General features: G+C 43.3%; 3 protein-coding genes across 5 annotated transcripts in view; 2 read left to right on the forward strand and 1 right to left on the reverse strand.

The window, feature by feature from the left end:
* The first annotated feature begins 6,425 nt into the window (after positions 1 to 6,425).
* On the forward strand, positions 6,426 to 25,634 carry CTSO (cathepsin O). 3 transcript variants are annotated; one of them, XM_069977864.1, is made up of 9 exons: positions 6,426 to 6,497; positions 15,610 to 15,785; positions 17,523 to 17,628; positions 18,182 to 18,315; positions 19,543 to 19,710; positions 19,917 to 20,038; positions 20,277 to 20,440; positions 22,590 to 22,682; positions 25,148 to 25,634. In XM_069977864.1, the coding sequence occupies exons 2-9, from the start codon at positions 15,717 to 15,719 to the stop codon at positions 25,180 to 25,182; spliced, it is 891 nt and encodes a 296-aa protein (XP_069833965.1). In that variant the 5' UTR covers positions 6,426 to 6,497; positions 15,610 to 15,716; the 3' UTR covers positions 25,183 to 25,634. The 3 variants fall into 3 exon arrangements, with proteins under 3 accessions (XP_069833965.1, XP_069833963.1, XP_069833966.1); XM_069977862.1 differs by lacking the exon at positions 6,426 to 6,497 and adding an exon at positions 13,606 to 13,750; XM_069977865.1 differs by lacking the exons at positions 6,426 to 6,497; positions 15,610 to 15,785 and adding an exon at positions 13,665 to 13,750.
* An 11,382-nt stretch (positions 25,635 to 37,016) lies between these two features.
* Positions 37,017 to 49,745, reverse strand: TDO2 (tryptophan 2,3-dioxygenase). The gene is made up of 12 exons (XM_069977861.1): positions 49,639 to 49,745; positions 49,451 to 49,556; positions 49,237 to 49,327; positions 48,820 to 48,890; positions 48,028 to 48,155; positions 46,174 to 46,360; positions 44,498 to 44,605; positions 42,887 to 42,998; positions 41,877 to 41,934; positions 41,711 to 41,790; positions 40,906 to 40,996; positions 37,017 to 39,410 (listed from the first exon to the last, which is right to left on the reverse strand). The coding sequence occupies exons 1-12, from the start codon at positions 49,671 to 49,673 to the stop codon at positions 39,257 to 39,259; spliced, it is 1,221 nt and encodes a 406-aa protein (XP_069833962.1). The 5' UTR covers positions 49,674 to 49,745; the 3' UTR covers positions 37,017 to 39,256.
* A 21,485-nt stretch (positions 49,746 to 71,230) lies between these two features.
* The window catches only part of ASIC5 (acid sensing ion channel subunit family member 5), a 23,530-nt gene continuing 22,671 nt past the window's right edge, over positions 71,231 to 72,089 (forward strand). Inside the window, exon 1 of the mRNA XM_069976182.1 lies at positions 71,231 to 71,270. Within this exon, the coding sequence (XP_069832283.1) occupies positions 71,231 to 71,270 (40 nt within the window). The remainder of the gene's footprint in view (positions 71,271 to 72,089) is intronic.

Here is a 72,089-nt window from a genome sequence, read left to right on the forward strand (position 1 = left end):
CCGTATGGCAGGGGAGAAGGGGTTAGAATGACAGAAAACATACCTTTCCTCCCACCATGCCACGAACAGGCCCGCCAAAGTGGGTGAGAATTTAGCTCCCATAGGAGCACCTCTTATCTGCAAATAGAACTCGTTATTAAATGTGAAATAATTATGTTTTAGTAGATAGGAAGTACAATCCAAAAAAAATTCCCTCAATTCATAGCTGTAAGTGCTATAACGGTATAAATGGTGTGCGAGAGCTTGGAGGGCCTGTTCGTGGGGAATGGAGGAGTATAGGGCAGAGATGTCACAACTGAGCCATAAAAAATCTTGTTGCCAATCAAAATTCTCAAATGCCCGTAGGACACTACTGCTGTCCTTGAGATAGCCGGGTACCCTGGTAACAAGGGGTTGAAGTAGCCCATACACCCAAGCGCAAAGTTTTTCCCCAAGGGATCCAACTCCCGAAATAATGGGACGCAGGGGTGGAGGGGATACCCCCTTGTGCACTTTGGGGAGGCCATAGAAAACAGCTGTTAGAGGAAAATCAGGGATTAAGTTAGTAGCATCTTTTTCATTTAATATCCCAAGGGCAATTCCCTCCTCCACAAGGGTGCATAGTCCGGGTTTAAAAATGGCAGTAGGATCCTCAGATAATTTCTAATATGTCTCCTCGTCTTGGAGATTATTATTGGCCAGTTGGATATACAGTTCTCTGTCCATAAGGAATATTTTGCCGCCCTTATCTGCCATTTTGATTATGAGCTGAGGATTACTGCTTAATTTTTTGATGGCCTCTCGTTCTTTACAGATGACGTTGGACATAGTGGGCAAAGTGCGTGTGACATCTTAAAATTTGCTGAGATCGCGTTCCATTGCATATTGGAAATTATTCAATGCTTCCACCCTAGATTTATATGGATAATAGGCCGGATTAGTGTGCATAGCTGAGACACTATGGATCGATTCTTCACCTAGCGTTACACTTGCATATTGTAAATCTAGTAATTCCACCAGGTTTACTTGTTCCCGGAACAGTAAGTCTCCAAATTCGTTGATGGTGTCCATACGTGGTTGTAATACAGACTTAGGAGTGTGATCTTGCATGTAAAAGTGACGTTTTATAGTGAGTAATCTGGCTAGTTTGTTAATGTCCATCAACGTGTCAAATAAGTCAAAGTGGCATGTGGGCACAAAGGATAAGCCTTTAGATAATATTTTGATGTCCTCCTCGGTAAGTGATACTGAGGACAGATTGATCACATTATTTTTAGGCTCATCCTTTAGTGTTTTTGAGTGCAGTGTGGAGTTCAGCGTCTCTTGCCCTTCGTGGTTTTTTTTTTTTTTTATTTATGTTTTCTTCCCCCTCTTCTAGTCCGTTTTTTGGAACCGTGGTTCCATCATGTTGTGTATTGGACTGCGTTTGTTTGCTAGATGTAGGTAACTGACGATTAGCTTGGGGAGTACCATTGAGGAGAAACTCACATGTGAATTGTCCTGTGTTTTAAATTGAGAGTTTTTTTTGAGAATAGAGCGTGGTTTGTAAGTGCGATGTAGTTTTCAGGTGTAAACCTGGTTCAACGAGTAATCCTCGTTGTCACGCTGAAATTTACTCTTTTTCACGGAAACAATGTAATTCTCCATGTCTTGTATTTTTTGTTTTCGAAGTGTCAGAAAACCTTTGGAGGGACACTTTAGTATCCTCCAACTGCACTTTTAAATCCTCAAGTTTATTCTGTTCGTATTTGGTAATAAGGCGGATTAGCTTGAGGGAACATTCAGTAAGTGCCTCTTCCCACTCCACCTGGAATTCGTCACAAAAGATGGTAGTAGAATTTTTATAAATGCGGAGACCTCTAGGGATCATATTTTTGTCCAGATACGTTTTCAATGTGCTGAAATCCCACCATAGTTTGAGCTCTTGTATACACAGTTTCTCCCATTTTTGAAACAATGTTTTGCATTCTGGATTGAGCTCCCCAAGAAGGTTAAACACCATGGTGAGTTTACGTTCCCATTCTTCTTCCATGTCCGGAGCTCCAGACATATCGGGGGAATGTGCACTGGGGCCTGCTGATTGTCCATTGGCTGACGTTGCCATAATGTAGTGCAGCAGTTTAGGCGGAGTGCAGACATCCAATTAATGTGGGGTTGCGATTTATAACAAGAAATTTTGTGTTACAAATAGTAACTGATTGTGACCACAATAGATATACTTAGTTGTTTGCAAACTCAGAATGTATGCATAAGCTATACAGGCTGGTTTAGTATGTTGTAGCAAATTACTTGTCTGAGAGAGCATATGGAGGGAGACACGACCAAAAACAGCTGTAGTATATGCTAAGAAAAAATAAGGTATGCGGTCAGCTCACCTCAATGAGTTCATGTTGGTCACAGTTCATATAGGAGGGTGCACGGTTCCAACGATAGCCAGTCGTGAATTCAAGGAATAGGCCCATAGAGCCTACTACACAGGTGGAAAAAGCAACCCAACATAATAACTAATAAGCTAGATCAGTGCTCATTTGCAGACCCTTTAGAAGGCTAAATCAATTGTGCAGCTGGTCCACATGAACAACAGCTGGATTGTATCTGAATAATAGCTGGGTCTTAAGGTGCGTTTACACGTAACGATTATCGTGCGAATTTGAACGATAATCGTATGTGTAAACGCAGCGAACGATCAAACAACGAACAAGAAATCGTTAGTTTTGATCTTTCAACATGTTATCAAATCGTCGTTCGTAAAAAATTTGCTGATCGTTCCGTGTAAACAGTCGTCGCGCGAAAGTCCGGCCACACGGCCCCCCGCTCATCCGCAGCCCCCTGCGCCGGCTCGATCGCCACCCCCGCCGCCGATGCTCTAATCGCCACCCCCGCCGCCGCCCTGATCACCACCGCCGCTCTGATCGCCACCCCCGCCGCCTCTCCGATCACTCCCGCAGCTCCGATCGCATCTTCCCCCCTGCGCCGCCGCTCCGATTGCCGCCCCCGCCGCGACCATACGTTACCTGCTCCGTGTAGCAGGTCTTCGACATCCCCAACTCCCTTGCAATGATTGGCTGAAGAGGGGAGCCGGGAATTTCAAACGGCTCCTCTTCAGCCAATCAGTGCTGAAGAGAAGCACTGATTGACTGAAGAGGAGCCGTTTGAAATTCCCGGCTCCCCTCTTCAGCCAATCAGTGCACTGAAGAGCAGAGCCGGGGATGTCGAAGACCTGCTACGCAGAGCAGGCAAAGTATGCTCGCGGCAGGGCCGGCGGGGGTGATCGGAGCGGCGTTGGCGGGGGGGTGGGGGTGGCGATCGGAGCGGCGGCGGGGGTGTCAATCGAGTGGCGCAGGGGGCTGCGGTTGACCGTGGGGCCGGGCTGCGGATGAGCGGGGGAGTGGGCTGCAAGCGGAGGGCCGGGCTGCGAGCGCAAAACGATTTTTCCGTACGATATATCGTACCGTCTAAATGCTGATCGTTATGAAAAAAATCGTTACTCCGACATCGTTAATCGTACGATTGGGCCAATTATCGTTTCGTGTAAACGCAGCATTAATCTGCTGCACGTCCCCGTTTTAGATGTCAGATGTCAAACAATTGATTTCTCACTTGTCAACTGATCACTGGTCCTTTTATATTTGCAAGTTTCCACGTATTCCTCTCTGCCAAAAACTGGACTGTGTAAAAGGGCCTAAGCTGTCAACTACAGAATTAAATTAACTGTCAGATTTCTTTTGGTAGCCCGCTGACTCCTCACACCTTCCTTGTTATCCTAGATGTCCCCCATGCACATATTGCTGCTGAAGATAAAATCTGAGAGGCCAGAAGTGCAGTGATATAGTAGATGAGTCCATATAATGACAAGCTGTGTGGGCAGATTTCTATACCCCAGAGTATTGTACCCCTGGTTATAAACTTAGACAAAATGAGGCCAAGTTTATACTGCCGACATAGGCTCTATATAAAGTTTCTGCCAGCAATTCAGTTCCACATAAATTCCCCCATATGTCTTAGTAATAATGCCTTCCTGTAGTCCGTCACAATATCACCTGTATCCTGTTACATTGCCTTCTGTGGCTATTAATAATGCGCTCTTCCTTAGTAACATTGTAGCCATTCATTTTGTCCCCTTTCCATCTAATAATGCTCTCCTGTAGCCAGATACAATGCCCTGTAGCAAGTAATATTGTTCTCTTCCCCAGTAATAATACTCCAAGTAGCTTCATATAATGCTTTCTGTAGCCAGGCATGCCCCATGTATCCAGTAATAATGGCAATGTAGCCAGTTATTTACATAATTTGTTTTCTATGTCAATCCTACCTACATTACAGAGGCGGACCTATTCAGCTGCACAGGAGCCCAGGCCAATAGAGGGGCCCACCAGGCTCAGACTCTAAAGTGTCAGCTCAGCATGGTACATGTCTGTAGTGGGCCCCCCAGTTGTCATAAGACCCATGCTCCTGTGGGGCCCCTTTAGTGACTGCATGCTGTGCCCGGTCAGGGCTGGTTTCCCTCTCCTCCTGCACACTGCTGCTGCTGACAGCTCCTCACCCCTCCTCTACTCCACTGTCTGGCATACCATGTGTGAGGGGGAGATGAGAGAGAGCATGTGATGGAAGGGGCTAGAGCAGGGGTCAACTGGCGGACCGCGGTCCGAACCCGGACCGCGGAGGCCAGCTGTCCGGACCCCTGGTCAGACCTCCTAACCGCCCCGGATCCGGTCCATCCCGCTCCCCACCGCACTGCCTCCCGCCCCATAGGCGTACTGTCCTTAGATGTCAGTACGCCTGTGGGGCTGGGGGCAGTGTCGGTCCGGCCCCCGGCTGATACGCGCTCTCTGGGGATGTCCCGGGGATTCCCCAGCAGAGCGCGCACCACAGACCTCGGTGTACGCTGCCGGCCTGTCCTTCCCGGAAGTGCAGGCCGGCGGCGTACGCTGAGGTCACTGATGGGCGCTCTGCTGGGGAATCCCCGGGACATCCCTACAGAGCGCGTATCAGCCGGGGGCCGGACCGACGGGAAGAGACGAAGACAGCCGCAGCGGGGAACGAGGTGCTAGGTGAGTTGTTTTTGTTATTTTTTTTTTTCTGTCTGGGGGGCATCTACAAGGGGAGAGCGCACAGGTGGACTATATACTACAGGGGGGACCTCACAGGGGGCTATATACTACTGAGGGGGCTATATACTACTGGGGGGAGCACACAGGGGGCTATATACTACAGGGGGGACCTCACAGGGGGCTATATACTACTGAGGGGGCTATATACTACTGGGGGGAGCGCACAGGGGGCTATATACTACAGGGGGGACCTCACAGGGGGCTATATACTACTGAGGGGGCTATATACTACTGGGGGGAGTGCATAGGGGGTTATATACTACAGGGGGGACCTCACAGGGGCTATATACTACAGGGGGAAAGCACAAGGGGGGCTATATACTACTGGGGGGAGAGCACAGGGCGCTATATACTACTGGGGGGAGCTCACAGGGGGCTATATACTACAGGGGGACAGCGCATGGGGGGGCTATATACTACAGGGGGAGCTCACAGGGGGCTATATACTACAGGGGGAGCTCACAGGGGGGCTATATACTACTTGGGGGGAGCTCACGGGGGCTATATACTACTGGGGGGAGCTCACAGGGGGCTATATACTACAGGGGGAGAGCACAGGGGGGCTATATACTACTGGGGGGAGCTCACAGGGGGCTATATACTACTGGGGGAGAGCGCACGGGGAAGCTATATACTACTGGGGGGAGCTCACAGGGGGCTATATACTACAGGGGGAGAGCGCACAGGGGGGATATATACTACTGGGGGGAGCTCACAGGGGGCTATATTCTACAGGGGGAGAGCGCACGGGGAGGCTATATACTACTGGGGGGAGCTCACAGGGGGCTATATACTACAGGGGGAGAGCGCACAGGGGGGCTATATACTACTGGGGGAGCAACAGGGGGCTATATACTACTGAAGGAGAGCGCACAGGGGGGCTATACACTACTGGGGGAGCAACAGGGGGGCTATATACTACCAGTGCAGTCACCCCCTTTGAACCTAATATCAAAGGCCTGGTGAGAGAGAAAAAAATGCCAATTTTCCTGCTAATAAGCAGCAATTCTGTATATAAATAGTTGAACGTTTGTGACAAAGTAACAAAACACGTTTCCTACTGATGTTCAGCTCGGACCTTCACCTGACAATAGACCCCGGTAAGTGGACCTTCACTAAAAGTTGTTGAGTACCCCTGGGCTAGAGGGATCCTACAGGGTTATGGCTGCCAGGGACAGGACTGTGAAGAGGAATGGACTTTTACAGACCTGTTCTTCTCACTAGGCTGCAGTCTGGGGGTCCTGCTCTCTCCCCTGTGCTGTGTGCAGGTCTTACCGACTCTCACCTCATGGCTTTCAGTTTCCTGTCCGTGCAGAGGAGGGGGAGGGGCGGGAGCATGGTGCTGGTGAGAAGAAGGAGGACAGAGAATCTGCAGGTGCTGGGCTATAAGGAGATCCCTCATGAAATGTAAGTGTCTGTTTGTATGTTTGGGAGTGTGTGTGCGTGCGTGTGTGCATGTATACCAAACTAAAGAAATAGGACAACTCCCAATATTAGAAACAATGGGTGCACAAACATAAGAAAGAGAAAAGACATGTACTATAATAGTGACACTGGCACACCAACTAGGATAATGTAAATGTACTTTATTCAATCAAGTACACATAACATTCCCTGCAGATACTGACAGCCTGTGACAACACTACAACTCCCAGCATGCACTGTCAGTACATGCTGGGAGTTGTAGTGTTGTCACGGGCTAGCTGTCAGTACATGCTGGGAGTTGTAGTGTTGTCACAGGCTGTCAGTACTTGCTTGAAGTTGTAGTGTTGTCACAGACTGTCAGTACATGCTGGGATTTGTAGTGTTGTCACAGGCTAGCTGTCAGTACATGCTGGGAGTTGTAGTGTTATCACAGGCTGTCAGTACTTGCTGGAAGTTGTAGTGTTGTCACAGACTGTCAGTACATGCTGGGAGTTGTAGTGTTGTCACAGGCTAGCTGTCAGTACATGCTGGGAGTTGTAGTGTTGTCACAGGCTGTCAGTACTTGCTTGAAGTTGTAGTGTTGTCACAGACTGTCAGTACATGCTGGGATTTGTAGTGTTGTCACATGCTAGCTGTCAGTACATGCTGGGAGTTGTAGTGTTATCACAGGCTGTCAGTACTTGCTGGAAGTTGTAGTGTTGTCACAGACTGTCAGTACATGCTGGGAGTTGTAGTGTTGTCACAGGCTGTCAGTACATGCTGGAAGTTGTAGTGTTGTCACAGACTGTCAGTACATGCTGGGATTTGTAGTGTTGTCACAGGCTAGCTGTCAGTACATGCTGGGATTTGTAGTGTTGTCACAGGCTAGCTGTCAGTATATGTGGGCGCTATTTGCCTTCTCTGCCTAGGGCACCAAAACTCCTTGTCCCGGCCCTGGTGTATACTTTTTACATAAGAAAAAACTAGTGTAAATCCTTATCTGGAAATCTACCCAAATGAGGGAATATTATGTACTAAGTTGTACAATATGTCCTGGCTATACGACTAATAGTAAATAGATCTGGACTGCAGTTTAACTACCAACATAATTATGTGAAGCTGTATAAACAAGGCCCTGAAGCTGGTTAGTGTCAGAATATTCTCTGTGTAGCCCATCCTGACTCTTGGCTCTAGCCATCATTAGGATTAGTGATGAGCAAAGTAGATTAATTTTGCTTTGTACGAAGCAAAACTGATCTGCGCTCCTATTCCTCAGGATGCCGGCTCTATGTAGAGTGTGGATACCACCTTAGGACTGCCTAGAATTTTCCAGGTGGTCTGTGGTCGGTATCTTCCCTCTGCACGGAGCAGCAGCCTGAGGCATAGGAGCACAGATCAGTTTTGCCTCATACGAAGCAAAATGACTCTGCTTTGCTCATCTATAATTAGGATGTTGTGTATGCAGTGTCCCAGAACATGCAGACTACTACTCCTATTATGGCCATTTCTCTTGCTGTGTCAATGCCTGTTCTGGTAAGTGTTTGCACTGCAACTGCTGCTGGTTTTCCCCTAGTATTCTCTGGTAATGTGCATTCTCATGTGTATTCTCATGTATTCCTGTGTATTATTGCATTGTACAGTGGTATGCAAGGCTGTTGATCACGTGACCTGTAACCATGGTTCCTCCAATGGCCGACTAGCTCTGGCCAGGAGCAACCATGTGACCTCCCACTTCCTGCTGACAAGTTAGTTCAGCCCCTGCTTTCAAGGTAGAGCCTAGAATGTATCCTCTCCTTTGAGTTTCTCACTGTAGGGGATACATTCTAGCATCTTCAGTAGTGAAAATGCTAGAATGTATCCTCTCCTTTGAGTTTCTCACTGTAGAGGATACATTCTAGCATCTTCAGTAGTGAAAATGCTAGAATGTATCCTCTCCTTTGAGGCTCTCACTGTAGGGGATACATTCTAGCATCTTCAGTACTGAAATGGCTAGAATGTATCCTCTCCTCTGAATATATCCTCTCCTTTGAGTTTCTGCAGGGGATACATTCTATCATGTTTAGTATTGAAATGTCTAAAATATATACCCTCTCAGAGGAGAGGATACATTCTAGGCACTATAATGAATCCCCTATAGTGAGACACTCAGAGAAGAGGATACATTCTAGCCATTTCAGTACTGAAGATGCTAGAATGTATCCCCTACAGTGAGAGCCTCAAAGGAGAGGATATACTCAGAGGAGAGGATACATTCTAGCCATTTTAGTACTGAACATGCTAGAATGTTTCCCCTACAGTGAGAGCCTCAAAGGAGAGGATACATTCTAGCATGTTCAGTAGTGAAAATGCTAGAATGTATCCCCTACAGTGAGAAACTCAGAGGAGAGGATATACTCAGAGAAGAGGATACATTCTAGCCATTTCAGTACTGAAGATGCTAGAATGTATCCCCTACAGTGAGAGCCTCAAAGGAGAGGATATACTCAGAGGAGAGGATACATTCTAGCCATTTTAGTACTGAACATGCTAGAATGTTTCCCCTACAGTGAGAGCCTCAAAGGAGAGGATACATTCTAGCATGTTCAGTAGTGAAAATGCTAGAATGTATCCCCTACAGTGAGAAACTCAGAGGAGAGGATATACTCAGAGGAGAGGATACATTCTAGCCATTTCAGTACTGAAGATGCTAGAATGTATCCCCTGCAGTGAGAAACTCAAAGGAGAGGATATACTCAGAGGAGAGGATACATTCTAGGCATTTCAGTACTGAACATGCTAAATGTATCCCCTGCAGTGAGAAACTCAGAAAAGAGGATACACTCAGAGGAGAGGATACATTCTAGCATGTTCAGTACTGAAGTGTCTAGAATGTATCCTCTCCTCTGAGTTTCTCACTGCAGGGTATGCATCCTAGCATGTTTAGGGCTATGTTCACACATAGTATTTCGGTCATTCTTTCTTCGACCAAAACTGAGTGCTGTGTTTTATGTGTGAACATAGCCTAGTAATGTAAAGTCCATCGAGTATCCTCTCCTCTGAGAGGGCATACATTCTAGAATGTTTAGTACTGAAATGTCTGGAGTGTATCCTCTCCTCTGAGAGGGCATCTCCACCAGGTGTACCCTCTCCTCTGAGAGGGCATCTCCACTATGTGTATCCTCTCCTCTGAGAGGGCATACATTCTAGCAAGTGCAGTTTTGAAAGGTCTAGACCACAGGTGTCAGACTTCATCCCTCGGCTGTTACAGACTACATTTCCCATCATGCCTTACTTGTCCAGACATGGTGGGAATTGTAGTTCTGCAACTGCTGGAGGGCCTGAGTTTGACATCTCTGGTCTAGAATGTTCTCTTTTCTAACTGCAGGGTATACAGTCTAGTATGTATCCTCTCCTCTGAGCGTATCCTCTCTTCTGAGCTTCTCCCTGAGCGGGTCATATTACACAGCATGATTAAGAGGTGAAAACGAGCGGCGATGTTTTAGGTCAGTGCTTTCTTCCCCTTTGTTCCCTGCACATTTTCTGTGTTATTACACACACAGACAGTGACTGGGGGAACTGCGGGCAGCTGCGGGAGGGGCAGCCCAAAAAATCCTTAGATTGTTCAAGCTGCCCATTGTAGACAGCAGCACTATCGTGATCTGGATTACTCGACCAGTTTGAAGACCACAATCAGCTGATAACATGGATTATTACACCAAATGATTATCAGACGTAACGGCCAGGAAACCTTTGGTGTAATACACCATTGTCTGTACAAGGAACAGGACTGGTGTGTGGGGTCTGTATACAGGGGAGAGGACTGGTGTGTGTGGGGTCTGTATACAGGGGAGAGGACTGGTGTGTGTGGGGTCTGTATACAGGGGGAGAGGACTGGTGTGTGTGGTCTGTCTACAGGGGGAGAAGACTGGTGTGTGTGGTCTGTCTACAGGGGGAGAAGACCGGTGTGTGGGGTCTGTATACAGGGGGACAGGACTGGTGTGGGGGGGGGCTGTATACAGGGGGAGAGGACTGGTGTGTGTGGTCTGTATACAGGGGGAGAGGACTGGTGTGTGGGGTCTTTATACAGGGGGAGAGGACTGGTGTGTGGGGTCTGTATACAGGGGGAGAGGACTGGTGTGTGTGTGTTCTGTATACAGGGGGAGAGGACTGGTGTGTGGGGTCTGCATACAGGGGGAGAGGACTGGTGTGTGGGGTCTGCATACAGGGGGAGAGGACTGGTGTGTGGTCTGTATACAGGGGAGAGGACTGGTGTGTGTAGTCTGTATACAGGGGGAGAGGACTGGTGTGTGGGGTCTTTATACAGGGGGAGAGGACTGGTGTGTGGGGTCTGTATACAGGGGGAGAGGGGACCAGTGTGGGGTGTCTGTGTACAGGGGTTCTCTCCCCCTGTATACAGACCCCACATACCAGTCCTCTCCCCTGTATACAAACCCCACATACCAGTCCTCTCCCCCTGTATACAGACCCCCCCCCCCACACCAGTCCTCTCCCCCTGTATACAGACCCCCCCACACACAAGTCCTCTCCCCCTGTATACAGACCCCACACACACGCCTGTACTCTCCCCTATATACAGACCCCACACACCAGTCCTCTCCCACTGTATATAGACCCCACACACCTGTCCTCTCCCCCTGTATACAGACTCCACACACTAGTCCTCTCCCCCTGTATACAGACCCCCCCCCCCACACCAGTCCTCTCCCCTGTATACAGACCATACACCAGTCCTCTCCCCCTGTATACAGACCCCCCACACACACTAGTCCTCTCCCCTGTATAGACCCCACACCAGTCCTCTCCCCCCTGTATACAGACCCCCCACACACCAGTCCTCTCCCTGTATACAGACCCCACACACCAGTCCTCTCCCCTGTATACAGACCCCACACACCAGTCCTCTCCCCTGTATACAGACCCCACACACCAGTCCTCTCCCCTGTATACAGACTACACACACCAGTCCTTTCCCCCTGTATATAGACCCCCCACACACCAGTCCTCTCCCCCTGTATATAGATCCCCCACACACCAGTCCTCTCCCCCTGTATATAGATCCCCCACACACCAGTCCTCTCCCCTGTATACAGACCCCACACACCAGTCCTCTGCCCTGTATACAGACTCCACACACCAGTCCTCTCCCCTGTATACAGACCCCACACACCAGTCCTCTCCCCTGTATACAGACCCCACACACCAGTCCTCTCCCCTGTATACAGACCCCACACACCAGTCCTCTCCCCTGTATACAGACCCCACACACCAGTCCTCTCCCCCTGTATACAAACCCCACACACCAGTCCTCTCCCCTGTATACAGACCCCCCACACACCAGTCCTCTCCCCCTGTATACAAACCCCACACACCAGTCCTCTCCCCTGTATACAGACCACACACACCAGTCCTCTCCCCCTGTATACAGACCCCCACACACCAGTCCTCTCCCCTGTATACAGACCCCCCACACACCAGTCCTCTCCCCCTGTATACAGACCCCACACACCAGTCCTCTCCTGTATACAGACCCCACACACCAGTCCTCTCCCCTGTATACAGACCCCACACACCAGTCCTCTCCCCTGTATACAGACCCCCCACACGCCAGTCCTCTCCCCCTGTATACAGACCCCACACACCAGTCCTCTCCCCTGTATACAGACCCCACACACCAGTCCTCTCCCCCTGTATACAGACCACACACACCAGTCCTCTCCCCCTGTATACAGACCCCCACACACCAGTCCTCTCCCCTGTATACAGACCCCCCACACACCAGTCCTCTCCCCCTGTATACAGACCACACACACCAGTCCTCTCCCCCTGTATACAGACCCCACACACCAGTCCTCTCCTGTATACAGACCCCACACACCAGTCCTCTCCCCTGTATACAGACCCCACACACCAGTCCTCTCCCCTGTATACAGACCCCCCACACGCCAGTCCTCTCCCCCTGTATACAGACCCCACACACCAGTCCTCTCCCCTGTATACAGACCCCACACACCAGTCCTCTCCCCCTGTATACAGACCACACACACCAGTCCTCTCCCCTGTATACAGACCCCACACACCAGTCCTCTCCCCCTGTATACAGACCACACACACCAGTCCTCTCCCCCTGTATACAGACCCCCACACACCAGTCCTCTCCCCCTGTATACAGACCACACACACACCAGTCCTCTCCCCTGTATACCCCTCCATGCTACTATGGATATTGCAGCTTCCTTCACTCTGTTTCTGCACAGTGAATGGTGCAGCAGCTCACTACTTCCTACTTCCGGTCGAGGCCCCGCCCCTCCTGGTGACATCACACCTCAAAGGAGAGGATACATTCTAGCATCTACCCTGCTTTCAAGCAAGGAGGTTGTGTTGTTCTCTCCTCTCCCTCAGAAGAGTGACTGAGTCTGCTGCTGTAGTCAAGTCTTCGCTGTATCTGCCTGCTCAAGTGACCGGATTCTTCTCTCTCATCTGGGTGTCATTCCGTTATCTCTCCCCATCGCTGCAAGGATTCACAGCAAGTATTATTCTCAAGCTAATCCACCCAGCAACGCTATTTCTCTCATACTCCTACTCCCATCATCCGGCACGTATTCTCACAGCCTATGCAGCACCACTCCTGCTTTATTTGTCAAAGCCTGCCATATACCCGGTTGCATCCGGACAGAACTGTTGCTACTAGTTACCTCATCTCTAATAGAACCGCTGTTACTGAACCCTGGCATTGGTGTCCACTAACTGGTGCCCTGACTAAGTGCAGCGAAGAATCGCATGCCCATCATCACCCGCAGATTCCACAGACCGGCCCTACAGCTGTGCCGCCCTCAGGCCTATACCGTGACAAGTATAACCCCTGCAGCTGCCCCGGTCATTGCCCGCTCATAACACCAGCACTGCGGAAGTGGCCCCCAGGGGCCAGGGCATCGCAGTGTACTTTGGCACATAGTTTCTGATGTTACCCAGTGTGTGGGGTTTTAGTAAGGTGCTGCCTAGGGGCAAGCAGGGGAAGCTTGTAGCCACAGTACGGAATCATACAGTATGGCAGGTGACGATGAGTTTGGAGAGGACAAGGAGGAATGTGGTCACGTTGCAGACCCCATCTGGGATCCACATGTACCATCGTCTGCATGATAATCATCATCAGAGGAAGTTGTGTTCATGCCACCAACCCAGCGTCTGCTTCCATCCAAGGATACTGAGTCAGGAAGGAATAAGGTCAGGAAAAACGTTGCAGGCAGAAGATGACCCTGGTACGTAACTAGTTCAACAAGGCTGCAGCAGGAGTCAAGAAGAGCCCAGCAGTGTGCGCGCTCAGAAGAACTGCCCAACGCGATCAGCAGTGTGGTAGTTCTTCCGTTGTGGTGGAGGAAAAGACAATTCCGTCACATGTAACATATGTCAGCAGAAAGTGGGTCGGGTTTGGGTCAAAACCTGGGCACCATTTTCATGTGCCAACATAAGGAGCACCACCACCCCACAGATTGGGAGAACCTTTAGAAGCCTTATTTTTTTAACATAACAAATAAATTTTCCCCTTAAGTTATTAGTATACTTCTGTAGCAAATACCCCTAGTAAATGGAGATATAATTGAAAAAAACCTGTGGGAGATTTAGCAAACAGGTGTAAAGCAGAATTGCCTCAGTTGCCAATAGAAACCAATCAGATTCTACCTTTCATTTTCCAATGAATGTGTGAGGAATGATCTTATTGGTTGTTAGGTAAACCCCTTTGATAACCCCCCCCCCCCCCTATTTTTAAATGTAGTGCCTATGCCAAAGCATGTCTAACATAGCCCATATTATTAACACCAGCTTAATGCCTCGCACGCACAGCTAAAGGTTGCTCTGGTCAGGGGATCTGGAACTTAGATTCCAGATCCCCAGGCAAGCCCTGAGGATGCGGGGGGGGGGGGGGGGGGTACTGTCAGGCACCGCCGTGCGTCCCCTAGCTGTGGGTGCCCCATGCGGTGGCCCAGCTCGCTCACCCCAGAAACGGTCCAGTTCCCATAGCACCTTCCTATATTGGTATGATAATTTAATTGTCTTGTCTGAGGTTTGACAATGTAGGGGTGCTGATCTGAGATGTGACAACTAAGGTGCTTTGTTATAGGTCTGTAAATTTTAGGGTTTGGGATTAAATATTTATATGGTTGTTTTTTGATAATTTAACAGTTTAATCTGGGGATTCATAAGTTAGGGGGGCCCTCTGAGGTCTAAGTTTAGAGGTCTGTTCTGGGTGACTAAGTAACCCTAAATTGCACAGGTTAGAACCTAAATTTAAAGACCTTATAGCTCAACATTATCAGAACCCAAATTCCTTTATAATAATAAATAATTTAATTGTTAGAACCAGGACTAGGCCCCTAAATTAGGATGTAGTCTAAGCTAAGGTATTTAAGGGGACTGGTCAGGGATCCGATAAATCAGGGATCTCATCTAGGGTATCATAATTTAGGAGTCTTGTCTAAGCTTTGATAGTTTTTGGTGTTTCATTTGAATGATCTTATCATTTAAGAAAGTTAAAGCGACTCTGTACCCACAATCTGCTTCCCCAAAACCGCCTGTACCGTCAGATAGCTGCTTTTAATCCAAGATCTGTCCTGGGGTATTTTTTTAGGACAATAACGGCATCCCCCGCTGAACAGACCCGAGGACAGATCTTGGATTAAAAGCAGCTATCCGAAGGTACAAGCGGTTTTGGGGGGGTCAGATTGTGGGTACAGAGTCGCTTTAAAGAGTATCCAGCCTTCCCTACTTACAATATAAATAGCAATATTTGTTATAAAAGCCACTAAAATACATATACTGTAACAAAATAAATATTAGCGCAGTCTCTACTCTTTTTGCACTGATGAATATAAAAAATATGCTACTGTTTTCTTTCTTCTGTTTCACATGCAATGACTCTGGTCTACAGGAAGATGGTGCTCAAGCTTCTGATATTGAGACAAGGAACTAAAGCAGTTGTGTCTCTTCTGTTAGCACAGAGCAGCGATCAGTCACTTCCTGAATGCTACTTCCCTGTGTGTTAGGACAGAAGTGAGAAGCATGTTGTGTCTGTGTGTTGTGTGCTTTGTGAGTATGTGTGTACATATCCCTGTGTCTGCAGGAGACCAGCAGCGCTCACCGTACCATGACAGCAACAGCCATGTCTCAGTCACCGGGATCCCTCTCTGGTCCTATACATCTGCTCACAATTACACATTTCTACGCTTCATGGAGACATTGGGAAAGAAATACCCGTCTGGCAGTCAGCTTTCTAAGGACAGATACCAAACCTTCCTGGTACTAGTTCATGTTTTTGTTTTGTGTCTTGTGTCTAGGGCATTTTCAGGATTTTTATTTAAAATTTTCTTTATTTTTTTTTTATCAAATGCTTCACAGTATATATTTTTTTTTTAAAAGGGAAGAAGTGCAGGTGTAGTCCAGCAGGGGCCAGTAATCCTGTGTATTTGCACTTTAAACCGATAGTTATAATAAAATGAACAAAAAGTACACATTTAGCCTAACAACCATATAGTTTATAGTACAATATTTAAATTGTGTGTGATATGGGTTGTTTTATTTGTATTTTACCATACAAAATATATGTATGTTGGTATGTATTAAAAAATTTTTTCCAATTTTTCTTTATTTTTCCCAAAAATTTTAAATGCAGAACAATTAGCACATAAATCCCAATATATTACAGACTTTTTAGATTTGAGGCTAAAGCTGGCTTGAAACACCTCCTAACAAAAGGACAAGAAAATAATTACCTCTACCACCCAAGGTTGGGGTGGAGAAGAAAAACTAAAAATCTAATCCATGATAACTATATTGTATTTCTTACATTTGGTATTAATTAAGATTAGTGCAACAAAACCCTGGCTCAGTTTGCTGCAAACAAAAAAAAAGTGCGTACATGCCTTGTTCCACAAGTATCAGTCTGTCTAAGACAAAAATCAGTAGCAATTTTGGAAATAAAAAATTTGATTAAACAGAATCAGAGACATGCCCTTTAAAGTGTCACTGTCGTGAAATTTTTTTTTGCAGAAATCAATAGTCCAGGCGATTTTAAGAAACTTTGTAATTGGGTTTATTATCCGAAAAATGCATTTTTATCATGAAAAAGCAGTTTGAAGCTCTCCCCCCTGTCTTCATTGTTCTCCTATGGAGAGAGCTAAAGAAAAGACCAAAACAGGACAACAAAGAGTTAATCTACAAATCCCTCACCCGTTATCTCTTCTGACCATCACCAGTGACCTGTCTGAGCTCAGATTACAGCTGTCACCCAGCTCCGTGCCTGTAATCCTCTGTTATCTGCTTTCTGCTGCCGGCTAACTCCCTCCTTCCTCCTCCCCCCTCCCCTCTCCCTAGAGCAGACAGGGTACGACTCCTGCAACAAGTCACAATTTTCAGATTTTTCAGAGTGGATGAAAAAGAGGAAGGAGGGGGGGACCTGGGAAAAGGCTTTTTACATGCAGATAATGGCAGATTTGGCTAATAAACCCAATTACAAAGTTTCTTAAAATCGCCTGGACTATTGATTTCTGCAAAAAAAAAAATACGACAGTGACTCTTTAAGATGCACTCTGTGGCCATGTTCACAAGCCAGAACAAACCGGCCATTCCGTGACTCATCCGTGCGCCTGCATCAGAACTCCCCACAGCACACTATGAAGCTTGCGGCCGGAGCCGCTCGCTTCATAGTGTGCACTGACAGGGTTTTCTACTACCGCTATTCAATGATTTGTGGTCGCAGAAAACTTTCATGTCAGTTATTTGCGGCGCCGGGAGAGATCCTGGCCGGAGCATATACCATGTGTATACGCTCCGGCCGGGATCCCATACAAAACTATGCAACATAGCTTTCCGCAAAAAGTACAGCCGTTGTTGCCAATTTATGTTTTGAGAACATAGCCTATAGCTGATTCGTAAGACTTGAAGGATATGTGGTATAATTATCAGTAATGCTTTTTATCTCTATAGCATCAGACAAATGCACTGAAGATAAATGTAATGTAGATTTTTTTCTTCTAGAAAAGCCTGGAGAGACATAGGATTCTGAATGCTGATACCAATGAAACCAATGGTGCATATTATGGAATTAATCAGTTTTCTGATCTGTCAGTTGAAGAATTTACCAGTAAGTTAATATACTCTAGCAAGAGACAAGAACACCAGCAATTATGGGGTGCCCTTGAAATGGGATTTCCATCTATCAACGAATGATAAGTTAGAGTGCATTCACATTTGCATTGGATCTTTCTGTTTGACAGGAAGAATATGCTATTATTAAGGAGTCAGTGAAGTCACTGTCCACAGAGGCAATGGGAATAATGAACACTTTCATTTTCGCAGCACTAAAGGGTGTAATGGCAGATGGCGGCCCATCATTAACAGTGGGGATCCAGCTGCTGGTAGAAGCCGGTCTTCTTGCTCTATGAAGGAAGCTCAGCTCCTAAGTATGCTTCATAGAGCCCCTGCACAGGATGACATTTCGGGAACATCATGATGCAGGAACTCACGGCATAATGTTCCCGGAATGTCATTTGAATCAAGGGGTTAAAGCATTTCTTTACTAAGAATGTTACACCTGACGATTTTGTGTCCTGAAGAGGATCACCTCTCCCAAATCGTATGATTTATACAGTTCTACATCTTGTGGAATTGCTTTAATCGGTTTTTTTTTAATGCAGATACCTACTTGAGGAGTTACCCTCCAAAGAAGCTCGATTATTATGTGCCTAATAAGAAAGGAGGAAATAGTTTACCTTCCCGCTTTGATTGGAGAGATAAACACCTGGTGACAGAAGTGAAGAATCAGCTAGAGGTACTGTAAGATATATAGAGAAGTTAGGGGGTTATCAAGGACTAGCCGAACCATGGGGAACCCCACCAACCCCACAGGAACTCCATTGTTCACAAGAATGGAGATTGGTTTCCCCTACATGAATGGAGCAGCAGCACACATGCTTAGACACTGCTTCATTCACTCTCTATAGGATTTTGGTACATAGTCAAGAGCTGAACTATGTTCAGAAGTTTGGACAGTAATTGAAACAGTGACCAAGCAGGCCCACTACTGGTCCATTTACTCAGGGGACAATTAAGCCCTGTCCTTTTGACCAGTGATTAAATGCCCAGAGATCAGCTAGTTATTCTATAGATGGTGAATAATTTTTAAACTTTGTACAACCATTGGATTTTTTTTATGAACTATATTATGTAAAATGTAAAGCTTTGCTGATGGTAATACTGATATCATTATAATGGGAAACAATAGCACTGTAATAGGTGCATCATAAGCCCATTGACTTAACAATAGTATCTTCAGGTGTTTCACTGAGGTTTCTGTAGCAGGAATATACAGGAATCGTATTGCTCTTGATTTGTAGTGTCTGCTCGATGAGAAATCCCTCTTAGGTTCTGTGCTCTAAAATACAGTAGTTTGGCCCCCTCATTTGTCTGTGGGGAACTCCATTAACAAAATACCATCTAATTTTGTCATGCAATCAAAGTAACTAGTAACCTCAAAGTAAAGTTTAAAGGCGAAGTCCGGAGAAAATTTTTATTAAAGTATTGTATTGTCCCCCAAAAGTACAATATACACTTCACCAATATACACTTATTACGGGAAATGCTTGTAAAGTGCTTTTTTTCCTGCACTTACTACTGCATCAAGGCTTCACTTCCTGGATAACATGGTGATGTCACGACCAGAGCTGTGCTGGCTGTGGCTGCTGGAGAGGATGATGGCAGGGGGACACTGAGGGACACAGGGCACTGAGCATCCCCCTGCCATCATCCACTCCAGCAGCCACAGCCCGCACAGATCTGGGAGTCGGGTCGTGACCTCACCATTTTATCCAGGAAGTGAAGCCTTGATGCAGTAGTATTTTAAAAATTTTCGCCGGACTTCTTTTTTAATAATAGGTTCAGAAATGTTAATGATTCTGGTTTATTATTTTTTTTTTACTTTTCTTTAAATGATCTGGAAAAAACTGATATAGAAAAAAGATATAGAAAAATTAAAGATACATTTTATGTTTATTTTTAGTGTGGTGCCTGTTGGGCCTTCAGTATAGTTGGTGCCATAGAGTCTGCCCACGCCATCAAAGGAAACCCACTTGAGGACCTTAGTGTACAGCAGGTCATTGACTGTTCATACTTGGATGGAGGCTGCAATGGCGGATCCACAGACAGTGCTCTCAAATGGCTGTATCAGGTTGTTACATTTTACAGAATGTAGCTATTATACATAAATCAGGTGTACATTATTATATAACTGTACTGTAATTCAGAATATAAATGAAATATCTATTTTTCTTGTAACATTATTAAAACCTTTTTGTGTTTGTTAGAAAAAATTTTGGGAAAAAAAAAAAAATATATATATACAAGCATTCCTAACTATTATTATATTTCTTGCAGTCCCATACAAAACTTGTGAGGTCTTCAGAGTATCCCTTTAAAGCAAGAACTGGAATATGTCATTATTTTTCTCCAACAGTATATGGAGTTTCTATAAAGGGATATAAAGCTTATGACTTTAGGTAAACCTTCTTCTTTTACCTTTACCCCCTCAGAAAATGACCTGAATGTAGTCACTAGCTAAGCACACTTATTCAAATGAATGTAGCCTGTATTCTTAGGCTACAAGTAGGCATAAAAAGTATTTTTTTGCACAATATAGTAAATATTGGTAATGCTTTAGAGAGACAAAGAAAATAACATATAATTGTGAGTTACAAGTGTCAGCTTTCTGTTAATCAATTGCTTATTTTCCTTTAGTGACTATGAAAAGGAAATGATGAACCTGTTGATAAGCATTGGCCCATTGGCAGTCATAGTTGATGCAGTGAGCTGGCAGGATTATCTGGGAGGTATAATTCAGCATCACTGTTCCAGTGGACATTCCAATCACGCCGTCCTAGTTGTTGGTTACGATAACTCAGGTAAGATTTATACACATTAGCTTCGCTAAGGGACTATTTACAAAGAGAGATTATCTGACAGATTATCTGACAAAGATTTGAAGCCAAAGCCAGGAATGGATTTGAAAAGAGGAAAAATCTCAGGCTTTCCTTTATGACCTGATCTCTGTTTATAGTCTTTTTCTGGCTTTGGCTTCAAACCTTTGGCAGATAATCTGTCAGATAATCTTTCTGTGTAAATGGACCCTAAAAGAAATGGCTTTAGCAGCATCAGTAGATCAGTAGGCTGTGCTAGATGGTAAGGATGCAAGCTGCTGTCCATAATCCCAGAAATGTGGTTCCGAATATCCAAGTCCAACAGCACCCAAAGTAGTGCAATAATCAAAGTAGTTTATTTGCCAAGTATAAACCACACATGTCAAACTCAGGCCCTCCAGATGTTTCAAAACTACAATTCCCATCTTACCTGGACAGCTAAAGATAAAGCTTTGGCTGTCCAGGCATAATGGGAATTGTAGTTTTGCAACAGCCTGAGGGCCTGAGTTTGGCATCCCTGGTAGAAGCTCCTTCAAAATAATCATTTGAATGTCTTTGTTATCATTCTTTTAGCCATAAACATATATTCTACTAAACACACCTCACAACATTAAACATTTTTAAAAAACCAGAGCTGCTTTCTTGCAGAAACAGCACACCACCGCCATCCTCAAGTTTTGTGATATTGATTAGACATTACATTTCATATAAAGTCACTTCAATGGAACTGATCTGCAACACTATACACAAATTGAGTGGTGTTGTTTGTGGAAAAAAGCCGCCATGTTTTTTCTAAGCCGCCCGTTTAACCCCTTAGCGACCCATGGCGTACCTGGTACGTCATGGTGCCGCCGGAAGTCTTCAGAGAGGGGTCCCGCCGGGACCCCGCTCTGAACGGTGCTGCTCCTGGCTGTAATCTGCAGCCGGGGAGCGCCTCTATTGGCCGGCACGGGTCCCGTTGCCGCGCCGACTAATTAAGCACTTCAATGCAGCTGTCAAACCTGACAGCTGCACTGAAGTGCTTCAGACCTCACGTCCCTAGTGTCTAGTGGGATGGATCGCATCGCGGGGGAGATCCGTTCTTCTGGCCGCCATGGGCCTCAGCGTCGCAATGACGCTGATCCCGACTCTGCAATACATTGCACTGGCCGGCAGCAGGCCAGTGCAATGGATCACAGATCTGATGGATCGTTGCTGTGCATATACACAGCCTTGATCTCTATGAGAGATCAATGCTTTGTATATACAAGTCCCCCAGGGGGACTTCTAGTTACAGTAAAAAAAAAATTTAAAAAAAATAGTTTTTATTAATAAAAAATCCCCTCCCATAATAAAAGTCCAAATCACCCCTCTTTTCCCATTTTATAAATATAAATAAATAAATAAACAAACATATTTAGTATCGGCGCGCATGTAATCGCCCGAACTATTAAATTATCATATTCCTGATCTCGCACGGTAAACGGCATAAGCACAAAAAAAAAATGAATTTTTGGTCGCATCAAATCCAGAAAATTTTTTATAAAAAGTGATCAAAAAGTCGCATATGCGCAATCAAGGTACCGATTGAAAGTAAAGATCATGGCGCAAAAAATGACACCTCACACAGCCCCATAGACCAAAGGATAAAAGCGCTATAAGCCTGGGAATAGTGCGATTTTAAGGAACAAATATTTGTTAACAAGCCATCAGATAAAATAAAAGTTATACAAGTTACATATCGTTGTAATCGTAATGACTTGAGGAACATGCATAACAAGTCAGTTTTACCCCAGGGAGAACGGCGTAAATGCAAAACTCCCCGAAATCCAAACAAATTCAGTTTTTTTTTTTCAATTTGACTGTGCAAATTATTTTTTTTCGGTTTCGCAGCATATTTTATGGAAAAATAATGTCTGTCATTGCAAAGTAAAATTGGTTTAGCAAAAAATAAGTGCTGATATGGGTCTCTCGGTAAAAAAAAATGCAGGTGCTATGGTCTTTTAAACATAAAAAGGAAAAAGCAAAAGTGCAAAAACGGAAATTGGCTTTGACCCTAAGGGGTTAAGCAGAGAGTTGTGCATTTTTTTTTTTTTTTTTTATTTATTTTTTTTTAGCTTTTTGTGTTTCAGATTGTTGTTTTTTTTATTTACAGGAGATATTCCTTACTGGATAGTGAAGAATTCTTGGGGTACATCTTGGGGCGTAGATGGATATGTGCATGTTAAAATGGGACAGAATTTATGTGGTGAGTTAACTGCAAATTTTTCTTTGAGGAGTTGTAAAGGATAAGAAAAAGTGTCAATTTTTTTTTCTACTTTTATCACAAAAGTGTCCAGGTGCTTGGTTAAATTCTAGTGTAAAATTAAACAAATGTGCTAATGAGACTGTTATGTATGGCTGCCCACCCTGTGTAAATGCTAGCTGTTCTACACTTATACAGAAGAAGCCCTTAGATTAGGGAAAAGTATGGAAAAATGGTGCAGTGGCTAAATCAAAAATATCCATAAGGGTACATTTAGCAGTTGTCCAGCAGTCTTAGTTTAAAATAAATGGTGTGATAGTCCAGAGATCCTATTCTCTCAAGATAGGACTCTAATGGTCCGTTCGATAAATCGCCCAATCGATTGTTTAATGATTTTGAAGCAACAATCTGGTTTTATGGCAATCAGCATTTAGACAAAGCGAAAAATTGTTGAAAAAAAAGTTGTTTTTTTATCTTTTAAAAGCCATCTCATTAGGGTGAATCTGCGAAAGACTGTTTAGACTAAGCGATTTGTAAATTATCAGCGAACGATCAGCGATGTTTGAGAACATGTGGAAAGACCACAATGAACGATTTCTTGCTTATCGCTTGATTGTTCGCTGTGTTTCCACGAGCCGATTATCACTCAAGTGCGATCGTTATTGTGAAAATTCAAACGATAATCACTCCGTGTAAACGGATCATCAGTTGCACCTATCAATATCACAAAACCAGCTCCACAAACAGGCAGAAAATTAGGGCGGGCTGCAAGCAAGGAAAGTAATCCAGTATGGGTCATACACTGACAGGTAGCCGAGGTACAGAATCAGAGACAGAATCAGGTCAATAGACCAACAGAGGTCAGAATAGCAGAGTCAAAACCGAGAAGTAGAGCTGAGTGCGCTGTGCAGGACAAATTCTGCAATAACCAGCCAGGAATTGAGGGACTTGGAAACACTTATAATGACCCAGGAGTCTGGTCCAGAACTCATCGGCTCAGCCACCTGATTTCACGACCCAACACCTGAGCAAGCACACACCAACTAACAGCAGTGTTAACTCCAAGATGACCAGAGCATACAGCTAAGCGGGTGGAGCTGAACAACCCAGTGAGAAACAGGCCAGAGTTCAGACAGGGCTGTGAACACTGCACAAAAACACAAAACCTAGGGCCTTCTTAGCCACACTGCAGCACACTGAGCCGAGGGGCGTACTGGGCTACACAGGCAAAGATTTGTCATGGGTTCCTGTCTCCCAACTACAAATCTCCTCTAGGCGTGGTATTTGTTATACTTTATTAATCCATTCACTTAAAGTATAGGTGGGGATTCCTCCCTCCAATGCAGAGGAATAAGTTTTACTGCCGCCAATAACAATGTTGTTAAGTGGGTGAATTGAAGGGTTGGGGGTCCATAAAAGAATAAGTTAAGGGTCTAGTGGAATGTTACTACCACAAATTGATAGTATATGTCGGGTAATCACTTGCCAGAAGTTTTGAAGTTTCGGCAAGTGAGCCAGATGTGAGAAAGCGTCCCTGAGCATATATTACATCTCCAACAAGTATCTTCTTTAGAAGATAGGGTGTCCTGTATTTGTATCTTTATTACAGATAGATACTTACACAACATAGTATCCTAACGTATAGGTACCATAGCAATTTCAAATCATGCCACAGTGTCAATAAGGTCAAATCTCCAAGGCATCCCAAAAAAACACAGACAGGTTTTATATCAAATGTGCAGCATCTAAGCTTGTGGATGGTGCGGAGAACCACACATGGAGCGGGGGGGGGGGGGGCAATTTTCCTTTCAGCCAGCACCATAGTGAGTCTGTACTTACGTATTGCTTTTACTATGTGACAGATTGGCTTTAATATTCTTCCTGGACCAGAAACACATTTCTCTGTATTTTCATCCACTATAAATCAATAACATATTCTAGAATATTATGCTCATTGTCTATTCTACATGTAAAGGTTATCTGCAGTAGTTGGTTTTTTAATTCAATTATTGTTGAAGTCTGAGATGGAAATAGCTACTCCGGCTCAGCTAAATACAAGCTACACTGCAGAGCAGATCTAGACCGTATCCTAGCAACCAATCCATTGTAGATGACACCCCAGCTTATAACTTTTATTGGCTCTGTGATGAGATGGGGAAGAGCTTAGAGCGGAAAACGCAGAAGGGAATGTAATGTCATAAGAAATGACCTGGTTTAAAGTGTACCTGTAAATCTTCTTTAGATTGGGCGTAGAGAGACGCTGTCCATGCTAGACTGTCGGGTTGCTGAAGCCACCATATTTTGCCTGGAAAGTTATGTGCACAAGCCCTTCCCTTATTAATAGAGTTTCCTGAACGTCATACAGTTGTCTCATAAACATGCTAAATATATTAACTCTGTCTTTTCTCTCTATTTTAATTTATATTAGTTAAAAGAATTAACTATTTTTCCTATTTATCTGTTTTCAGGAATAGCAGATTTTGTGACTTTCCCAGTGTTATGACTTTAAATGAAGAAATTATATGAACACAATTTAAAAGGTTCAGGCGTTCTTCTATATCCTTTAGGACATCCAGACAATTGCAAGCTACACAGTAAAATCAATTTAAAAAGATGTAAGATGAACTTTGTGAATCATCAAGTCCACAGGTACTGCCTTAAGGATTGCAAAACCTTTGCTGTAAAGAGTCTACAGCAACCAATGACCTTATACCGGGGAACTGTTTCAGTGGGCTGTGGAATGAAAACCTTGTAAGCTGGGGGATGAGAGCAGTTCTGTTTCTTGTTGCACACTGAAAGAAAAGGAAAGCATTTACACTTAACTCCTTTAGGGTACAAACACACACAGCAGATACGCAGCAGATCTGCAGCAGATTTGATACTGTGTTCAGTTATTTAGATCTAATCTGCTGCGTATCGCAGCAGTAAATACGCAGCGTATATGCCGTGTGTGTTTGTACCCTAAGGGGGAGATTTATCAAAGGGTGTAAAATTTAGACTGGTGCAAACTGCCCACAGCAACCAATCACTGCTCAGCTTCCAGCTCTGGTGAAAGAAAAGAGAAGCTGTGATTGGTTGCTGTGGCAAGTTTGCACCAGTCTAAATTTTACACCCTTTGATAAATCTCCCCCTAAGTGTTTATGCCAAAATGATGAGTCCAAGCCCTTCTACTTACTATATATTGTGTTGCACTTGGGGTTATCTGGAATGATATGACTGATGACTGATAATGGCAAATGGATATATTGTCATAGTGTACATTCACATGTGTGAATCTGCTGCAGAATTTCTGCAACAGATCTGTAGAAGACCTGAAACTGATCTACAGTAGCTGTGCAACTGTACTCACACATGTAGATTTGGTGCAGATTTTTTGCAACAGATTGGCAGCAAATCTTCTTGTGTAAACACCATTGGCAGCACAGTGGCTCACTGGCCGGATGAACTTCATTTCTTTTTAATTGGGATGCGGGCACATTCAGGCCAGAGCCGCACTTTACATTGTCTGCACTGTCAGTCTTGTGCGGCCGCTATTCAGTGAATAGCTAATGCATAAAACTGACATTCGGTGCAGCCGCAAGGAACCCCGGTAGTAACAGTATGTGTATAAACTCCGGCCAGGAAAAAAGCACAACGTGTTTCTAGGCTGGGCCCGGCCTGTTCCTCAGAAAGCGGCCAGTCTGGCCTGGAAACACATTGTGCTTTTACCCTTTTATGTATTTTATTGTTTTGCTAATTAAATTTTATATCCTATATTATCTGGCCCTTGTGGTGGATGCAGGGCCGACCTTAGGGGTGTGCAGCCAGTGCGGTTGCACAGGGCGCAGCATCACTCCCGGCCAGCAGGGGGCGCTCCTGCTATTAGATGTTCTGTCTGCGAGAGCGCCCTCCTCCTCCCGCAGGGGTTTGTTCCTTTCCCCTCTCCTGCCTTCCTGACAGCGCCCTCGGGTACTTGTCAGACCATTAGTACCTGGCAAGTGTGGCCCTCTCAGCCCCCGGATGTCACCTCTGGCCTGGCTGGTTCTCTCCTCGCACTCACATGCTGCACGGAGCTGCTGACGGCCCCTCCCCCTCTCCTACTGTGTGTGAGGAGGGAGGAGAAGGAGTGATGGCGGCAGCTGGAGGCCTCCTACCAGGGACTGGACTATGAAAAGGAGCAGAAGCAACTCTGTCAGTGAGTGTCATCATCAATGTGCTGTCTGTCAGGCTGCTGAGTGCTGCTAGTATTTCCCAAACCCCCATTATACCCTTGTAGCTGGTGTGTGTTACATGACTACAACCCCCATCATACCCTGGTAGCTGGTGTGTGTTACATGACTACAACCCCCATTATACCCTGGTAGCTGGTGTGTGTTACATGACTACAACCCCCATAATGCCCTGGTAGCTGGTGTGTGTTACATGACTGCAATCCCCATTATACCCTGGTAGCTGGTGTGTGTTACATGACTACAACCCCCATTATACCCTGGTAGCTGGTGTGTGTTACATGATTACCCCCATCATACCCTGGTAGCTGGTGTGTGTTACATGATTACAACCCCCATCATACCCTGGTAGCTGGTGTGTGTTACATGATTACAACCCCCATCATACCATTTTAGCTGGTGTGTGTTACATGACTAAAACCCCCATCATACTCTGGTAGCTGGTATGTGTAACATGACTACAACCCCCATTATACCCTGGTAGCTGGTGTGTGTTACATGACTACAACCCCCCTCATAGCTGCAGTGTTACATGACCACAACCCCATCATACCCTCATAGCTGCAGTGTTATATGACTACAACCCCCATGATCCCCTAAAAGCTGCAGTGTTACATGAACACAACCCACATCATCCCCTGATAGGGTATGTTGTAGAAAATAATAGCGAGACGGCACTCACTGGATTCAGCTGGATGCTGTTTAGTTGCAAAAATCACCGAATACAAATGCAATGGCATACAAGGTAGCCGTGCAAATAAACAGCATCCAGCTGAATCCACTGAGTGCCGTCTCCCTATTATTTTCTACATCGTATTCTTGTAAGTACCGCTCATGGACTGAGCACCGCTGTGTGTCACTGTAATACCACCATTTACCTGCATGAGCTTCCTGTGCCCCAGCATCTGTACACTTGGCTGGATGACCGGCGAGGATAAGTCGTGCCAGGATTCGCTACTATTACTGGGTTTTTGTACCCTGATAGGGTATGATGGGGTTGTGGTCATGCAGCACTGCAGCTGAGAGTGGGGTTTGGCGGTAGGTTTTGGTGGCTGGGGGGGGGGGGCGCCGAAAAAAGTTTTGCACAGGGCGCCGTCTACCCTAAGGCCAGCCCTGAGTGGATGAGCTGTGCCTTCTCACCTGTGTTTTGGATCAAATGGATTGGAGGTGTGGTTCCTGTTTCTCCCCCATAGGAGTTTCACAGGAGGGCTGCGGTCCCATAGACCCACACATGCTGTTTTGAGAGTTGGGCCTCGGATCTGCACAACTCCACCAGGTGTGGGTGTCCACCTTTATTTCTGTTTGTATTCCTCTATATGATATTTCTACACCATGGAGCGCTGTCTTAGTTTGTTCCTGTAACTCTTATGGTAGGGCAGTGTGGGGTTTTGTGAGTTTTTTTTAGATTCTATAGCACACCTCATGAAGTTAAGCAGGTTCCACTGTAGGGCAGTTTAATAAGATTTATTCAGATATATACAGTATATGTACAGTATATACAATAAACTCCAACGGAAAGAAACATTAGTATGGACAGTGATGAATTTATTGCACAAACACAGTCTGTCTGCCTCCCAGCTTACAGACATGCCGTATTTACCACTAGGCACCCGTGGTCCAGTGCCTAGGGCAGCACCTTGCAGGGGGAACAAAACAACTTTTTTAGTTTCTTTTTTTTGTAGTCTACCACCTCCAGTTCAGACTTGCCAGTAAATCTGGTGTCTTTGGGAGGGGGTGATATGGGGGAGTGGGCACAGGCGTGATTACAGAGTAGAGTGAGGGAAACTGGTTTGGAGGTGTTATCCATTCACAGTATGGCGGTGTTGTTCATGTCTGGTGTGGCAGTGTTAAATGTGACGCCTGGAGCTATTACCTACCAATCCTGTGGTGGGGCGTCTTCAAGTTTAGTGCCTAGGACAGCAGCAGCTGTTAATACGCCCCTGCTTACATGTACCTGAGTTTATTCATTCCTATTCTGTAATGGATATGATTCCCACTGGGCTGAATTCTCTTCCCTTGTGGCAAATCCAGCTCCTGTGCTGTGATTTCTGATTGCTATTTTCACATAAATCTGGCTTTCTCTGTCACTGTTTCTACCTCTGACACAGCTGTGCTTCCTTTTACCTCGCATCACACTGACTGGAATCCCTTCCTGATTATTGTCAAGTCCCTCACTGCTGGACAACTGGAAATTCTGGCATTCTCTAACTGCCAAACAGAGGTAATTAATTAACCATTGACAGTGACAGTCAAGCTTACCCTGAATCAGATATCCATCTACATGGATAGATTGAAAAGAAAGAGAGATGAAACAGTTTCATTTGGGCAGGGTTAGAGATTAGGTGTTACAGCTTGCCTGGCAACAGGAGAGACAGAGTTCATGTGACTTTGGTCTCAAAAGGCAGGGGAGAACAGAGAAGCCAAGATCATGTGGACCAGAAAACATGAATTACTAACCGGTAATTGCTTTTCCTCGAAGCCCATGACGGCACCCATGGAGAGGTCCACCTCCCGCTCCTCTGGACAGGAAACAGTTCACTGGATCCATAAAAGAAGAGACCGCCCCTTCATCGCCAGTTCGTCATCAAGGAATCTCAGGAGCATATCTAAATCTTTTTTGGAAAATAAGTATATTTTCCTAGTTTATCAAAACACACTTTTTTTTTTTTTTTGTTTCCAAAAAAAAAAAACTATTACTAATTTAATATCATATAATACTTCTTATATGACTATATCAATACAAAGTCTCACTAACAGTGTAAGGCCAATATATACAATATTAGGGAGGGTATTAGGCGGGTGCCGTCATGGGCTTAGTGGAAAAGCAATTACCGGTTAGTAATTCATGTTTTCGCTCTCGCCCTATGATGGCACCCATGGAGACTAGAATAGGAATTACGCCTAGGGTGGGACCACTGCCTGCAATACCCTTCTCCCAAAGATTAAGTCTTCTTGAGAGGATAACTGGAGCCTATAGTGCTTAAAAAAGGTATGGGGGAGCTCCACGTAGCAGCCCTGCATATTTGCTCAATAGATACTGAGGCTCTCTCCGCCCAGGATGTGGCTACTGAACAGGTAGAGTGAGCCCAAACCCTGATGGAACTTCGATACCTGCGGCTAGATAGGCAGAAGAGATGGTGTTCTTAATCCACTTAGCTATCACCTGGGCAGATGCAGCCTTCCCTCTATTCTTTCCCTGAAAGAGTATTAAAATATTATTGGAAAGCCTCCACTGTTCTGTATTCTGTAGATAATGGATAAGACATCTCCTGACATCTAGACAGTGAAAACGAGACTCCCCCTCATTAGAGGGGTTGGGACAGAATGAGGGGAGTACCACTTCGAAATCAGAAACCACCTTGGGAAGGAAGGCTGGGTCTGGAGATAGTATCACCCTATCCTCTCTAATGGACATATAGGGTTGCTGAATGGAGAAGGCTGATATTTCTCCTACTCTCCTGGCAGAGGTAATAGCTAGAAGGAAGGCTAACTTTTGAGAGAGAGTCTTGATGGAGAGATCTGCTAAGGGTTCAAATGGAGGTTCTGTTAGCTGGGAGAGAACTAGATTTAAATCCCACGGTGGGAGTTTAGGCTCGATAGAAGGGAAGATTCTATCTGTCGCCCTCATGAACCTCCTAACCCAGGGATGTTCCACCAGCTTAAAGTCAAAGAGGGAACTGAGAGCTGAAATCTGGACCCTAATAGTACTAGGCCTTAACTTCTTATTTAGATCTTCCTGTAGGAAATCTAGTACTACTGGGATATCTGGTGGAACTAATACATTAATGGGTTTATTAACAAACCTACAAAATGCTCTCCAAGTTCTAAGATATATTTCTGATGTGACTCTCTTTTTACTGGCCAGGAGGGGGGTAATGACCTGTTCTGAAAGCCCCCTATCTATGAGGATCTGCCTCTCAATAGCCATGCAGTCAGGTGGAGATTCTTGACTTCCGGATGGTAAATCGGACCCTGACTGAGAAGATCCGGAGTCTCTGGCAGTACCTAGGGATCTGTAACGGACATGACCCTCAACCAAGAGAACCACACCCTCCTGGGCCAGAATGGCACTATCATGATGACCAGAGCTTTGTCCTGCCTGACCTTCCTGAGAACTCTGTGGATCATCCTGAACGGAGGAAAGGCATACAGGAGTCCCTGAGTCCAAGGATGAGCTAGCGCATCTATCCCTATTGGGTTGTCTGATGGGCTCAGGGAGAAGAACCTCTCTATCTTCTTGTTCGCTTTGGAAGCGAAGAGATCTATTACTGGATGACCACACCTGGCACAGATCTGTTGAAACACCTCGACTGACAAGCTCCACTCCCCCTGGTTTAGCTGGTGTCTGCTCAGGTAGTCTGCTTTTATATTTTCTGAACCCTTTAGATGTAGTGCTGTGAGGGAGGAGAGATGAGGTTCTACCAGTCTGAAGATGAAGTGAGCGACTCTCATTAGCTCTCTGGATCTTGTGCCCCCTTGGTGATTTATGTACGCTACTACTGATGAGTTGTCTGACTGGATCTTTACGTGTCTGTCTCTTATGAGGGGCAGGGCCTGGGATAGGGACATGAAGACTGCTCTTAGCTCTCTGACGTTCTGAGACAAGGCAGCTTCCTCTGGCTTCCATAACCCCTGGAGTATGATGTCTGTTGTTTGGGCTCCCCAGCCCCGAGGGCTGGCATCGGTAGTCAGGATGACTTCGTCTGAGCGTTCCCAGGGAACCCCCTTTTCCAGATTTTCTCTCTGGGTCCACCAACTTAGGGAACGTACTGTCTGTGGAGAGAGAACACATAGAGAGTCTAAGGAGTCTGTAGATCTATCCCACTGAGAGAGGATCTGTGTCTGCAGTGTTCAGGAATGATACTGGGCCCAGGGGACTGTGGGAATGCAGGAGGTCATCAGACCTAGAACCGACATGGCCTCTCTCAGTGTAGTGCTCTGACTGTACATGAGGTGCTCTATTTTAGTCAGTAACTGGGTCACTTTACTAGACAGTAGGAAACATTTCTGAACCCGAGAATCTAGGAGAATCCCTAGGAATTGGCAGGTGTGAGAAGGCGTCTTGACTGATTTATCTTCATTTATTTCCCATCCAAATTTTTTAAAGATGATTTCCACTTGTGCGACTTGAGATTTTAAGATATCAGGAGAATCAGCCACCAGGAGAAAATCATCTAAGTATGGAACAATGATGATATCCTGTTCCCTTACATGTGCCATCACCTCTGCCATAACCTTTGTGAATATTCTGGGGGCCTGTGAAATACCGAAAGGCATGGCCCTGAACTGTAAGTGTAGGAAGGCGCCCTTGAACCAAACTGCAACCCTGAGGAATCTCTGGTGTTCTAGGTGAACTGGGATGTGATAGTACGCATCCCTGAGGTCAAGGGTCACCATGGAGCAATCTCTAGAAAGATTCAGAATGGCTGAAGATATAGATTCCATTCAGAATTTTTCATAGGTAAGGAATTTGTTGAGAAGTTTTAAATTAATTATGGTACGAAACGTACCATTTGGCTTCCTGACCAGGAAAAGAGTGGAGTAAAAGCCTGCTCCCCTCTCCTCCACCAGTACAGCGACCAATACCTGTTTATCCAAGAGAGATTGCACCTCAAGTTCCATGGCCTGTTGACGCTCTGGATCCCGGAATTGAGTGGTGACAAATCTATTGCCTGGAGGGGACACACAAGAAATTTTCAAACCATATTTTATTGTATTCAAAATATTCTTGCTGGCCGATATCACATCCCACTCCTGACTATATAGAGAAAGGCGACCACCCACCGGGGCCTGGCGTCATTGGGGATTGGGTTTTTTGGCAGAATCAGCAGTGTTGAACAAAAGACCTTTACTCTTTCTAGAGGTCCTCCATTCCCTTCTACCTGAAGAGCCTCCCCGATGACCACCCCTACCTCTGCCCCTATAATTACTTTTGGGAGACTGGGGTACAACAGGAAACCCTTTCTTCCTATCGGAAGCTTTTTCAAGGACTGCATCAAGGGTGGAACCAAAGAGAAATTCACCCTCACAGGGTACGGCACATAGCTTTGCCTTAGAGGTAATGTCCCCTTTCCAGTCCCTGAGCCAAACTGTACGCCTTGCAGAGTTGGATAGGGCAGCAAATTTGGCGTTTAGTTTCAGGGTATCTGCTGAGGCTTCCGATAGGAACTTAACTCCCTGACTAATGTTGGAGATAGAAGCTAATAACTCTTCTTTAGGGGCATCGTCTTTAATCTTTGTGGTCAGTTCATCGATCCAGATATCCATAGACCTGGCTACAGATGTGGCCGCAACAAGAGGCTTAAAAGAGGCAGCGGCTGCTTCCCAACCTTTTTTAAGGTAGACCTCTGCTCTTTTGTCCATAGGGTCCTTTAGAGTAGCAGAGTCATCAAAAGGTAAGACCCCCTTCTTAGAAATCTTCGCTAAAGGTGCATCAACTTTAGGGGCTCTATCCCAAACAGCTGTCTCCTCCTCATTAAAGGGATATCTACGCTTCATTGCCCTAGGCACGAAGAACTTTCTGTCTGGGTTGTTCCACTCTCTTTTAATCAAGTCATTAATAGTATGGTGAATAGGAAATACTCTTTTTTTCTTTGGGATAAGGCCCTGGAACATTCTATCCTGTACGGTCCTGGACACAGGACTGTCCTCTAGCTCCATAGTGCGTCTAACTGCACTGACTAATGGATCAACCTCCTCTATGCTGGAAGCTGAAGGTTCCGACTGGTGAGATTCATTATTTCAACAACCTCACCAAAGTCCTCTGTCTCGGACACAGGATCCTCCTCATCTGCCTCCGTACTGGGACCAGGCATAGGCTCAGACCTGGAGGATTCTCCCGTTTCTACGGGGACTAGGGCCTGTGAGGGAAGGGATGATTTAATTTCCCCTCTAATAAGTTCCTTTATGTCCTTCATGAAGGACGGTGTTTCTTCCTCCAGGAATCTATTACGACAGGAGCTGCATAATGTCTTATTGTGACTACTCAGCTTTCTGTCACACACAGGGCACTCTCTGGTCTTAGTACGGGATGTCTTTGGTGTCTACAAGAAAAAACATACATACTTTGTGTACACACCTATATACCCATAATAAATATATGAAGGTACCAAGATAGCCCCTGTCATACCGGTTGAGTCTCAGAAGGGGTCCCAGGATTATCTGCGCGCTCTTCCATAATGGAAATAGATCTATCTGCAGAGTCTGCAGCCAAAGCGTGCTGTATGCAGAGATTGGCAGCCGGAGAACGTGCTGAAAAATGCAGAGTGTACAGCCAGAAGCCTGCTGAAATACCTGCTCAGCGTGGACGCCATCCTCGGTGAACTGCTGGGCTCTTTTGAATCCGGCGCCAAGGAATGTCTGGCTCCTCCCCCTCCGCCGCGCACACAGCACACCCCCTCCGAGACCGGAAGCTTCTAGGAGCTCTCACCTAACAGGACAAAGCCTGTGGCCCGGAAAGGCACGGCCCCGCCGGAACCCCTCCCCGGAAACGCCGACGCGTCCTCCGACGTCAGACACACGTGATGTCAACACGTGCACGCCGACGCGTGCGTCCAACCCGGAAGTACCTGCACGTGGACCACGCGCCTGCGGGAGGATGCCGCCAGCAATCCGGGGAGCCAGGGAAGATCTGGAGGACATCATCCGACAGGTGCTGGAGGAGGAAGCCAGGCTTAGCAGCTGCTCCAGGAGAAGCCTTACGCCACTGGGATGCCGGGAGTAGGTGAGTAAAGCCGGTTGCCCCATTCCCTCTTCCTATAACGAATCCTTTGGAGAGGTGGGAGAACCACCTCCTGCCTCCTGCTCCAAAGGACAGGAAACAGAACTGGCGATGAAGGGGCGGTCTCTTCTTTTATGGATCCAGTGAACTGTTTCCTGTCCAGAGGAGCGGGAGGTGGACCTCTCCATGGGTGCCGTCATAGGGCGAGAGGGAAAGTGTGGCTTTTCAGCAGCTTCAAAGTAATATGTTTAACCCCTAGACGACCCTGGATGTACCTGTACACCCTCGCTGCCTGTCACCAGACGACCCTGGGCATACAGGTACTGGGTGTATATATATGAAGCGCGGAGCGAAGCGCACTACATAGCTGGTGGGGGCCAGCTGCAATCAGCAGCCGGGCCCTCACCGTTAATGACAGGCTTCTGTCACTTACCGATCGGGACCCCCACAGTGTGACTGAGGGGGTCCCGATCGCTGTGTCGGACCGCCAGAGGTTTCTTACCTTCCTCCATGTCCTCTTGTTCTTGAGCTCAGTTTTTTACTAAAAACACTTCCCTCCTGAACCTTATTTAGTCCTTTAACATAGTTAAATGTTTCAGTCATGTCCCCCCTTTCCCTTCTTTCCTCCATACAATACAGATTCAAATCTTTAAGTCAAATCCAGTCCTGGAAAACTTCTTCCTGCTGTCCAGCATTAGAAAAACACGGCGTTTTGCAAATCAGTTCCATTTAAGTGAATGGAGCTTAATTACAAACCACACTTGAACTGGAGACGAGTCGTGCTTTTTTTGAAAGAAAGTGGCCATGTTTCCCCCCCCCCCCTCAAAAAATTGTTCTTTTCTGACCCCTAAAACTATTATTTTTCTATCTGTGATGCTGTATGAGGGTCCAATTTTTGTATCGTGATCTGTAGTTTTTTACTGGCACCATAAAATAGGACTTTTTGATCGGTTATTACAAATGTTTTTTTTTCTGATATATATGAAGTGACCAAAGTCAGCATTTTTGACATTTTTTCCCATTTACGCCGTTTACTGTGCATGAATAATATTTTTATGTTTAAGTAGATTTGACAATTACTCAGGCAGTGAAACTAAGTGTGTTTAATTTTTTGTTTATGTTCTGATTTGAAAAAATGGGATAAGGAGTTTTTTTTCAAATACAGAGCCAATATGAACACCAATGACGCCTACTAAAGCCCTCTACCTGCTGTATTAACTGATCAGCACCCTGCAATAGTGTGGGGAAGGTTCCAACAATGCTGATGTTGGTCATTAGTGATAGGTGTCTGCTGCAGAATAGACAGTGTATGGAGTGAACTACATTTCATACACTCTTTCATGACCGCTGACATATATACAGTGGAAAATTGTTAAAAGTTTAATTTAAAAAATACATATCCCCGCTGAAATAATGGTTAGCTTACAGAAGCTATCTTGTGTTTCATGTGTTCCAAAGTCGTGTGTAAGCTTCAATATAAAAAAGGGATTTTGACTAAATGTGTCATAAATGTGAACAGTTTTTTTATATCTGTATATAATTTTGTGTTTGTATAAATTTATATCTTGGTGATATGCTGGCTTTGTACTGAAGTAAAGGTCCCCATACACCTTCAATAACTGATGGCCGAATGAACTAGATAGGCTAGATAATATAAAGATGCACTAAATTTATCAGACAGCAAGAGCTTCATGGCTTCATAAGGTTTTTTTCTACAGGGGTCTCACCAGTCATCATAAATGGCGTTCTGAGACTTGTAATAGAGCCTATCTTCTTCAATAAGTTCGATCAGGCTGTGAGGTGTGCTGCTGTGTGCTATAACTAACAGTCTCAACACTGAGGGGGACCTTTATTAAGTCAGGCGTTTTCTGCGCCGGGCTTAAAAATGTCCCTGCATCGCCAACACTTCACTGATTTATGTAGAGACGCACTGCTTCTAAATAAATCCCATGCGCACCAGTGTGTGCACCAAGGAAACCTACGCCAGCTCAAAGCATTATTATTCGGCGGGAAAAGTGATACTTTCCTGTCCCTTTGCCCCGCAGCTACAGCGCCACCAGCTCATGGCCCCCCACCAATCTTCTATTTCTCCCAGATTCCTGTGACATCACAAGCTCCCAGGAACTACCCATCAGGCCAGTCAGTCACTGCAGGGGTGCCAGTCACTGAGCATTGCTAAGCCGGGTCATGACGTCAAAGTACTAGGAGCTACCAGCAAAAGACACTGCAGGGACAGGTGGACGAGTATGGCTTCTTTATTATGTTCCCACCAGCCACTGCCTGCCCTGTATTTGTACATTTGGCTGGAGTACCCTGTAATTGACAATAACACTTTAATCTGAATAGTCCAAGAAATATTTGCATTAAAAGTTTTGCAGATCAGATCATGTAAAGTAACATTTCACACAGTTTATAGACAGTATAGAATGTTTTTATTGTAAATGACATATTGTAATAAATTGTATATTTGGAACATTTTATATTTACATTGAATTATATTGGTTTCATATAAGCATTATACCATGTTTACTACAAAATTTACCTTATCTACAAAATAAACAATATTGTATACAATAACGTTTGTACATGTATTTAAATTAATGCAAGCCTTGTGGAAGACCATACAATAGAGGGAAATGTAAAGGTTTACTAGTCTGAGCGATATACAGTGTTCTCTTTTGGCTTATATTTTGTAGTACTGTTTGTATATTTGTATATTTTAAGTTGATAACAAAAACAATATGATACAGTATATGGTATACATCATAACAAGTTAGTCACTGTCATTTCACCAAGCTGCAATAATAAAACCTTGTATTATATTTTATAAATGAAAATGTCTTTATCCACTTATGAGACTCCTCTCTCTTTCCCTGTCTCCTGCACTGATCACAAAAATTGATGCGTGCCACTCAAGTCCAACTGTTCAACATTTGAATACCCTTGGCTAAAGAAGTTGGATGCAGCTCTAGGGAGGCCGGGAAAACAGGGATACAGCCTATGGTTATGACGCCTGTCTATTGATAATGACGGACGCAAATAATGATCATAAATTATTATTTGCAGCCATCATTATCAATAGACGGATATAAATTCACACTAATATCCCTTAGTGGGAGCATAATCATATGCTGTATCTATGTTTTCTCAAACTCCCTAGGGCTGCATCCAACTTCTTCAACCAGTATTCAAATGGATTTTTAGCTTTACTGAGAGATCAGGTTACAGCTGCTGTAATCTGAAGTCTATAGCGAGAAGAGAATGAGCATCTACAGAGGAAAAAGAAGCACAAACATTTACTGTAGATGTTGTTGCTGCTTCTAGAATGTTTCTCCCCAATGTTGCATTCTACACGACTCCTTACTGCTGCATGATGTCATCCATGCTGCTGCTATTCCTCCTGTGTATTAGTGGAATAGGAGGTGCTGTATATGGGAGAAATCATAGCAAATGGCCTCTCCACAAGCTCAGAAACAATTAAAAATAAGAATGGAGCGTGCTTAGAGTCTGATGAAAAATGCAGAATACAGTGCAGACTATATTAGTAGGTACATAATATTAAAAGTGTTACTGCTGTTATAACTTTCTAAATCAACAGTAGATGTGAAATAAAGAAAGTTTGCAATTTACATTCATTTTTAATTTTTTTGTGTTGTTATCATGCTGTAAAACAATACTTACTTGTTTTCAGGTCCAGTCTCCTGAAGGCAGCTTTTTTAGTTTAGTGCTGGTTGAAAAAAAGAGACTAAACACATGAAGTCCTGGCCAATACTAAGTGTTACGGCTCAATGTGTCTGTCAATCACATGACTGCCTTCTCTCTGGCCGCCATCTCCACCCTCCGGCCACCATCACTTAATCCTATGCAGTTCCAACACACAGTTTCTCCTATAACCTTTGAGCACAGTATATCATGTTGACAAAGGTCGCAAATGACCGAAACGTCCAGTGATATGGTACACCAAAACTTATGTTAAATCCTCTCTAACTGTGTTGGAAACTGTAAAAAATCTTTTAAGTGCATAAAATAAAAACATAAAAACTGATAGCAATTGGTGTGCAGTTGATATTCCTGTATTAATGATAACCGCCTTAACCTGCACCCCCTACTTTGAGTGCGCAGACATAGAATCAACTATATGACGGTCTTCTCTGCGAGCATGCAGATGAACTGGGAAACACAGGACTTTCTGTGTTTAGACTCTTTGAAAAAAAAAATGTAGTGTTTTCCATGATTTTCCATGATAAAAAAATAATAAATGTATATTGCCAACTTGCTTGATATCACATCTACTGTTTATTTAATTTTGAAAATCATAACAACAGGTACACTTTAATAGTTGTTTACTTGGTCATATATACACATCATAGCTAGTTCTAAAAGGCATCCAAAACAATAGGTACTCACTAAGTCAGTTTTTTTTAAAAAGGTTCAAAACCCCCAGTATGTTAGAATTGAAAAAAAGGAATAGTTACTGACTTGCTTGACAAGAGCAATTTTGAAGAGATGTTTAAGCTGATGAATGCATTACACTGGACAGCGATTGACAATAGACAATGGTGCAAGAAATGAATCACAACTTTTGTTTTCTCTTATGCAAAATAGAAAGCAATGGCAAAAAAAGAGTCAGAACTGCTAATCCCGAAGCCTTAATCGGAGTCATCACTGCTGAAATATGAGCTGTCACAACACTCTGCAGTGTACAGGAATTTGTGAACACTTGGGTTTAGTCGAGGTACCCAGTGTCTTGGCACCAAAAATGTTGAGAGGTTGAAGAGATCAACAAAAACTTTGTATCTGTCACTGGAAAAGAAAGACAGTTTTTTATGGTTATGTTCTATAATTTCCACTAATTAATATAGTGTCTGTCAGAATAGGAAGCAAGCTTAAAGCGTAACTGTCATTTCAGGGCCATTTTTCTGAAAACATTAAATATCAACAGTACAAGTGATTTTAAGAAACTCTGTATAAAATGAACTAAAAGAGTTTCCTTCTGTACTGAAAAAGCAATCTCCCAGCCTCCCCCCTCACATCAAAAGCAGCAGGATTTCTGTGTCCATTATGTGGCTATGGAGAGGGGAGGGGCTGTTAGGAGTGACTGAGTACAGAGGATTTCTGCACAGCACAACACCCTGCAATCTTCTCTCAGTAAGTTCATAGATAAGAACTGACCTTTCTGACCCCAGAATCCTGCGGTTTAGGTGCCCAGAGAGTCTACAAACAACTGACCTTCATGTCACCTCTTCCTGCTCCCTCATCTCCCTCAGCCCCTCCCCCCTTCATAGGCTTACAATGGAGAGAGCAGAACCCGTCTTCACTGGCTTCTCTGTAATGAAGATGAGTTTGCCTGATAATGCACAGATAAGAAGTCAGGGGGGCGGTTGGGAGATTGCTTCTTGAGTACAGAAGGAGGCTTTTTTGGCTGATGAAACCTATTACAGAGTTTCTTAAAATCGCTTATACTACTGATTTCTGCAATAAAAAAAAAACATGACAGTTACGCTTTAAATATTGTTTAGAGGATTGTGGGATAATGATTCAGTAGCGCATACAGTGGTGACACCAAGAGTTTTCAGGACAAGGACAGAGGTGGACTACATGTCTAGATGTCACTGGTTTTCATGGTGGCTTTCAGAATATAATATTATATACAGTATGGCTATATTTTTACTCCTACAGAACCTATTTTTGAAGGGTAAGTCTCACTCTCTCATTCTGTGCAATAAGTTCTGCAGCATGTAATGAGTGTATTTCATTGTTTTGCAGCATTTGATGTGTACATTTTGTAGCTGGGACATAGAAACGTTTAACACCCTGCAGCTACTTTCTGAAATTGACACAGGAAAAGGAAGAGATAAGTAGTGCATATGTTCGCACAATTCACTTTTTTTTTTTTTTTACAGATATCTTAATGGAAAATCTCCATGTAACACCACGGATGATTAATTTGTCCTTAGACAATAGACTTGTCATGTCTATATAAAGCTTAATCATTGTGTAAGGGAAATGTAAGCAACCTTCCAATATATTTTTCTGAAATCTCTGTTTGCTGAGAAATAGAAATCCTATTATTTACGTTAATATGGCCCAGTCCATTACTAAGTTGTTCTCTAGGCAAAGTCTCTGACATGTCACTCTCTTACTATCAGGAGCTCAGATCCGTCTAACGTTCTGCTAGATCTACTTTAAAGTACAGTTGTTATAATGTACATATAAATTAGGCATCATCGGTGCTGATAAATACATAGACATCCTTTCCATCTCTTACATTTTTACATTCTGCAACCATTTATCTTACCTCACTGTTGAGCGCAAGTAATGATAGCCAGATGAACCACCAGTCCCTGCTTTACTGCCAATCATTCTGTGCACCATGCAAACATGGTTATCTGTGGAAACATGTCATAATCAAATTCTGTACCCCATCAAAACCATCAAATACCCCTTACATGGATTTCAGGTTGTTGCTGTCATTTTCCAATGACAATTTTTAATTAATCTCCCCCCCCCCCCCCAGCAATATAAGTTGGAAATTCAAGAATACAAGGGTTTTCCCAACTGATTAGTCCCATAACGTATTCCTTAGACACTTGATAAAGAGACCGGACTGGTCTCGAAACGCGTTGTCTCGCTGGCATAATTCTTTTTATAAATTTTATGATATTTTATATCACTATTACCCCTTGGACTTGCACCTTTTTTACCCGCCTTGGAGTGGAGGAGGATACTGACTGTCTTTAATCCCTGTGGGGATTAGTCGGGAGTGGCTGCGGTTCATTCACATGCTATCAGTAAGAGTTGTGCCTTACACCAGCACAACCTACTCAGGTGAGAGTTCTATGTGCTTACTTTCACCACTTCAGCCCTGTCTGAGTTACGCTACAGAGCGCTGTCTTATATTTTGTTTCATAACGTATTAGGGCCTATGTATAGGGGGAATCTAGGCCACTAGTGACCCCTCCTCTCTTAGCCAGAGCATAGTTCCACTGAAAATAACTACTTATATATGCCATTTAATGACACTGTGACAACGACAATCATTGTAGACGACTCAAAAACCAATCAGCCTAGTTTTAGGTAAGTATCAATTATTAAATACTTACATCTCCATTTTGTCATCAAAATATCAATATCCATTAGAGATGTCAGGAGTTGAAATGGAACCTGGAAACGTGGCTCCTCCCTTTAAAAACATGGAATATTAGCATTGGACTCTCATACCAAATGATATACTATAATATACTGGACATTGACTTTTTTTTGGTATACCTGTAGAAATATATCATCAATGCCCCTTTTAATGCTTTATATGACAGTCTTCTATCTCCTGCAAAACATTTGACCAAAACATAATTATATATTGAAAATTTAACCACTATTATTATTATTTTTTGTTGTTGCATTTTTTTCTCTTTTGCTTCTAAGAGCCATAACCCTTATTTTTCATCTACAGAGCCCACATTTCATGTGGTACAATTTACATGTTATCTGTATTCCTAAGGTTGCTACAATTACAATTTCTATACTTTCCACTATGTAAAAAACAAAAAAAGAAAAGAAAATTAATTGCTGTTTTCTGACTCCTGTATTTTCTCACACCATAATCTGTAGTTATTGTTAGTACCATGCCTGCATAGATCAGACCTTTTGATCACTTTTTAATCCATTTTTTATGGGATATAATGAACTAAAATTTACTTTTCTGATATTTGGTATGTTTACTCCATTCACATTTGCTTTTGATAGCATCATTCTTTAGTCGATCGGAAAATACCACCGCTTTTGGAGTCGCCCTAGGCGACTTTTATAAGCAATAACTTAATTGCTCATAGAGTCAATGCAGTACCTATATATAATACTGCTTTAACAAGAGATTGGCTCCCTGCGATCTTGTCACCGGTAGACAGAACGGACCACTACACCACCACTGTCAGTCAAGTTTAACAGGGGCCTCTAAATAGCATGCTCAATGCTGGTTATTACCGACCTTAATGGCCTAAAAGGCCCCAATGATAAAAAAAATTACCATTATAGGTAGTTGAGGGGTTAATGTGTTTCAGGCCCACCTCTTGTTTTGGCTTACAGATGCTAATGCAAAATGATGATTCAAATACACTCTGTGAAAGTGTCCTTGTCTGCCTGTAGTGTTCTTCATTGTGTAATAAAGAATACATACATAGGTTGTGTCACACTTGTGTTTATTGAACATTTTGTGGGAGAACATTTTGTGGGAGACTTGATGAACATGGATTAAGTGCATGGTCAGATAGTACTTTTACCTTTACTGAGAAGATGTTCATGTCGCTTCTCATCAAACAAAGCTGTAAAGACTTCTTTTTGTTTCTGAAGTTCTGCCAGCTGTTCCTCTTTGTCTTCTGAATCTGGTTTGGCCTGATAATTAAATATGTTGATAACATTTATCTTTTATTGATGTCTAGACTCTGTAACAAAGCTCCTATTAGCAGGAACATTCTGCAGCAAAATGCTCATGGGCCTCATGCGAACATTTAACTTAGGCCCCACCACTTTCCAGCATCCTGTCCATAATTTTAGCTAAAGTCTTTCATGTGACCTAAGTAATTGACGATTACTGTAGTGCATTATTCTAGTTCAAAATGCCCCCAGAATTAAACTCAAAACATATACACAGTACTGGAACTAAGAACAGTTATTATGGTATCAGAATCGAGTTCAGTAGATAGATATAATATAAAGTTAGTGTTACACAAAGTTAGTTTTGTGTGAAACTACAAACCCCAGCATGGCCTGACCAATGGTAAGGATGTGAATGAATCCAGTACTAATCAGATGCATTCAGTAGCAGAGTAAACATGGACATCTAGTAGCTTTGAAGTGATACTGTGTCACTGGGCTGCTTGGGGGAGGATGGTCTGTAAATTGATGGGGGAAGAGACACTACACTCTTTTTTTTTTTTTTTTTTTTGGGGGGGGGGTCTTTATACTGCTGTGAGACGGAGTACTATATTGCTGGGTGATAGGTGGTCTTTACTCCTACTGGAGGGGGTCTCTGTAAACTACTGGAAGAGGGGGGGTCTCTATACTGCTGAGGAGAAGGTGGCTCTGTAAAAACTGCTGGGGGAGGGGGCACTCTAGACTGCTAGGAAAGAGTTGGCCCATAAACTGTTGGGAGAGGAGAGGCAGCATCTCACCATGTGTAGCTGTGTCTGCAGGGGCTGCTGGGAGAAGCAATAGGGGTATGTGAGTCAGGCCTTCTCCTCCTTGTGCATGCTCATGTCTAAGGGTGCCACCCAGCGGTCCTGCACCTACAGCTATGCAGTGATTTGTAGTGTATCTAGTGAGGGTCTGCTAGACCCTTAATATTTCACTGCTATTTCAGATACCATAACAAATTGTGCAGCCTGGTGCTTCACCATTCTAAGCGTTCCCATCACTATTATGCAGAGAAGGGGATGCTTTGTAAGAAGGTGCAGGCAGCACATCCCACACGACAGAATCAGTTTCCTGTATCATTCTTTCACCTTTGTCAGTCAGCTCCACTTCGGGGCCTCAGGGAAGTTAAGATTAGGAAGAGCTAATGTACAGGACACTGCATTCTGTCACAGAGTGTGCGAGAAAGTAGCTTAATGTGGCTCAAGGGCCCAGTCACAACTGCCACCGTTGCGACCCCTGTAGCTATGTCACTGCTTTTAGGTATATATAGATTCTATATATAGAATTTAATAAGCTTTTACGACCCTTTCACTCAGATGGAAGAATGATACAAAAATGTTCCCTTGTAACCCAGGAAACTCATGTGACAAAATGAGATTGTCCAGTTAGTATTCTATTTTATAAGGAAAGTACTTGCAATGATTTACAGAATTAATGGAATCATGGATTTACAAATATTTTCTGTTCAGAACTATTACCTTAGCTTTTTGGAGCTCCTCCTCTAATCCTTGAAATATATTAACCTGTAGCTTTCCCCAAAAGTTAAAGCCAGCCTCTTCCAAGCCAGGTGTTCTCTCCAGCCATGCCTTAAACAAGAACACATTTTCTGTTGTTTAGAAAGTCAAGAAATATCAAATGTTTAATATGTTTAACCCCTTCAAGACCGAGCCCATTGATGCACAGATGTCCGGATCAAATTAATGCCATGTTCCTCCATGCCTTCTAAGAGCCATATCGCTTTTATTTTTCCACCTACAGGGCTGGTTGGGGTGTCATTTTTTGAGCCATAAATTCAAGTTTTTATTAATATCATTTTGGTGTAACAGAAAAATTTTAAAGCTTTTTATAAAAAAAAAAAATTCTGATATAAAATTTTTTAAAATCAGCAATCCTGGTGGGGTTTTTTTGTTTACGCCGTTTACTATGCGGAAACAATAATGTTATATTTTAATAGATCGACCATTCCACACACTACAATATATAATATGTTAATTTATTTAATATTTTTAATATGTTTTATTTTTATAATGGGCAAGGAGGTATATTAAACGTTTATGGGTGGAGGGTTATAAGGTTTTTTTTCTTAAAAAAAATACTTTAAAAACTTTTTTATTACACTTTTTTTACTTTAACCCTTTAAGGAAAGAGCCAACTTGCATTTTTGCACTTCCGTTTTTTTTCTCCTTGTGCTTAAAAGGCCATAGCACTTGCATTTTTTCACCAATTTTTTGCACCACTAATTGTACTTTGCAATGACAGGCCTAATTTTTTCATAAAGTACACTGAAAAACAAAAAAAAAATTCTAAGTGTGGTGAAATTGTAAAAAAAACAAAAAAAAACCATTTTGTTTTATTTGGAGGGTTCTTGTTTTTACGCTGTTCGCCCTGGGGTAAAACTGACTTGTTATATATGTTCCTCAAGTCGTTACAATTACAACGATATGTAACATGTATAACTTTTATTTTATGTGATAGCTTGTAAAAAATTCAAACCATTGTTAACAAATATATGTTCCTTAAAATCGCTCCATTCCCAGGCTTATAGCACTTTTATCCTTTGGTCTATGGGGCTGTGTCAGGTGTCATTTTTTGCGCCATGATGTGTTCTTTGTATCAATACCTTAATTGCGCATATGCGACTTTTTGATCACTTATTACAGTTTTCAGGATTTGACGCGACCAAAAATGCGCAATTTTGCACTTTGAAATTTTTTTGCGCTTACATCGTTTACCGTGTGAGATCGGGAGAAGATCATGTTTATTTATTTATTTTTATTTATAACATGGGAAAAGGGGGGTGATTTGAACTTTTATTAGGGGAGGGTTTTTTTTTAATAATAATAATAATAATAATAATAATAATTATAATAATAATAACACTTTTTTTTTTTAACACATATACTAGAAGCCTCCCTGGGGGACTTCTAGTATATGCACACTGATATCTCATTGAGATATATGCTGTATAGTGCAGCAGCCGAAAGCAATCTAGTGCCGAGCCGAGATCAGTGCCATTACGGCGCAGACCCCGGCAGGTACCGGATGTGTGGATCGCTCCTCCGGGACAACGTCACCTCAGCTGCCCCTATAATAACATTCTCATTACTTTCCTTACACTTCATAGATACCATAAATTGCATTTATCTTAACTTACCTCAACAAGGCCCAAAAGTGTAGGTTCTTCCTCAGATCTAAGGAGTAGTTCATTCTCTTTTCCCTTGAAATTATCACGGTAATGGCGTCTATTATAAGGAACTCTCAGGCTTTCTGGAACACCAATTTTATTTTCAAGCAGTCGAAACTGCAAGCTCTGAAAGCCAGATGCAGGTGTCAAGTATTCCCTTTGGAAAGAAAAATAATATACAAAATATTGTTGCCATACATTAAATGTAATCATTACTTTACAATTGCTAAGTAGACCATAGGGGCAGATTTATCAAACATGGTGTAAAGTGAAACTGGCTCAGTTGCCCCTAGCAACCAATCAGATTCCACCTTTCATTTTCCAAAGAGTCTGTGAGGAATAAAAAGTGGAATCTGATTGGTTGCTAGGGGCAACTGAGCTAGTTTCACTTTACACCATGTTTGATTAATCTCCCCCTTTGTATCTAAAATAGCTGCCTGGCTTGTGAAATCCCTGTATGGTAGGCATGACCATTGTTTGTTGCTGGGGCCTGTGAGTACTTCTCTTGCAGTGTTGCTGTGTTACAAGCCTTTTGGCTGTTTGTCTAATACATGAGAGAGAATCTTTTTGCAGAATCTAAATTATCTGGCAAGTTTAGGGGCATAGACCCACGGTTTTTTAAAATATGTCAGTAGCAAACCCCACAGAAAATTTCTCCTGCTCTGGACAGTTCCTGTCACGGACAGAGATGGCAGCAGGGAGCACTGTGTCAGACTGAAAATCAAACTCCACTTCTTGCAGGACATACAGCAATTGATGAGGAATTGAAGACTGGAGATTTTAAATGGAAGTAATATACAAATTTGTATAATTTTCTGACACCATTTGATTTAGTTTAAAAAAAAAATTCACCAGAGTACCCCTTTAAGGCTTCTCCAAGACTAAACACTTAAAGTCACATAGTCACAAGATAAGTAATAAGTGTCTGGTCATTAGAAGTCCTTTTGCTGGGGCATCCACCTATCAAAAGAATTGGTATCCTGTGCCCTGTTTCAATGGAGCACACGTCAAGCACGCTTGCTGTCACTGCTGTACTGTCATGCCGTACTGTCTATTGAACAGACAAAAATAGAGCGCTGTACTGTGTTACTTAATCCCATAGACCTTGGATGTGGTGTCATTCTACATGTCAGACCACTGTTCCATGTGGATGGGGAGATATGGAACCCCAGTTCTAATGAAAGATGTGGAACCCACAGGGATCTGACACTTATTGCCTATCCTGTTTATAGCCAATGAGCAGGAATAAAAAAAAACAACTTTTGATGTGTCACAATCATAGTCTGAGCGTTTAGACTGCAATCTATCAGGAGAATGAGTCAGGAGAAGTACCCGCACGGCACGTGAACTAGATGGACTTCCAATGCATGTCTAAAGGGCTGTCTATGGAGAGAAGCACAAGGCAGCATTGTCGTCTCCCTGATTTTTCTGGTAACCTACTGATGAAAACTATTAACTTTTCTCTCTGACATGTCAACACTTTTTTTCAATGACAGATACAGTGGTCCCTCAACATACGATATTAATTGGTTCTAGGACAACCATTGTGTGTTAAAAATAGTGTATGTTGAGACCTAAATTGTATGGAAAACTGGCCCAGGTAAAGAGCAGCACAGGACATGTAGTATCACACTATACTCTGGAGAATCACTACTAGACAGCCAACCAGTGCATGCATTTCAGTAATACTGGGGTTTTACCAGTAAAATGGCCACTTTCATCAAGTTACGATGGTCCAGAAAGTAACATTGTACAGTATGTTGAAAATATTGTATCTTGAGGCCATTGTAAGTTGAGGGATCACTGTACTCTTTAAGATCTTACCTGAAATCAAAGAAATCCATAGGGGTCATTGTTTCTAGAACTGAGAATTGCTCAACCAATAATTTAAGAATCATGGAAATGCGATGAATACGAGTCACAACTTTTAACATATTTCTCTCATCTCTTACCTGTAAAAAATATACATGTATTGTATATTATTAAAATCTTAAGGAGTTACGTGTGTGTCTCAAAGTATTCTTTAGTGCTGTAAAGAGAATGTATTTACACTTGTTCCTGTTTTGTATCTAACCCATGCAAACACATACTAGAGACAATTTCCTAGAAAGCTATTTGACCTCTAAATACTATAAAATCAAATAATCCTATGAAGAAACCAGAGTACCTTTAAAAATCTACAACAGGAGCCCCATAAAATTCTGCCTTGGTTAAATTCAAACATGGAACACAAATGCTACAAGCCCACAGGGCCAAAACTCTTACCAGACCTTCTAAAATATGGATACAGTAAAAGCAGAGGTATTTGGCTGTAAATGTATTGGAAATCTAATTATATGCCTTGATCCAAAGAACTTCCCAATAAAAATAGCATTCATATAATTGGAAAAGATTTGGTGCCTTTCTTAATATCTTGTACACTATCACTAACAAATGAATGTTCCACCCGATCACTTTGGTGTGGCAAATTAAAAAAATCACTTGCTAGAGATGGCAGGTCTTGACTGACAGAGTGGAAACAGTGCTTGAACATATATGCAAAGAAATCAGGGGAAGCTAAATCATATAAAATCAGCAAAGTTCTGAGCATTCAGTCTTACATAAACAAAAACTTACGTGTCCATTTTGGAAGATTTCTCTGACAGAATCCAGTTCCCAAAGTATTTGCTTAAACCAAAGCTCATATGCTACAAAAAAACATAATAATAATATTTTATATTACAGATAGCAATATCGTACACATGGTAGTTAATTTGGCTTCATAGGGGGACTCCGAAAAATAAAAATATTGTTATTCAAAAAGAATTTGTCATCCTCATCACAATGTTGCTTTCTGTATTAAAATTGATGGCTCCCTATTACGTTCTACCGTAGCTCCTGTGAATCAGTAGGCTCATGGGATGCCTATTCTCCTGATTGTCCTACAGATGGGACCTGTACCTATAATGAACTCATGACATGTTGTGTGTATTTGCCATAGTGTTAAAGAAAAGACTACTGAAGTCTTTTTGTATCCACAATTTTTTATCATACCTTGATGAGTGACTATGAACAAGTGCTCGTCGTGGATCTTATTCCCCTTTTTTTCACTCTGTAGTTCTTGAGCATCCAACACTTTGTGAAGCTAAAGCAAGCAAAATAATATTTAGGGCATTAAGTATATTTGTATCAATTAAACTATAAATGTTTTTGGATTGTATATTGGGTGTCCCCTTGTATGAATTACAATAAATGTGGTATCACATACTTGTAAATAGTCCCCATATATCAGTCCTCCTCTGCTGGCTTTATTCATTCCGTCTTGTGCACTGTCTCCATTTTTATCTTCCAGGGACAGTTCGCTGAAAGTGTAACTTAAAAAAGATTACAGAATTATTTACAATGTCGCCAGATCTTTTCTCACCTCAAATTATTATTTTCAGGCAAAATACTTACTGATGCTTCGTCCTCATAAACGGACAGCCACTCATGGTTTATGTTATGTTTGTCTTGTTCAATGTCCTATACACTGGACATCCCTAACTCAAACTAGTATTTATAGCTGCTGCTTGTGCACTCTTACCCAATCCCATCATTCCCTCCTTCTCTGCCCATGCAATGTCAATAATTATTAGGCAATGACCACGATATCTATGTCACTGTCTGTTACCTGTCATTTAGCTCCAATATGAGGTGATCTAAAACATTTCTAGTACTTACTTTTAGCAATGGATTGTGCGTCATTTAGATGTTAAATATTATGAATATAGGATGAGCTGTCTTGGAAGGGAGGGGGGAGTAAGGGGAGAAGAGGAAGAAAGAGAAAACAGCTTACAGGCAGTGTTCTGTGTCTTCAGCACAAAACAGCCGGCAAAGAACTGGGGAAAAGAGACTGAAATGGTAATAACAAGAAAGGAATGTATTGGTAGTCTCCAGGAGACCGAATGATTCAATGTGTATTCTACCAGAGCAGAATACCCCTTTAGGGTTTTTTTGGGGACTTAGGATTGGTGGCCTAAGCTATTAATAGGTCATCAATATCTAACCAGTGAGGTGTCTTTGCATTTTGGATCTCTGCTTCAATTATTTGGTTAGAAAATGATAAAGATAAGATGAGGAGTTTTCCTTGTCAATGTCTGAGAAAATTTTGCTCATCCATAGTGTTATAGACTATTATTCATAAGGTGTAATATTTTATACTCAATAATGTTCTGGTTTACTAGAATCTGGGAAAATGTCAGCTAAAGAGATAACTAATGTGAAACAAGGGTATGTATTTGATAATTTAGCAAAAGTAATTCATAACCTCTCTGTGGTGACTGTAATAATAGTTTTCGTTCACATAGAGACAACATATTTAGAAGCAAACCTGTAGTCTACACTAGCCAACTGCATGCAGCAGAGTGTCCAGTTGCCATATGTTTGGCCAGTTAGGTTATCTGTTACAGGATACAGTGTTGTCGCAGTTGACTTTGCTTTTCAATGAAACTGTAAATTATACACTGTAAAAAAATATACCACTCATTATATGTTTTGTTTTATGGCATCCATATAAACACAGTTATAAACATCTGAGGCATATCAGTGGTAAATCAATGTAAACAGTGCTGACTTATATAATCGATTAACATGGTGTGACTAACCTTAGGAATGCTACCATCTGTAAATCAGTATGGTATTATTTGGTGTTTTGCCCTATATTGTGTATGTTGTAGTTAGTTGAACTGAGTAGCTTTTATGTTATTGATTTCAACATCACTGCCAACATGGAGGAAAGTTTCTAAGTTTCTAGAATGGGGCATGTATATAACAAAGGTGACAAAACCCTTATTGGTTACCATTGTAAATTGATAATAGAAATTCATTTCACGAGCTTCAAAAAATTTTGGGTCAAATTCGTTAATATTTGCGAATCGAATCTTAACAAATTTTTTTTTAAAAAGCCAAACTATGGTAGCTACAATACTGGGACTACTACAGAAGGATTAATTTGTTTACGCATGATCTTGTTAAAGTGTCCAAAATTGGAAAATCACCATTTAAAAAAGTGTCAATCAGCCAGTCAATTGTGTAATCTAATGAAACCTAACTTGTATAATATAATAAGAGTGAAACCAAATTTGTTTAACACAGTAGGAGTGGAGTACGCACGCGCCATTCACTGATCCCAGTAAATTGGTATAACTCAACAGGAGTTTACAGTACAAAGGGCCCAGTGAGTGAATAATATGGAATGTGTCTTCACTGGTCCCAGTGAATTCCCTATAGGCACCCAGTTACTTGGTAAACTGTACATTTGGTCGACACTACAACAAAAAATCACCCAAAATCAGCCCTTCTATCGTATCTAGAGATGAACGAGTAGTGAAATATTTGAAAGCTCGAAATTCGATTCAAACAGATCGCGATGTTCGACTGTACGATTGAATATCGGACCCCATTATAGTCTATTGAGAAAAAAGGCTTGTTTCTTGGTGACCTCAAAGTGGTCGAATTTAGGTTTCCTAGTCCACAATGACACCTCAGAAATGGATGCAAATACCTCTGGAATGCAACTAGAACAGCAGGGGAAGCATGCCTGGGTGCATCTAACACCCCCAAGTCGCAGTATTACGCCACTATCACAGCCTCTCAACAGTACTCCAACCTACAACATAATATATGGCGACAGGTGGCAGGTGTTTTACTGCTTTTAATGAGACGCAGAGCGCAAAAAAACCCTGCAAGACTTTATTTTTTTTCTGTTCAACTATGCCTACACAGCATATACAATATATTATATATATAACAAGTACCAGGTTTTTTACTGCTTTCAATGAGACACAGAAGGCAATCAACTACTGCGACAATTAATAACTAGGACAAAATAGTCCGACACAAGTCTATGCAAGATAAAAATAAACTGCGTGACTACCTGTCTGTGTCACTATCTTATATGCTGCTAGGCAGTCTATGGACTCTTGGAGGAAGCAGCTATATGCTGTGTGTGCTGTGTAGAAGCCGCTGCTTGCCTGTCTGTAAGAATAAGCTGATGTACTGTTAAACCAGTTGATTTGCTGATTATCTGCCGATATATGCTGTGCTATGTTTAGTTGTAGCCCTAAAAAGGACTTTTGGGGGTTTTCGTGCATTGAATTAGCTAAATCCTCACTTCGCCCTGCTCCAGCCTCTTTCCCTGACTACCTTCAAGATGGTATGTAATATTTACTAGAGATGAGAGATTTAGAGAGAATCACGCTGTCAATCCGCTTCATTCTGCAAAGCGATTCATTAAAAAATTTGGTAAATGTGGCAATAACCGAGGCAAATGTTATTTCACAGTACTGTCACATGCGGGAAGGATTATCCATAATCTCTAGCGATCGTCCAGTCACCTGCAAGCCCCACTGTGATGTCAGCACCTTCCCCTCACCCTCAGCTAGGAGAGGATAGGAGAGTCCATTGAAATTTCCTTGCACATTCCGTAGTGTGAACATACCCAAAGAGAGGAAAGAGGTTAGATTTTGAATTCAGTAACAAACAGCCACTATTATAGTATAAATTCTGCAGTGAAAAATTGGGGATAAAGTATATGTAAAATTGGGAAATGTTAAATGTTCCAATATTAATGCTATCTCATGAAGCTAAGTTCAGTTTGGTAATAGTCTAAGGCTATATTCACACTACGTAAGTAACGTAGTGATCACTTCCGTTGTTGATCGTAGTGTTGCATGTGAGGGAATCCCGGACGGAGTGTATACACATAGAATACACTCCGGTCGGGATCCCTAGCTGCACCGCAAGAAACTGACATGTCAGTTTTCTGCGGCCGCTATTCACTGAATAGCGGCCGCAGAAACCCTTGTCAGTTTGTGGTGAGCCCCTGTGGTGCTATAGTGGAGGAACAGCCGGACCCTTGCTTGATAGTAGAGTGTGACGCCACTCCGGTGGTGGTTTGCTGAAATACAGCCGGGCTGTGATGTTATGTCGTGACTCCAGTGCCACTTGGGCACACAGGTATGGTGGCAAACCTGCTTTTAGTTTAGAGGGGCGGTTTTACCTTGTTTCCCTGTGGACGGTGACCTGCCGGGCTGCTACGGGGTCCCTTGGGTTGTTATCACAGTGGGCCGGAGTGGTGTAGAGACCCTTCCGGACTGTTGGTACCGCTACCCACAGAAAGGGGAAATGTCCCAAGGAGTGTACGTATACTGTGTTGGTGCAGGGCAAAGAATTACAGAGTCTCTTTACCATAAATAATCTGTAGTTTACTTTTAAGTACTTGTGTGCAGCAGAACATACAACTTTGCTTTGACATGGTATGTTACACTTGATAACACACTTGATAATACACTTGATAATAGACTTGACAATACAGGATCCAGTTCTGTGATAGGAGTATTGTGAAGGGTACAGTCGTGCTGACTGGGTTGTGTGTTGAAAGATACAAAGAATCAGAGGAGCAGAGAGAAGGATGTTGTGAGAATCCCAACCCAAGTAGTACTGTGCTCTGCTGGGAGGTTGGAGGATGAGGTAGAAGAATACTTAAAGGGGTTATCCAGCGCTACAAAAACATGGCAACTTTCCTCCAGAGACAGCCCCGCTCTTGTCTCCAGCTTGGGCGGGGTTTTGTTGCTCAGTTCCATTGGAGTCAATGGAGCTTAATTGCAAACCACACCAGAACTGGAGACAAGAACCATGTTGTCTCTGAAAGAAAGTGGCCATGTTTTTGTAGCACTGGATAACCCCTTTAAGGAGAATAAGAGAATACTTGTGGCCATGTTTTGACATTTGAGTCTTCGCACCACCTTATGCCTTACAGGATCCGGTGACCCATCCTCCTAGGGTGACACAAGCCCCAGACCCTGTTACCTGGGATGAGTGGAATGCTGAGGGTTCCCTGCTGACAAACGGGCTGCGAGATAGAGTTCCTAGGCTCCTAGCAACTTTTGTCTATCTGGATCAGTTCCTAGCTTTGGCTTTAGTGGATACTGTCCTGCACTGTGACTTTACTAGTCCACGGTGTGGGTTGAGATGATCTTGTCCTGACTTGTCCTCTCCTGTAAGCAGTTTAACACTGCATAGTGTTGTATAGAGTTAGCTGAAAAGAAACTGTTAGGTACGTCTTGTCTTGCTTCCTCATCATACAGGAACCTGAATAAGACTACTCCTGAGGCTGGGGACCTGGCAGAGGGCCAGGGCCCAAAGGGACCACTGTAGGGAGCATTCTAGCTTGCGCCCTTTCCCTACGATGTCCAACACAAAAGACCTCTACACTTTCTCTACCCATGTGACTTCCTATCTCCAGCGTATCTAAAGGGCGCTGTGAGTGGGTGAAGAGTGCATACAGAAGAAGTAAAGTGAGAGCTGATAGGACAGAAGAAGAAATGACTCCTATAGGCTCACAGTTCCATGTGACACACAAACAAGCAATAACCCTTTCCATACTTTACCCGTGCAGCATCTGAATAGATACATCTACAATAGCGACATCTAGTGGCGAAACTTTTATCAATAATTCATCACCACTTACTTACAATAAGTACAGGCCTCAGCAAAGGGTGTAACCAGTAGCAACACCAGTGGTGGGACACCACAAGTTCACACAATGCTCAGGTCGCACGCTTCATTGTGAGCAGCGGGGAATTCATCTGCACTAAAGATCATCAGGTCGGTACTTCAGTACCGGCCTGGATGATCTTTTCTGACACCGGCTGTTCTGTAACCCAGTCTCTTACGCCATGTGAACATGGATTTAGATTACAACACATATATTTTATAAGGTTGACAAACAAAATGTTAAATTACTGCAACTGTGAACAAGAAATAACATTTCTACATTAATTGTTGCAATGTTTTCTTTGGAATGTAGCAAAATGAAACCAGTATATGCAAGTAAGGGGCTCTGAGGAGAAGAAACATCATTTACCATATGGAAAATTCTGGTGTAAGAACTCTACCTCTAGTGCAGTTATGGAATGGGTGTATAGCGAGTGCACTACTTGGCTGACACTAAATGACCTAGTTAGTATGTATAATTAGTAGGCTCTCTAGCAATACCCCTAATGTGATATTTTTGAGACAAATGTAAATCTCAAGATCTAATTGAATCACAAGTAGATACAGTATCTACTCCGGATGACATTCGCAAATAAACAACCCCCTGTCTGCTCCCCACAGTCTGCGGCCACAGACCTCACAGATTTAGAGTCCACCGAATTGTTGCTTTTAAACATATCATTTCTGTGAAAACGCTAATAAGCGCCACCAAGTGTTACAACTTATATTGAACTGATAAACAGAACAGTGACAACTGACTTGGTTCAAATACAGTAATAATAAATCACGGCGACTTGCAAGGGCCCTGCATTAACCGCATCGCATGCAATAACTACATGCAGATTTAACCGTATTATATGAATTTTAATCGCATTATATGAATTTTAATCTATAAATAGTTATCAAGTCCATATCCTGCAATATACGATTTGCAACCTTACGAGTTATATATACAGAGATTTATGTGTAAGCGTGTAGTGATATGTTTACTTTTATGTTTATTTATCTAAATGTTCTTATGAATTTTAAATTGATTTAGATAAAGTGCTATATATATATATTGTGATATCTACTTGTGATTCAATTATATCTTGAGATTTATATTTGTCTCAAAAATATCACATTAGGGGTATTGCTAGAGAGCCTACTAATTATACATCATTTACCATATATTAAGGTTGTGGACAGAATCATTGCTATAAAATTATATATACAGGTAGATATGATAGATAGATGGATAGATAGATAGATAGATACTGACTGACACACACACACAAACACACACAATTGAACATACATTTTCAATGAGCAAGGTTGAAGCCAGTCTAGAATTCTTTATTTTTTCTTACAAGTGTATTTTTTTTATTTCCTAGGATTGCAACAGGAGTCATTGACCTATATTCCACCCACTAGCATTAACCAATGATCGGTGAACTATTGCATCAGACTTTGTTCTCTCTAAACAGTACTTTAAGCACGTGTTTAAAATACAAACATCTAAAGGTATACAAGCATACAAAGGTATGCACATTTGAATAATGTTTAAAGAGGTCCTTATCTTTTGCCTTTATATACTATACGTTGCCAGTCCTAAATAAGATATAGATATATAGATACAATACTGTTTACCTCTCCTTTCAAATACTTTTTGTTGCATTTTATTAAACCAAATATTTCTTATATATCTTTATATATCGGTCAATATCTTTAATAGGTATCATTCTCTGTTTATTGACTTTATCTGACAGATTTTTGACGCCAAAGCCAGGGTCAGACTATAAACAGGGAAAAGGTCATAAAGGAAAGACTGAGATTTCTCCTCAGAGTTCACACGACCTTACCAGCACTGTATTTAGAGTTCATACTTCCCTAGGCACTTTGCATGCTGAGGTGACCCCCCCTGGCACTGGCAGGTTACATGCAAGGTGCATACCTTGGCACAGCTGGCAGGCCAGCACCCCAGCGACCAGTACTACTGAGCGCCCCCCCCCCCCCGACTGTCAGTACTGGGTGCTAAGCACTGGGGTGCTGCTCTGCTTGAGGCCCGATCTTCTCATCAAACAGATGTGATGGAGGAAGGAAGGAGGCCGGGGACGTCTTAGTTTGGGGACCACTTCTGTCCAGTGTCGGACTGGGGTACCTTGGGCCCACTAGAGGAAATGATCTTGGGGCCCACTTATATAGAACCAGTGAGATACGACATGCTGACCCCGTCCTTTCCTGGAATCATCTGTATCTGTGACAAATTCCTTGTGAATAATATTTTCAGTCGAACTAAAACTCTCAGAATACCATACATTTTTACAGCTCTCAGGGTTTGCTGGGAGTTGTAATCTCTAAGAAGACAACTCTTTAATAACTCACTGTGTGCAGAGTCTCCTGGAGGCTGCAATCTGTGGGTCACAACCAGGGGCATAACTACCACTGTAGCAGCCATAGCGGCTGCTATGGGGCCGGCCGCATCAGGGGGCCCGTGGACTACTCCTGCAATACACTGGACTTCCTGAGCTTTCTTAATTTGCAGCACCAGGTGGATCTGTAAATGTAACTTTAACTATAAGCACTCCTGAGGAGCGCTTGCTGTTATGCAGTTATGACCGACACTCGACAGCTTAGTGGTCAGTCAGGAAGGGGGGCCCAATCACAAGTTTGCTATGGGGCTCAGCAATTTCTAGTTACACCCCTGGTCACAACCATCAGCCCTGAAGGTCCAGCAATACATCTCTCTACAGCAGCAGTTATCAGAGTATTGTCTCTTTACTGTACTATAACTCCCAGCAGATCCTGAGGGCTGCAGGCGGCGCTCATGTGACATCAATGTGCTGCTGCCGAGCGCGAGAGAAGTTCGGGCACGGCGGGGCTGCAGCTGTGAGCTTCCCGCCTGTGTGATACAGGCTGTCTGTGCAGGAAGCTCACCCCGGCCGTGAAGCTGCACCCCGGCCGACCCATCACGCCACCACCACCACCCCCTCCTCGGACATCAGCGGTGGTGGGGTGGCGGAGGTGATTAACAAAGAAAAACAAAAAAAAGAACCGCGGGTGCCTAGTAGTGAATACGGCCCCGGACCTTTCCGCTACTGATAGAGAAACGTATCTGCCATTAAATATTATGGATAATGTTATAAATACAAAATATTATTCAGCAGATTTCTATATTAAACTACAAAGTAGACAATCATTAAAAAAAAAACCTTTTGATGTGTCATAGTTACAAACACAAGAAAAAAACTGGGCAACACCATGCTGCAAATGCTAGGACATATGGCTAATGTAGATATTTATAACATAATAGGTATGGAGGAAATAAATGGTTATCTCACCAATCAGTAGATTCACTCGGTCCGGTATGAACCTTCATGCTCTGAGGATCCAGGGCACAAAATACTCACGAATGCCTTCTTGACATGCAGTATATTCCTTTTATTTTTATCAAGTTCACATTACATGCTGCAGCTCACACATAACAAGTTTGCAGCGGATTTCATGCTTGGTAACTTGGTAACATTACAGTTAGAGATGAGCGAACCTCGAGCATGTTCGAGTCGATCCAAATCGAGCATGCTCGAGTCGATCGGCATTTGATTAGCGGTGGCTGCTGAAGTTAGATAAAGCCCTAAGGCTATGTGGAAAACATGGATATAGTCATTGGCTGTATCCATGTTTTCCAGACAACATTAGAGCTTTATCCAAGTTCAGCAGCTCCCGCTAATCAAATGCCGAACGTTCGGGTTCGGATGGACTCAAGCATGCTCGAGGTTAGCTCATCTCTAATTACAGTCTATGGACCTGCATTCTTGCTGCTGATTTTCATTCTACTGGAAGAATTTAGTGACGACTGTCAGCAAATGTTATAAACCGCAAATCTCGCGCTTCTTCGTCACACTCCTGCTTCAGTCTCCAGGTCCCTGCTTAGTGACAGCCGGTTCAGCCAATCACTGAGCTGCCCCACTGCAGCGAGTGATTTTTTTCTGTTGTTCTGGATAGGCTCAATGTCAAGATAAAGCATATACCATTCATGGTGCGTTCATACATAGCAAGTTTGCAGCTGATCTCATGCGAGTTTCACAGCAAATCTGAAGCTGTTTCAGCCAGTGATTGGCTGAGTAGGCCATCCGTGAGCAGGGACCCGGAGACTGAAGCAGGAAAATAGCAAGGGAGCCAAGGCAGATAAGCATTTGCTGTTTATTATTTTAACTGGCAGCTAATTAGTTAAATATGGCTTTCACTACATTCTCACAGCAAAATGAAAATCCAGTGGAGAATGCAGAGCTATAGACTGTAACGTTATTGAGTAACATTTATGGCGTTTCAAATATTTTGTGATGCCATTAAATGGCCTTTTACACAGGCCAATTATCGTTAAATCGTTTGAATTTAAGCAATACTCTGCTGGTGTAAGCTCGATCAACGATCAAATAACAAACAAAAATTTTGATTGATAATCGTTCCAAAGTCTTTCAGTGTAAACACTCGTCTTTTGGTTATTTGCAGTGATCAGTATTCATATCAATGACTTTTCGTAGGAATTTATCTTTTCATCTAAGCAACTTTCGTTAAAAAATAATAATAATAATAATTGCTTAAAGCTAAACAAGCTTTTAACCTGGCTCCAACCTGGCTATTAGAGTAGATGCATTGTCCAGAAGCTTTTGGGACAGTCATTCCTAAATACTAAACCAAAACCCATCTTACTTGCATAAATACTTATTTGCATCATCTTTGCCGATATGGTCTGGAAATAAGAGTAAGGCTAGATCCACACATGACGGATCCGCAGCGGATTTCACGCTGAAAATTTGCAGCGTAATCAGCTGCGGATCTTTAGATGTCATACTTACAGCGGGATTGTCATCCTGCTACGAGTATGTTAAAGTCATCCCCCTTAACCCCCCCCCCCCCCGTGGCCCAGTGCATACATTACCTGGTCCGCACTTGCTTTGGGGGCTCCTGACATCTCCCATCACTAAGCCAATCAGTGCACTGCCCCGCCGCAGCTGAATGATTGGTTGAGCAGGATGTCCAAACACCGGGAAGCCCCAAAGCAAGCCAGAGTGCGAACCCAGTAATGTATGCACTGGGTCGCGAGGGGTTAAGGGGGATGACCTTAACATATGGATTCTCATTAAAATGACTGCTAAGGATCCGCAGCGGATTTTCCTAATTACTGTCGTCACCGTCACCAGGCAGCTCCTTCTTGTGAGTCATCAGCAGGAGGGCTGCTCTGGGTCCTGTTACACCAGCCCCCCCTCCCCTCCTTGTCAGGTGACTCTGCTTGCTCAGCTTATCTTCTCTAGTGACATGACTCATTCACTCACTGAGTCCACGGCAGCAGGAGAGAGGGTATGAGGTGTGGGGGGGGGGGGTGCCTATCTGCCGGAGTCATTCGGAGGGAAGATAAGCATGACATGTGACAAGTGCTGGCTTGCAGTTGTTCAGCCAATGGGAGCTGAGCAAGCTGTCACCTGACAAGGCAGGGGAGGGGGGAGGCTAGTGTAAGGCCCCATTCCCACTGAGCAAAGGTAGCGGAATTCCGCGACGGAATTGTCCGCCGTGGAATGCCGTTAGCCTTCCGCTCATAATGGGAGTCTATGGGAGGCGCGCGCTGCTGCTCTATACACGCTGAAGAATGAACATGTTCATTCTTCATCGCGGACAGGGCAGGAACGCGCGCCTCCCATAGACTCCCATTATGAGCGGGAGGCTAACGGCATTCCGCGGCGGACAATTCCGTCGCAGAATTCCGCTACCTTTGCTCAGTGGAAACGGGGCCAAACAGGAGAAGGAGCTGAGAGAAGAGCTTGGTGACGGTGACGACAGTAATTAGGTCTGTGTGAGTTAGGACACTTCCTGATGGGGGGTGGAGGGGGGGAAAGACAGGGAATGGAGGCAGATAGGTGATTGAAGCATATTACAGAATTATATAACTTTGTAATGTGCTTCAATTACTGGGAAAAAGTTTTTCATGGCATTTTAAGCAGAAAATAATGTTAGATTATGTACTCATAATCCTAGAAAAGCTGAATTGGGATACGTTTACACTGAGCACTGAGCTGACTCCGCTCAGAATCCCGCTAGCCTCACTGTTTCAATGTGATGTCTCACGCGCCTCCACTTAAATAATTGACATGTCAATTCTTTGAGCAGAGGCGCACGAAAAATCACATTGAGTCAGTGAGGCTAGCGGGATTCTGAGTGGAGGTCAGCCCGTTGTGTCTTACTGGTTCTATATTGGTGGGCCCCAGGGATCATTTCCTCTGGTGGGCCCCAGGTACCCCAGTCCGACACTGCACTGAGGTCTCCGAAGGTTATTGGCTATAGTGGCCCCCCTGCACCGTCCACCCCTGCACAGTGAGCAGCCATGCATATATTATATGCATGGCCGCTCACTGAACTACAGGAGCAGAGAGATCAGCCATAGACTGATGTCTCTGCTCCTGTATGCATATTCCGGGGCGTGCTACGCTAATAGAGTACCGCCCACGGAATATACGTGCAGAAGCAGGGACTCCAGTATCATACCGGACTCCTTGCTTCTGCACTATAGGAGCTTTCCTGCTGTCAGCTCTGTCTGTATTCTTATAAGGGGGCACACAGAGCTGACAAGAGGCTTTCACTTTGCTGAAGACCATCCAGAAGATGGAGGACAGAGCACAAGGGGAATAAAGGAGATGGGGACACAGGGAGGATTACAAGGTGATGGGGGATACAGGGGAGAATATGAGGTGATAGGGGGGACAGGGAGAATTATAAAGTGATCGAGGGCACAGGAGGGAACATGAAGTGATGGGGACACAGGAGGAATATGAGGGGATGGGGGACACAGGAGGAATATGAGGAGATGGGGGACACAGGAGGAATATGAGAAGATGGGGGACACAGGAGGAATATGAGGTCATGGAGTGCACAGGAGGGAACATGAAGTGATGGGGACACAGGTGGAAAATTAGGAGATGGGGGACACAGGAGGAATATGAGGTCATGGAGGGCACAGGAGGGAACATGAAGTGATGGGGACACAGGAGGAAAATGAGGAGATGGGGGACACAGGAGGAATATGAGGTCATGGAGGGCACAGGAGGGAACATGAAGTGATGGGGACACAGGAGGAATATGAGGAGATGGGGGACACAGGAGGAATATGAGGTCATGGAGGGCACAGGAGGGAACATGAAGTGATGGGGACACAGGAGGAAAATGAGGAGATGGGGGACACAGGAGGAATATGAGGTCATGGAGGGCACAGGAGGGAACATGAAGTGATGGGGACACAGGAGGAATATGAGGAGATGGGGGACACAGGAGGAGATTATGAGGTCATGGGGACACTGGAAGAGATTATGAAGTGATGGGGGACACAGGAGATTATGAGGTGATGGGGGACACAGGAGGAGATTATGAGGTGATGGGGGACACAGGAGGAGATTATGACGTGATGGGGGACACAGGAGGAGATTATGACTTGATGGGGGACACAGGAGGAGATTATGACGTGATGGGGACACTGGAGGAGATTATAAAGTGATGGGGGACACAGGAGGAGATTATGAGGTGATGGGGGACACTGGAGGAGATTATGAAGTGATGGGGGACACAGGAGGAGATTATAAAGTGATGGGAGACACAGGAGGAGATTATAAAGTGATGGGAGACACAGGAAGGATTAAGAGATGATTGGGGACACAGGAGGAGATTATAAAGGGATAGGGACACGGGAATTATGAGGTGATGGGGGAAACAGGAGGCAATTATAAAGCAATGGGAAACACGGAGGATTATGAGGTCATGGGGGATACAGGAGGAGATTATGAGGTTATGGGGACACAGGAGCAAGGATTATGAAGAGATTTAGAGACACAGGTGGAGAGGATTTTGAGGTGATAGGGCACACAGGAGGGGAGATTATGAGGTCATAGGGCACACAGGGGGTGTTATGAGGAGATCGAGACATGGGGATTGGGAGACATAGGAGGAGAGGATTATGAGGAGATTGGGGGACACTAGAGGGATTATGAGAAGGTGGGGACAGGGAGATTATGGAGGGACAGGGAATTATGAGGAGATAAGGGACACAGCAGGAGGGGGTTATGAGGAGATGGGGACACAGGTGAAGGATTATGACTACATAGGGCACAGGATGGGGGATTATGACAACATTACAAGACAGGGTTTATGAGGGGATGGGGGGGACAGGTTGGAATATGAGGAGATTAGGGATACAGCCGGGGTTATTATGAGGAGATGGGGCACACAGGAGGGGGATTAGGTCTATATCGGGGCACAGGGTGGGGGACTATGACATGACGAGATGGGGGGATTATAACTTTACACATGGCAGGTAGTTCCTAATACCTAACCAACCCTAAGCCTCTTCTCCTAGGTGTTCTAACCCAAGGCCTGCCATTATTTTAAGGAGGGGGCCCACTCAGACTCACTCGCACCCCCTAGGCTGAACCCCTAGCTACGCCCCTGCCCAGGGGAAATAACCCTAACCCCAGGGGGGCTTCTAGTATATGTGTAAATGTTAAAAAAAAAGTGTTGTTATTAATAAAAAGCCCTTTCCTCTAATAAAAGTTTTAATCACCCCCCTTTTCCCATGTTAGGAATAATAATAAATAAATAAACATGTTTGATATCGCCGCATGCATAATCACCCGAACTATTAATTTATCACATTCCTGATCTCGCACGGTAAATGACGTAAGCATAAAAAAATCCCAAAGTGCAAAATTGCGCATTTTTGGACGCATCAAATCCAGAAAAATTGTAATAAAAAGAGACCAAAAAGTTGCATATGTGCAATTAAGGTACCGATAGAAAGAACACATCATGGCGCAAAAAATTACACCACACACAGCCCCATAGACCAAAGGTTAAAAGCGCTATAAGCCTGGGAATACAATAAAAGTTATACATGTTACATATCATTGTAATCGTAACAACTTGAGGAACATGCATAACAAGTCAGTTTTACCCCAGGGCAAGCGGCGTAAAAACGAAAATAAAATAAAAGAAATGTGTTTGTTTGTTTTTTTTGTTTTTTTTCAATTTCACCACACATTGAATCCTTTATGAAAAAATTCAGCCTGTCATTGCAAAGTACAATTAGTGGCGCAAAAAATAAGGGCTTATGTGGGTTTCTAGATGAAAAAATGCAACTGCTATGGCCTTTTAAGCATTTCTTTTATTTGGAGTTTTTTGTTTTTTTTTACGCCATTCACCCTGGGGTAAAACTGACCTCAAGTCGTTACGATTACAACGATATGTAACAAGTATAACTTTTATATTATGTGATGGCTTGTAAAAAATTCAAACCATTGTTAACAAATATATGTTCCTTAAAATCGCTCCATTTCCAGGGTTATAACGCTTTTATCCTTTGATCTATGGGGCTGTGTGAGGTGTCATTTTTTGCGCCATTATCTGTTCTTTCTATCGGTACCTTGACTGCACATATGTGACTTTTTATTACAATTTTTCTAGATTTGATGCGACCAAAAATGCACAATTTTGCACTTTGGGATTTTTTTGCGCTTACGCTGTTTACCGTACGAAATCAGGAAAGTGATTAATTAATATTTCGGGCGATTACGCACACGGCGATACCAAACATGTTTGTTTATTTTTTTATTTATATTTATAACATGGGAACATGGGGGTGATTTTAATAGGGGAGGGGGCTTTTTACTAATAATAACACTTTTTTTTTTACTTTTACACTTATACTAGAAGCCCCCATGGGGGACTTGTAGTATAAGTACACTGATCTCTCATACCGATCTATGCTGCATAGATTTGCAGCATAGACCGATCAGATAGGTACTCGATTGCTTCTGGCTGCTGCAGCCGGAAGCAACCGAATGCTGAGCCGGGATCGGCGCCATTTTGGTGGAGACCCCGGCAGGTAACAGACACGGAGTTTGCTCCTCCGGGACAGTGTCCTGGGGGGGGGGCAATCCCTGCCACTAGACACCAGGGAACGGCTGCATCAGGTAATCGGATGCAGCTGTCATCTTTGACAGCTGCATCTGATTATCTAATTAGCGGGCACGGCGATCGGATCATGCCCGCTAATAGCCGCGGTCCCGGGCTCCATGCTGCACTTGGGACTGCGGCGGTTCAGAGCACGGCCCCGCTCTGAACACATGGAGGCGGTCCTGGACGTACGGGTATGTCCAGGGTCCTATAAGGGTTAAGCACAATGGGAGATCTCAATGGGAGATCAGTGCTGTGTATATAGAAGTCCCCCAGGGGGCTTCATATTACTGTATGTAAAAAAAGAATAAAGTGTTTTTATTAATAAATAACCCCCTCCCCTAATAAAAGTCCAAATCACCCCTCTTTTCCCATTTAATAAATAAAAATAAATAAATAAACAAACATTTTTGGTATCGCTGTGTGCGTAATCGCCTGAAATATTAATTTATTTAATTCATGATCCCTCACGGTAAACAGTGTAAGCGCCAAAAAAATTCCAAAGTGCAAAATTGTGCATTTTTGGTTGCATCAAATCCAGAAAAATTGTAATAAAAAGCGATCAAAAAGTCGCATATGCGCACTCAAGGTACGGATAGAAAGTACAGATCATGACGCAAAAAATGACACATCACACAGCCCCATAGACCAAAGGATAAAAGCGCTATAAGCATGGGAATAGAGCGATTTTAAGGAACATTTATTCTCTGTAAAAGGTTTTAATTGTTTACGAGCCATCAATTAATATAAAAGTTATACAAGTTGTATATCGTTTTAATCGTACTGACTTGAGGAACATATATAAAATGTTTTTCCATAGGACACACGGCGTAAAAACAAAGCCCTCCAAAAAAAAAGATTTTTTTTTTTCAATTTCACCGCGCATATAATTTTTTTCTGGTTTCGCAGCATATTTTATGCAAAATTTCAGCCTGCAAAGTACAATTAGTGGCGCAAAAAATAAGGGTATATGTGGGTCTGTAGGTGTAAAAATGCAACTGCTATGGCCTTATATATACAAGGAGGAAAAAATGAAAACACAAAAATAAAAATTAGCTCGGTCTTTAAAGGGTTAAAGGACTGTACCAAAGTTGCTCTCAAAGGGATTGTACCAAAGTTGCTCTTAAAGGGACTGTATCAAAGTTGCTCTTTAAGGGACTGTACCAAAGTTGCTCTTTAACCCCTTCAAGACTAAGCCTATTTGGGCCTTAATGACCAGGCTCATTTTTCAAAATCTGACCTGTCTCACTTTATGCGCTCATAGCTTTAACGTATGCTAGCGATTCTGAGAATGTTTTTGCGTCACATGTGGCACTTTATATTAGTGGCAAAATTTGGTCACTACTTTGTGTGTTTTTTGTGAAAAACATCAAAATATCATGAAAAATTTAAAAAATTAGCATTTTATGAACTTTGAAATTCTCTGCTTCTAAAAAAAGAAAGTCGTAGCACATAAATTAGTTACTAAGTCAGATTACCAATATGTCCTCTTTATTCTGGCTTCATTTCATTAACATATTTTACTTTTTTAGGGTGTTACGGGGCTTAGAAATTTATCAGCAAATTACCACATTTTCGTGAAAGTTTCCAAAACTGATTTTTTTAGGGACCAGTTCTTTTTTTAAGTTGATTTAGGAGGCTTGTATACTGGAAACCCCCATAAGTGACCCCATTTTGGAAACTACACACCTTAAAGAATTAATCTAGTGGTATAATGAGCATTTTAACCCTACAGGGGCTGGAGCAAAGTATTCACCATTAGGCCTTAAAAAAATGGAAAATTAAAATTTTCCAATAATATATACGTTTAGATTAAAGTTTCTCACTTTAAAAAGGAACATAAGAGAAAAAGCACCCCAAAATTTGTAACGCAGGTTCTCATGAGTACAACGGTACCCCATATGTGGGCGTAAACCACTGTATGGGCAAACAGCGGGGCTCAGAAGGAAGGGAGCGCCAATTAGCTTTTCCAGTGCAGATTCTCCTGAAGAAGTTTCTGAGCACCAGGTGCATTTGCAGAGCCCCTGTAGTGTCAGCAGAATAGAACCCGCCCAATGACCATTTTGACCCCATAGGTATTAGAGGAAAATATTCAAAAGTAGACAGTAAAAATGAAAAACTCGAATTTTTCCAATAATATGTTCGTTTAGTTTGAAATTTCTCAATTTCACGAGAAACAAGAGAAAAAATTACCCCAAAATTTATAACGCTGGTTCTCCTGAGTAGAACGGTACATCATATGTGGGTATAAACCACTGTATGGGCACACAGCGGGGCTCAGAAGGGAAGGAGCGCCAATTAGCTTTTTCAATGCAGATTTTGCTGCAGAAGTTTCTGAGCGCCAGTTGCGTTTGCAGAGCCCCTGTAGTGCCAGCGGAGTAAAATCTCCCCATAAGTCACCCCATTTTGGAAAGTGCACCCACATTTTGGGGTGTGGTGACCATTTTGACCCCACAGCTATTAGAGGAAAGTATTCAAAATTAGACAGTAAAAATAAAAAACAAGAATTTTTCCAATAATATATTCCTTTAGTTTGAAATTTCCCAATTTATTGAGGAGCAGGAGAGAAAGTTCACCCCAAAATCTGTAACGCAGGTTCTCCTGAGTACAACGGTACCCCATATGTGGGCGTAAACCACTGTATGGGCAAACAGCGGGGCTCAGAAGGAAGGGAGCGCCAATTAGCTTTTCCAATGCAGATTTTGCTGAAGAAGTTTCTGAGCACCAGGTGCATTTGCAGAGCCCCTGTAGTGTCAGCAGAATAGAACCCGCCCAATTACCATTTTGACCCCATAGGTATTAGAGGAAAGTATTCAAAATTAGACAGTAAAAATGAAAAACTCGAATTTTTCCAATAATATGTTCATTTAGTTTGAAATTTCAAAATTTCACAAGGAACAGGAGAAAAAATGTACCCCGAAATCTGTAACGCAGGTTCTCCTGAGTAGAACAGTACCCCATATGTGGGCATAAACCACTGTATGGGCACACAACAGGGCTCAGAAGGGAAGGAGCGCCAATTGCTGGAGCAAAACTGCAGCTAGTAACAGTTATTAGAATGGCGCAGTTACTAAAATACAATAAAGAAAATGAGATTACAGGTAACGTGGGGTGGTTACGGACTGTCTGGGGTGGTTACGGGTAATCTGGAGGTGGTTACGGACAGTCTGGGGTGGTTCCGGGTAATCTGGAGGTGGTTACGGGCAACCTGGGGTGGTTACGGGTAATCTGGGGTGGATACGGACAACCTGGGGTGGTTACGGTGAACATGGGGTGGTTACGGGTAATCTGGGGTGGATCCGGACAACCTGGGGTGGTTACGGTGAACATGGGGTGGTCACAGCCAACCTGGGGTGGTTACGGGCAACGTGGCGTGCATACGGACAACCTGCTGTGGTTACAGACAACCTGCTGTGGTTACAGACAACCTGCTGTGGTTACAGACAATCTGGGGTGGATATGGTCAACATGGGGTGGTCACAGGCAACCTGGGGTGGTTACGGGCAACTTGGGGTGGATACGGACAACCTGCTGTGGTTACAGACAACCTGGGGTGGTTACGGGCAATGTGGCGTGCATATGGACAACCTGCTGTGGTTACAGACAACCTGCTGTGGTTACAGACAATCTGGGGTGGATATGGTCAACATGAGGTGGTCACAGGCAACCTGGGGTGGTTACGGGCAACGTGGGGTGGATACGGACAACCTGCTGTGGTTACAGACAACCTGGGGTGGTTACGGGCAACGTGGGGTGGATACGGACAACCTGCTGTGGTTACAGACAACCTGGGGTGGTTACAGGCAACCTGGGGTGGTTACAGGCAACCTGGGGTGGTTACATGCAATGTGGCATGGATACGGACAACCTGCTGTGGTTACAGACAACCTAGGGTGGTTACAGGCAACCTGGGGTGGTTACAGGCAACCTGACGTGGATACGGACAACCTGCCGCTCACTGGATGTTTTTTCTTTTTCGGACCATTCTCTGTAAACCCTAGGGATGGTTGTGCGTGAAAATCCCAGTAGATCAGCAGTTTCTGAAATACTCAGACCAGCCCTTCTGGCACCAACAACCATGCCACGTTCAAAGACACTCAAATCACCTTTCTTCCCCATACTGATGCTCGGTTTGAACTGCAGGAGATTGTCTTGACCATGTCTACATGCCTAAATGCACTGAGTTGCCACCATGTGATTGGCTGATTAGAAACTAAGTGGTAAAGTGCAGTTGGACAGGTGTACCTAATAAAGTGGCTGGTGAGTGTACAAGTCCTATACTTCTGATAGTGTATATATCACATCCGTCTTATCCTGAGAGACAAAAATACCTGGTTCAGGTGTATAGCATTGTATCTTAAAAAAAAGTGCTACCCTTCTGATTGAAAGTGTGTATATCACATCCATCTTATCCTGAGAGACTAAAATACCTGGTTCAGGTGTATAGCATTGTATCTTAAAAAAGTGCTATATACCCAATTTCTATACTTGGACCCTTCTGATTGAAAGTGTGTATATCACATCCGTCTTATCCTGAGAGACTGCTGCTCCTGCCTGGCCACCATGTTGGCTACTGCTGCTCCTGCCTGTCCTCCATTTTGGCTACTGCTGCTACTGCCTGGCCTCCATGTTGACTACTGCTGCTCCTGTACTGGCCTCAAATGACTACTGCTGGACCTCCACTGGCCTCCAATGACTACTGCTGCTCCTTCACTGCATTTGTGACCTTTTTCCTGCATAGACCCTGTAATGGTGAGTTTCCTGCATAGACCCTGTAATGGTGAGTTTCCTGCATAGACCCTGTAATGCTGAATATTGAAGTCTTTGAGATATTGAAAAGATAATGATGTTACTGACATGTAGAGCCCTAAATTCAACCAAATACACTACCCCCGTATCATATAGATGCTTTAAACTATGAAATCTGAAGAAATCCGAAATTCGGTCGGACCGAACTTTCCGAAAAAATACAAAAGTCTGGTCGGACCGTACTTTTGAAAAGTTCGCTCATCTCTAGTGTCAACATAGCCTTTCTGTGATAACACATTTGGCACGATTATTGCCGCAATTTAATAGATTTCAATGCAATGCATTAAAATCTATGGAATGACAGACGTCCAATGCACACAATAATGCACACATAATAATGGATGTTGTCTGCATAGACGTCAAAATAATGATCATGACAAAAAAAAGAGTTATTCATTTGTCACCTTCCTTTCACTGTTTTTACTATTCAATTCAAAGGATTTTTCAATTAAAGACTCACCCAAAGGCCAATTAGTCCACCTAAACTAGAATAATATACCAACAGCCATTGTTGCACTAACAGGCTGCCAAAAAATGTTGTGTGAACATAGGCTGTGTGTTTCCTAGTATCTAACTATATTCTCCCTGTCTTCATAGCAAAACTGTGATTAAAATAATATTTTATATTCTAATTATACATTTCTTTTCAATCAGGATAAGTGTTTAGGACATGTTCACACAACGCAAGTTCCATACTAATCATGATTAGTACGGAACCTATGTTGTGCTGCGGGCCAAGGTAAATCCCGGCCAGAGTGTATACACAGGGTATACACTCCGGCCGGGATCCCTAGCGGTGCCGTAGAAAACTGACATGTCGATTTTCTGCCACAGAAAACCCTGTCAGTGCACACTATGGAGCAAGCGTCGGTGTGCAGTGTGGAGTTCTGATGCGGGCGCGCGGATGCCCCGCATCAGAACTCAGCGGCGATAAATATCATCCGGCCGGGATGATCATCCGACCAGCCGGAATGATCTTTCCTGTGATCAGTCCTGTGTTTTCTTTATTCTTTATACAGATCAGGTCATAACCAAAAGACAGCATACAGAATCACAATCCCAAATCTTTCTGTTTCAAGAGGCTACAAATAGAACCATATTTTCTAATCCTGGATGTTGGCTAATCCTGGATTTGTGCACCAATGCTTAGATACAGTACAGTACAAGGCTGGGTTCACACTACGTATATTTCAGTCAGTATTGTGGTCCTCATATTGCAACCAAAACCAGGAGTGGATTAAAAACACAGAAAGGCTCTGTCCACACAATGTTGAAATTGAGCGGATGGCCGTCATATAACAGTAAATAACTGCCATTATTTCAATATAACAGCCGTTGTTTTAAAATAACAGCAAATATTTGCCATTAAATGGCGGCCATCCACTCAATTTCAACATTGTGTGAACAGATCCTTTCTGTGTTTTTAATTCACTCCTGGTTTTGGTTACAATATGAGGACCACAATACTGAAATATACGTAGTGTGAACCCAGCCCAATAGTGTAGAATAGTGTACTGAATTTTTATAGTCACACTATTTCAAATTAATTCCTTTTATTGACCTTACATTAATGTTATTAGGCCTGCGCTAGTAGTATGTGAAATGCACTTTGGCAACACAGGCACGTTAACAACTGGGTTATGCAGAGGCAATAACTCCTCCACCCACACTGGACTTCCCATAAAATCGACACTTATACCTTGCAATGATTCATCATTTTCTTTTCAGTAACATGGATCAACAAAACAAACCTATTGTGCCTGATGGAAATGGTATGTAGACTTGTACACTATGTACAATTTTATTTGCTGTTACATTGTATTTCTGTAATAATTATACCAGTCTATGATGTATTAGACAAATATCATATGAATTTACCAGGATATAGGACTATAGCTCTGTTAGCATCTCAGCACATCCTACTATAAATTACACTAGCCTATTATTCTTGATCTTTCCAGTATACTGCAAATATTATCCAGGGTAATAGTTTTCTAACTACAGTAGCGGTCTACCCATGTTTGCATCTTTCAAATTAATATCTTAGATATTTGTCAGAAATGCCAATAATGTATAGGCAAGGATATTTCTGTGCTCCCATGGTGGTATGGTCAAGTATAACTTCCATGTCACCCAACCATGTAAAAAGTCAGCTCCAGTCTACTGTAACTAGGATGTAATTTAACACACATACGATCTGGTAGGATCCAGATCTTATACTGTAACAACAGAAATTAGATGACTAAAGAGGGATGCACACAGAGGCCACATCTGGAATACTGTGTCCAGTTCTGAAGGTCTGACCTACAGAAAGAAATTGATAAAATATAATGTGTCCAGACAGGGGCGTAGCTAGGATTCATGGGGCCCTATAGAAAAAAACTGTATGGGGCCCCCCTCCCATATATATATACTTGGTGATGTGGCAAAAAAAAATTCTCTTGTGGCCAGAGGCAGAATCCTGCATGCAGCCACAACAGTGACTGGCAGAGGAGAAAGTCTATGTTTGCTTGTTCTGTCCATCCACTGTATATAATTATAACAGCCTATTAGGAGCCTTGTGGTTATATACATAGGTTCAGGAGCAGACT

Source organism: Dendropsophus ebraccatus, chromosome 7 (assembly GCF_027789765.1).
Source record: "Dendropsophus ebraccatus isolate aDenEbr1 chromosome 7, aDenEbr1.pat, whole genome shotgun sequence".
NCBI classification, from domain to species: domain Eukaryota; kingdom Metazoa; phylum Chordata; class Amphibia; order Anura; family Hylidae; genus Dendropsophus; species Dendropsophus ebraccatus.

Coding starts and splice junctions, on each gene's coding strand:
- TDO2 (XM_069977861.1), bottom strand. CDS start 49,673: ATGAGTGGCTGTCCGTTTATGAGGACGAAGCATCA. Junction 49,557..49,638: donor TTTATGAGGACGAAGCATCA/GTAAGTATTTTG, acceptor ATCTTTTTTAAG/TTACACTTTCAGCGAACTGT. Junction 44,606..46,173: donor CACTTTTGGGCCTTGTTGAG/GTAAGTTAAGAT, acceptor TTCTTGTTTAAG/GCATGGCTGGAGAGAACACC.
- CTSO (XM_069977862.1), top strand. CDS start 13,612: ATGTACCATCGTCTGCATGATAATCATCATCAGAGGAAGTTGTGTTCA. Junction 13,751..15,609: donor GCAGGCAGAAGATGACCCTG/GTACGTAACTAG, acceptor CTGTGTCTGCAG/GAGACCAGCAGCGCTCACCG. Junction 20,441..22,589: donor TGTTGGTTACGATAACTCAG/GTAAGATTTATA, acceptor TTTTATTTACAG/GAGATATTCCTTACTGGATA.